Raw genomic sequence first — 71601 nt, 5'->3', positions numbered from 1 at the left:
ATTTTGCTAGAAAAATTAAATTCAAAACGTGTTTTAGATTTTAGAGTCTTCAAAATATCAACCCTTTGTTTTAATTACTGCTTTGCTCACTCTTGGCCTTCTCACCTGAAATGGTTTTCCAACAGTCTTGAATGAGTTCCCAGAGATGCTGAGCACTTGTTGGTCCGTTTGCCTTTACTCTGCGCTCCATCTCCTCCCAAACCATCTCCACTGGCTTTTGGTCAGGTGACTGTGGAGGCCAGGCCATCCTGTGCAGCACTCCATCACTCTCCTTCTCGGTCAAATAGCCGTTACACAGCCTGGAGGTGTGTTTGGGTTCATTTTGCTGTTGAAAAATAAATAATGTTTCAACTAAACGCAAACGGGATGGGATGTCACTGCAGGATGCTGTTGTTCAGTGTGCCTTCAGTTTGGAATAAATCCAGCAAAGCACCTCCTCCTCCATGCTTCACGGTTGTGCATGAAAAGACTATCTTTTTATTTTTTCTGCATCACACAGAGACACGCCAGGTGGAACCAAAGATGTCCGATTTGGACTCATCAGACCAAAGCACACATTTCCTCTGGTCTGATGTCCATTCCTTCTGTTTCTTACCCCAAACAAATCACTTCTGCTTGGTGTTTTTGACCATAAAGGCCTGATTCACACAGTCTCCTCTGAACAGTTGATGTAGAGATATTTCTGCTACTGGACCTCTGTGTGGCATTTATCTGGGCTCTGATCAGAGCTGATGTTAACTTGCGATTTTTGAGGCTGGTGACTCGGATGAATTAATCCTCTGCACTTCTGCACTCCACAACTGATGGTCTCAAACCTCATTAGGAAAGAAAGAAATTTCACATGTAAAACCTGACAAGGCAAGTGGAAACTGTTTCAGGTGACTACAACATGAAGCTCATTGAGAGAAGGCCAGTTTGCAGCGCTGTCAACAAAGCAAATGCTGGCTTCTTTCAGGAATCTAAAATATAAGACATATTTAGAGTTATTTATCAATTTATTCATTGCTACATAATTCCATATATCTTGCTTCATATATTTAATGCCTTCAGTATGTATCAACAATGTAGGAAGTAGTAAAAATAAAGAAAAACCTTTAAATAAGAAGGTGTGTCCAAACATTTGGCTGGCAGTGTACCTATAAATCTTGAAGTAGTCTGATGTCCACATGTCATGTTCGGGGGGCTTTTTGTAATACCTTGGAGGCCAAAGTTTAATATCTAAGGTTTTATGAATTTTGACTTCTTTTGCTCCTTTCAAGAGTCGCCACCACGGACCACCTCTGTCCATCTCAGAATGATGAAGTTTTATGGGGCTGTAAGGTTTTGTCCAATATTTCCACCTTTCCATCAATCCTGTCCACATGTCTAAACCTCACCAGCATTGCCTCTCTAACTTGTCCTCTGTTCCTCTGACCCATTCATTTCTAATCCAGTGATTCTGGTCACTTCAAATGAAAATCTTAACATCTCCAACTCTACCTCCTGTCTTTTTGTCCCGGAAACAGACAAACCATACATCATACATACAAGGTCTCACTCCCACCTTGTAAACTTTGCTTTTCACAAATTACTCCTTGCACTCATTTCAACCCACTCCGCCCTACGTGCACTCTCTCCCTCCCATTCACACACTTATCTTCTGTCTTCATCTGCTGACTCTCATTCCTCTTCTCTGCAGTACATGCATCTCCATCTTCCCTTCCATCTGCTGTCACTCAAACAACAGATCATAATGTTGTCTCCAAACATCAAATTTTGGACCTGGCCACCTTGCAGTATCTGAGACACCATCTCATATACTCACACTCAGTGGTTTTCAGGAGCCCATGCAGTGATCGCCATTACAGAATCTGTTCTCGATGCAGTGCAGACTGAAAAGCCATCCTTGTGAGTCTGTGTGCCACAACACCTGAAGGAATATGCTAAATATACATAATAATTGTTTTTGACAATTAATAATGATAAAAATATATATAAACATACAAAATGGACCAAAGTTTCCTGGATAATGAGGCAAAAATATTTGCACTTTGAGCATTTGTCCTCCAGGAGGCGCCACAATAAGAGATCTGTCAGTAGATTCTTTTTTTTTTAAACTAATGATTAGATAAATACTTAAATATTGAATTCATCAGTTAGGACCTCCTACTATTTAATAAAAAAAAATAACTGACATAATAGCTGAAAACCATTGAAATCTTTTGGTGTCCAAAACATCAGACTTCATGTGGTCTGAAATCATCTCTTAAAAACCTCTGGAAACCTATGGATACAGATAACACAATTAGCAGAAACAGTTACAGTTCAGCATTACCTGTAACTTGAAGTATGAAAACATTTGAGATGCCGAATGTCACCGCCGATCTCGTATTAAACCACAAACAGCACAAACAGCTAAATGTTCAGTGGAAAAAAGGAACGACAAATAACAAAATGCAAAGCTCATGTTTTTTTTTTATTCATTTTTACTGAAACACATATTACAGTTCAAATTGTCCATTTCATTTGAAAGCATTTATTTAAATATCAGCTTAGCACGTTAAAATCCAAATCTCTGTTTTTCTCTTTCTAGACCCAAAAGCTTCATTTTTATGATTTCTGTCAAACCTGAAACTTCACAGCTTCTTTGAGCATGTTGTTTATACACAGGTGGCATTAAATGTTACAGGAACAGTGAAAACTATCTTATTAATGTCTTTAATAGGCTACTGGTAAAATTTGAGCTTAAAGAGATGGTCACACATAAAGCAACTAGAAACAAAATAGCCAACGTCAGTGTGAAGCCAGCAGGTCAAAAGTTAAACTAAACTAACAGAGTGATAAAGTGGCCACGAGGGAGAGTGAAGACTACAGCTGATCCAAATATAAAGGGAAAGTGTTCCCAAGCCAACCAAAGGCTACAAGATAGAGACAAGCTGTCAGCTACAAAGTGATGCACAGTGACTCTAAGGCTTTCTGTAGAAGCTCCTTATAACATGCTCACATTTGTGAAATTCAAACAATATCATAGCGTAAAAATAGCACCATTAAAAATCTACTTTCATGTGACATAAAAAAAAAACTTTGAAATATATGAAACATACATGTATCACCATAACATGGTATTTAGAAGCATAACATAACAATTTTACTATAGTTTCCTTTCACTTGTGACGTACAGACATATTTTTTTTCTCATAAACTGAAAATGAAACTTCTGAATTCTGATAAGACGGTCGTAGTGACGATAATTTCCTCACATTTCTGTTGTGCGTTTTCCTGAATCAGACTCCTCCATTAGTTTGCCCTCCTGTTTAAATTTAAAACACACACACACAACTTAGATTACTTAAGTTTGAATAGAAAACAAAGAAAAACAAAGGAAAGTCAGCACAGAACAGACAAAGTGATGATAAAAATCTCTGTTCCTAATTTTATCTGTAATTAGGATCCTAAAGTAAAAACAAAAAACAAAACACGAGGTTGAAATAATACAGAATGTAAAACTGCTTTTGTAGATCCAAAACAAAATAGATCAAATTAAACGTGGAAGGTGAACAAAGACAGAATGATACATTTACCTCTGCCCTGAAGTGGTTTACATGTTTTTTTAAAAAGTCACTGGACTCTTCATAGAGCAACATGATATTACCTTCTGTCCTGGTGGAGTTTTGTTTTCAATCAGCTTTTCAGCAACATCAAAACATTCCCCCAATTTTCCACTGCCAAGTTTCTTCTGCATTTCTTCGGTCAGCTTATCTTTTGCTGCTTTTCTTATCATCTCTGTGAGAACATTTTCTTCCTCTTCCAAAATCATTTGGTCGTAGAGAAGTTTTCTGTCGCAGCAACTTGGGCAATTCTTTCTCTTTTCACAGCATTTCTTCCATCCAAGTGGTAACAGAAAGGTAACAAAAACAAAGCCAACCAAGAGTGCACCCAAGCCAATAAGCTGAAGGAGAAGCAACAAAGATCATATTTTAAACTCATATTCTGAAATCACAAAACTGTAAAAGAGAGCATGTATTTAGTTAAACAGGTGATATCTGGAAAGAATCCAGTCTGTGTTCTTTTTTTCTTTTCAACTCATCAGTTTCTTCGTCATTTGACAGTACAGTTACAAAAACCAGCAAATCTGGTGTGCATCTGCTAATTAACCCCTTCCTATAAAGTAGGTGTGAAGTCAGAGTAGAGAGAAAAAAATTAAGTGGAACAGCCTAGAGTGCAAAAGCCTCATCAGCTGATGAAGACTTCTGGAACAACATCCTTTGGATTAATGCGACCTAAGGGTTAGGTGGTGAACACCTGAAATCGACTACCAAGCATGGTGGTGGAGTTGTGAGGGTTTGAGGCTGTTTAGCAACCACTTGTCTTGTCACCTTGCTTTGATGGAACCGTGATTTCCTCTGTATACTAAAGTATCCTAATGTGAGGCTGTCTGGCTGACAGCTAAAGCTTCGCCCCAACTGAGTCATACAACAGAAAAGAGATTCCAAGCACAGCAGCAAATTTCCAGCAGAGTGGTTGAAAAAGAAAAAACCAACATGCTGCTCTGGCCCAGTCAAACTCCAGACCTCAACCTGACTGAACTGCCCGAAGAGAGCCGTTCATCAACAAATATCTGTGAACCTCAATGAACTGAAGCAATGTTGTAAAGAAAGGTGGACCAGGGATTTGGACCACAATGATATGAAAATCATACAGAAAACAGCTCATTAAGTGTAGTGTATAGAGTCACGTGAAAACATATCAACATTTGGTTGTTTTGTTCCAAACATTGGATGGTTTCAGCAGCTCTCTGATGCAAAGTCTTCCTGTATTGGTAACTGGACTCTTCAAGGTCAGATTTAACCATCCATACCTTCCATTTATACTTGTAATTTACAAGTATAATTAGTGAAAGAGATCTAAAATTTAAGTGAAATAAACTTATTACAAACTCCCTATATCTGCAGATATTCAGCTTTATCGTAGATAAAGGAGTAAAAAAACACAATAAGTGGAGAGAGCAACACAGACTGGTACTGTATGATGTGTGAAGAACAACAACTTTACTCACCATGGATTTGTTTTTCAGCTTAGCAATCAGGACTCGTTCCTCAGCTGTGATGTTTTCTTTGTCTTTGCAGCCTAACTGTGGATGTTCTGTATACGTATTGCAACAGCAAACAAACCAGTCTCCATCGATGAACACGGACAACACCCAAAGCAGACCAATGCAAACTGCCTTCATAATTTGTAAACACAAAACCAAGAAAAGTTTGCACCTGCATTTGCAAAAACAAAAACAACATGTGCATGTAGGACATGTGTATTTCCAGACTCTCTTGAATGGCTCGTCTGTCCAGAGTTGTAAAGAAAACAAAATTAAAAAAGGTAGAACCAAGTAGAAAGAGCAGGTTGTTATATCAGCATCGCAAGTGCAGTTTAGATCCTCGTCAAGCACATAATTGTGAACAAAAATCACAATCATTGCGACATACGTGCTGTATTGTTTGATGGCAAATTTTGGGAAGAAGGTCTTCATCTTGGGTGCTGAAGCTGGCGTCTGCTGAGAGCTGAAACTTAAACTAAATATTCTGAGAGGAAACCGTGCTCTTCCTGTACACAGAAGAATAACTGCAGCCTCTTTTTTATCTTCCTGGGCTTTGATCTTGAAAAGTTCTTCCAGCATTTTTTCTTATTTCTCTGAACATTTCTTCTGTATGTTGTTCTTAAAAAAAAGAAAAAGAAAAAGCTTCTAAATTACAAACTATTGAAGAAATCAGCCAGATAACACTGCAGCTGCAAAGAGTGAACAAGATGTAGCACAATGTAAAGCCTTTTAAAAACATGCATGTTTTTCTGACCACTTTCACATTTGACCCAGTCCTTCAAATCTCAGTAGAAAGAATCTTCACTTGGAAAGATTTTGGTTAAATCAAACAAAAGTGTTGCTAACCAAGCTATGGAGACAATATGCAAACAAAGACATATGATGTGGGATTGACAGCTGACTTTTTAAAAAACTTTTGTAACTTGTAGGGCAAAAGAGGATGAAGATCAGAGTCCAGCACATGGAATAATTCAATGAATTCAAATTAATTTGTTTGAGTGAATCTTAAAACTTCAGAAGAAGAAATGAAGATGGCACAAAGACGAAGACACAGGAAGTGTGAAACTGTATTCAGGAGGAACTATTTGGGCTGAGAACAAATTTGAACATAAACCACAAGTGTTCATGGTTACAGGTGCACAGCTTTGTGAATCTTTTGTTTTTTCTTACTACCTAAAGCCTGTTGTTTTCTGCTTTTTTTTTTTACCTAGTTGCAGGAGGAGAATTTTGGCTTTAACATCTTTAAAACATGTCTGTGAAGTTATTTTTATACTATGCTGTTTGCACTTTGACTTTGGTTCAGTTAAAAAAATGTGCAGTGTGTAACTTAGCATGCAGAGGGTGCAAAACATCAAATAAAAGTGCTGGTGTGACTATACAGCACTGATATGATATAATGAGAAGTCAATATGATCGAGCTTTCATTCTGCTGTGCATTCTCAGCTAAACTAAACTAAAACTTCCTTCAGCATTGCGTACTGAGGCTGACTCCGGGTGACAGGAAGGAGAACAATCTATAGAAAAGACAAAGGTGTTTTTTCCTGCTTTCCTCTCACGCTCTCTTTCTGTCTTGTTGTCAAACACAAAATTCTAAAAAGTAAAATTATTGTCACAATAGTAAACAGATACTAATCACACTGTCACATCTGTGGTGCAGATGTTAAAACCACATCTGCACCACAGATGCCACAAAGTTTCTGTTTTCGAATTAGTTTATATGTACTGTCATATCTCTGTATAACAATGAAATGCAGAGCTGCTTGTTTTGTTATAGTTTGTGTTCACAGCTCTTTTTAGCTCTCTCTTTGTATTGCAAAGTCATTATTAAAATAGTGGTGCTCAGTTAGGCTTTGTCGGGGTCAGGGCAGGTCTTTGTTTCTCTCTGTGTTCAGTTGCATGTTGCATGGAGGGTGGATTCTACTGGGTTTCCGTCCCCGGGTGGAGCCGAGTCTCCAGGTTTGCTGCCACACACCTGAAGCAAGGCCCAATTTCTTTTCTGTTGTCTTGGTCGCACATTTGTAAAGGTATTTTTTTTTCACCTGTGTATCAACACATCAAGCAAAGGTGATAACAAAGTCACTGCAAGTGCTCCAACTAACAACAGTGCAGGCGGCAAATATAGACCCAGGAATGGAAGGTGTGATCCCACTCCTGAAATTCAGATAAATTATCTCCACTTGATATTTGGGATCTGATTTTTATGTGCTCTCAAAGTATCTGACTATTTAATAACTGCATTTTGAATACCAGGAACAGCTAATATCATTTCTGCTGCAAAGTGCAGTCTCATCCCACTCAACTGATACTCAGCAGCAGCAGAGACGTGGAGAAACATCAGAACTGAGGACATGCAGAAGAAGGAAAATACAGAGTTTAGAGCAATGAAAGTAGGTTGAAGGTGCATACGTTAGCATCAGAAAGAAATGAGATAACACTGGGTCTTTTATCCCAGTGAGAAAGTCAATATATTTCCCCTGATATCTCTTATGTAACAACTGGCTCATCTAGAGCGGTCTAGATGTGGGGGTGGCTCTCAAAGGGTACCAATGCACAACTGACTCTGTACAAGCTGTGGTACCAAAGTCAGGCCAGACTTAACTGACCCTTAAATGCCACAGAACATCAGACAGACGAGTATATGTGTTAAAAGAAAATTGTACATAGTGTGATCAGCTACATGAAATGTGCCCTTTTTAGGATCACTAAGCAAACCACATGTCTATGTGACCTGCCATATAACAACTTTTGAGTGATAAACTTATTTTAGCAACTAACAGCTTCCTCTATTCTGAGAACATACAGATGTAGAAAAGGGCAACCTCAGCTCTGAGTTCTTGGAATAACTTTGTTATCTTTGTACACACGTGTAACCAGCTTGTATAAATACAGAACGCAGACAGTGAGAGAGCGCCAGTCCGTGAGTGTCTCTCTGCGTATGAGCGCTCTGTGCCCGCCTTTGCAAATAAATCAACTGCAGTGTGTTTGTGTTTTCTAACTCAGTCGTCTCAGCTGCAGAACTGTTTGGGAGATTCTTAGGAATCCCCTGTCAATATGGCACATACACTATACTGCTAGAAATATTCGCTTGTCTGCCTTCACACATATATTTGAGTGGCATCTTATTATTAATCTATAGAGTTTATTGGATGTCAGCGCACCCTTTGCAGCTATAACAGCTTAGGCTCTTCTGGGAAGGCTTTCCACAAGTTTTACGAGTGTTTATGGGAATTTTTGACTGTTCTTCTAAAAGCGTATTTGTGAGGGCAGACACTGATGTTGGACGAGAAGGTCTGGCTCACAGTCTCCACTCTGATCCCAGAGGTGCTCTGTGCAGGACTCTGTGACGGCCAGGCTTGCTCACCCATGTCTTTATGGAGCTTGCTTTGTGCACTGGTGCTCAGACATGTTGGAACAGGAAGGAGCCATCCCCAAACTTTTCCTGCAAAGTTGCGAGCATGAAATTGTCCAAATTGTGGTGGTATCCTAAAGCATTAAGAGTTTCGTGACTGAACTTGTTGCACAGGTGGTATCCTATCACTGTACCACACTGGAGTTCACTGAGCTCCTGAGAGTGACCAGTCTTTTACAAATGTTCTGCATGCCTGGGTGTTTGATTTTATACACCTGTGGCTGTGGAAGTGATTGGAACATCTGGATTGAGTTGTTTGGATGGTTGAGTGAATACATTTGGCAATGTAGTGTGCAGGGGGTGGGGAACTCCAGGCCTCAAGGGCCGGTGTCCTGCAGGTTTTAGATCTCACCCTGAGTCAACACACCTGAATCACATGACAAGTTCATTACCAGGCCTCTGGAGAACGTCAAGACATGTTGAGGAGGTCATTTAGCAATTTAAATCAGCTGTGTAGGAACAAGGACACATCTAAAATGTACAGGACACCCGCCCTCAAGGCCTGGAGTTCCTCACCCCTGCTATGTTGTGTAGCTGAAAAACAGGGAGGGGAGAGATCTCCCACCAACTTTGAATATCTCAAACAATACAATTTATATGATCGTATTAAATTGTAAGATTAGTAAAATCATGAAAAATATTCAAGTCATTTCAAATCAAACTTTTATTAGTCACAACTTGTAGTGTACAGCGACTCTGACAATAGCGATATAATAAACTTGCAAGCGTATTTGACCGTGTATTGATATCACATCCTATGAATATTTCATCATCACGCACCTTTATCGCAGTAACAGACAAGAAGATTGACAGAAATAATGTTTTGTCTTCTTGCAACAATTATTATATATTTGCAGCCGTATTTGCCAAAATACAATGTAATATACAACAATGTAAAAAAACGAAAAAAGAAAACATACAGCAAAGAAACCAAAAAAAGAGGAAGAGAGGTAAAAAGCTGCCCGGCGTAGTTCATATAAAATGTTAAAAATGTTAAACTGTATAATAAAAATGAAATGAATCTGTAAAAACAAGATATACTTTTAGCTGGAGTTTGAAATTTTGATTTCAGGAAACTGCACCATGATTCAGCATTTCACAAAATAAAATCAATCAGCGCTGCATATGTTGACGTAGACAAAGCTTTGGATTCGGTGGTGGTAGCATCTCCTGCGGCCGCATCTGTAGCTCATCTTTTAGTTGTTCTTGTTTTTTCGAAAGTTTTGGTTCACTTGACTTTTCAACCATGTTTGCAGCTGAGTCGAGACATTCTATCCAGTCCTTTTGAGTTTCACTTATTTGGTTAAAGATTGTTCTGGTTAGCTCTTCTTTTGCTGCTTCTGTGAGAATCTCTTTCAGTAAATATTCTCCCTCCTCCAAGATCACTGTGTCAAATACAATTCTTCTTCTACAGCAGCATTCACAGCATCTCTTCCAGTCGAACAGTGACATCAGGGCTGCCAGAAAAATGATGCCAAAGAGCAGAAAGAAGCCAATGTTCTGAAAAGGAATCGTGAAGACATCAGGCTGATCGGTCAGAATAAGAACAACGTACAACCTGAAAATAAGGTAAGAACTACTCACCCTTGAGTAATTTTTCATTTCAATGATGATTATATTTTCCTCATCTGTGATGTTTTGTTTGTCTTTGCACGCTAAGTTTGTCCGATTATTAGACTTCTCTAGATTACAGCAAACATACCAGTCTCCATCCATGAGCACAGAAACGACCCACAGCAGACCAACACAGCCTGCTTTGAGAATACGAGTGAGAAGAACTCCACATAATTCTGTCCTACAGCATTTAGTCTGCTCCTGCCGTTGCTCCTGCTCCTGCGATGCAACAGCAGCAGGTGATGGTGACGGTGAGTCACCATCTTTTTTTGAACTTCCACATCTACACGCGAACGTAAACTTGCAGGCTGTCTTAAATTTCTTGTCTGTCCAAAGTATTAAGATGAAGATAATACAAGTTGGCAGAGCCATGTATATGCCACAGTCAGGAGTTCCTTGTTTGCAGGTGCACGCCATATCTCTCTCAAGCAAAAGATTGTAAGTAAAACTGCCAACGATGGTGACAAAGATGCTGAGTTCCCGAAAGGGAAAATTTGTCAGGAAGTCCTTCATCTTTGGACAACAGTTTACTTCTGATGAGAGCTGCAGCTTGAAATGTAAAGATGCATCAAGAAGACCACAAGCATTTCCTTTTTGAAAAAAAAAAGAAGAGAAAATCAAACTGTACAATGTAGAAAGCTCTTCTGAAAAGGGGAGGGCTTTGAGGTATTCTTGAAAAATCAGCTCTCTGTGCAACATTTCTGATCATCAGAATAATATTGTTTTTTTTTTATTTTTAAATACAATGATAAAAAAATGAAAATTACTTAAAATTATTACATATGTAATACATTTTACCATTCTTATTACTATTATTTGAATTATAGATAAAATGGGGTTACATGGTGGTGCAGTGGTTAGCACTGTTGCCTCACAGCAAGAAGGTCCTAAGGTTGAATCTATGGGCTGGTTTTGCATGTTCTCCCTGTTCCCTGCAGGTTCTCTCTGTGGATTCTGGCTTCCTCCCGCAGACCACAGACATGCAATTCATGTATTTCCTGCAGTTGTGATGTGAGCATGAATGAAGGTTGTCTGTCTCCCTGTGTTAGCCCTGTAATACACTGGAGACCTGCCCAGGGTGTACTCTGCTGTTCATCATGGGACAACTGGCAAAGGCTGCAGTAGATGGGCTTGATATTTGTTCATGGAGATGACCCAAAACAGCAGTCAGTGTAGCAGATTATGTAAAGTGGCTGAGGTTTGCATCTTGCATCTGCTCAGAGCAACAGTATATACCTTCGAAGCATATATGCACAGGAAACTGTGGATTTCCTGTTTTTTTTTCTTAAAGCATAATTGCATTTCATTGAGTTATTGTTAATGTATAAAATCTCAATCTTTAAACGTTTACTTGTTGTCTATTAAATTAGAGTTTTGCTACAATTTTCCTTCGTGATCATGCCTGTGCTTCCTTTAGTTTAATGTTTTATACACTAATTTAAATGATGGATGTGCTCACTGTACAATCAGCTAGATTTAGCATTATCAGGTCTTAATTTAAGAGCAGGTGTGACTGCCAGTTGTTTGTTATTTCTTTGTTTTTTGTTTTTATTTTAACCCGAAGTGACCATTTTACAGTACTAAGCTACAAACTAATGATAGAAGACTTAGGTAACAAGCTGTTCATCAGTGCAGAAACAATCTAATAAAATATTAATACCTTACTCACCAAAACCGAAATCTTTGGATGTATTATTGTACGATCTACTGTACAATATAAAGCGCCTTGAGGCAACTGTTGTTGTGATTTGGAGCTGTATAAATAAAGTTGAATTGAAGTGAAACAACATTTTTTTTGTGTACCTCATTGCCGTATTTACTGGACAGGCAAGGCCTATAGACAACCTGGCACACCTGTGAAGTCTGACACTAAAATTTAAGCCTTAACAGCCTCCAGATAGATGAACAATAACAAACACGGATGTTAAGAAGACCATCAGTGAATTCCAAACCTTGTTCTTGTGTGTCAGCACAATAAATTTCAGGTTAATGCCCCAAGCCTACCTGATCTCCTGCCTTTTGCCCCCATATCAGGGGGTGTTGGGGCTTAAGAGGTTCACAAGAGGTTCACAGACCTGAATATCCTGAAAAATAGTGAGGTGACTTTAGATAGATTACATCACTTTAACTGTATCTAAGCTTTAATTTTCTGTTAAGCTACAACATGACTGAGGATGGTCTCATCCCATCAGCGTAGCTGAGGTGGGTCTGTCAGTTTTCAGTGGACCACAATCTAAAAATGTTTCCTAATTTTTTCCTAGTATTTCCTCCTATTCAGTGCATAAACCTAAACAGTTAGTGAAAGTGAAAGTCAGAAGCAAGTTGACAATAAAACAAATTTGTAAGTAGGAAAAGGGGGGAACAAAAAATACAAAGCACAGTTAGCTGAAATCTGTAACTAAACTTCTCAAATGGCTCTTATGGGTCTCTAAAAAAGAACTGCAGACAGCAAAGGCCACGTTGTGTATACTGGGAGGATGCAGGCGTTATTTGACATAACAGATTTCACCCAGTACCAGGACATGCTGAATATTTACACTAAAATTCACACATAAATTGTTCCCTCTATTCTTTCAGAATACATGAAAATAACAAAGTATTTAGCTGTGAAGATGGTGCAGATACAGAGACAGGAGGGAGGCGTTTTATGTTCACATACTCTACATCGTATTGTGCAAGGAGGAAATGGCATTAAAACCACACGGGTTTGCTTAATACCTTTTCATCTTGAAGGTGCCAGCTTCTCCAGCTCTGCAGTGCATGCTGTTTGCATTTCCCCTCACTCGTCTGTATGCAGCGCAGTACGGTGGTTAGCACTGTTGCCTCACAACACATAATATCTTTACACATCTGGGTTAAGTTACCCCATTATGTGTAATCTGTGTAAGTGGCGGCACAAAAGTGGTTATCAACTCAATGATCAACCCAAGGCTTCCCAATCCAGCTAAGAGAGCTTTCACATGAAAAACATAGAAAATCAAACTATGTAAATATGAAGAGATAAAAACAAAGATTGAAAACAGCAGCTATTGCAGCCAAAGCTTCTGAATAGAAACGATCCTAGTTATGGGCTGATGACCTACTGATAAAAGTCCTTTTTTTAAGAATTGCTATATCATCTATTATGAATCCATCAGACTTTTTTTTAAAATTCAGTTTAGTTTGAGTTAGTTTCATTGTAGTTTCATTACTACACCAGGGTGCCAGTTTCTCTGTTACTGTTCCCTTCTTGACAAAAAGCAGCAGCTAACCTTTGTGGCACCGGACAGTCAGAGCAGCTCTCAGTAACACGTGGCCAAGTTTACAGCTCAGGCCTTTTTTTTTCAGTCAAATGCTATTCATGCCTCTCTTTGCTACAGCAGTTGCTGAGTCTGTGTTTCCACAGGCCCCGCTAGTTTAGAGACTTATTCCTCATGATGAGTGAAATTAAGACAGAACATCTTCAACCGGTCTTTAACTCACTAACGAGGGAAGCTTTGGTCAAAACCAGGCAGTGGAGGAATGCTCATCAGCTGTCTCTAGCCCAAATCCTTGAAAGAGCAGCTGTCCTCGTAGCCTTTTATTCCCATTACAGTTACAGTTCACACAATACAACACAAGTAAGCACCACCCTACATAAAACCCCCCTTGGTTACAAAGACAAGGCACTATGTGTGTGTATGTGTGTGCACGTGTATGCGTGTGTGTCATGGGGGTGCGTTTGTGTGACCTCCTGCTCACCAAAAGGGTCATAAAAGCAGGAAGCTTACAACAGAAGAAACAGATCTTTCAGATAGGATGCATCGACAATAAAACCTCCCCCAGCACAGAGTGGCTGGAGAGGTGGTCAGAGACAAAGGAATGGCTTTGATCCTACTGCTTGAACTAAGACTTTACAAATTTAAGAACCACAATGACACATTTAACAATTTGACTTAACAGCAGTTCATCCCCCCAAACCACTGGTTCCAAATCCTTCCCCTCATAATTCCTCAAGATGCTCCCTTCGTTTCTCATGTGCTCTCACCAGCATCATCTATCACAGTTGTCACACTCCGGTCCTCGAGGGCCGGTGTCCTGAAACTTTTCCATTCATCCCTGAACACACCTGAATAAAATTAGTAGATCATTAGCAAGACTCTGTAGAACTTGAATGCATGCTGAGGTGGAAATTCAACTGGATTCATATTACAGCAGTCCTAACATAGGACATAACATAACATAACATAGTCCTAACAGGACTGCCTCTAAATACTACAAAACTACAGCATTCTAGTTACCATATAACCTGTGTTGATTATTTGTTGAAATGAATTAAAGACTGAAATGAATGAGATTATGTTTTTATTTATTTATTAATCTGTATGCATGCTCAATCATCCAGGTAAGGAAATCTACAAAGTTAATTCTGTTCATCAGTGGGAGAAAATTTCTTCACTCGTTCAAGTGACTTCTTCAGTCTCAGCTGACGGCAGGTTTCGCCAACCTTATAAACAGTACATACACATGTCAGTTCCTTGGTCATTATTATGCAAATTGTCATGACCATTGACCAACAGACACTGATCAATGGTCATGACAATTTGCATATCAAACCCCCTGAAAACGCTGTCCAGATGAACAGAATGACCTTTTGGGGATTTTTTTCATGCAACAATTTTTGCTCAAGATTAAAAAACTTTAATTAAAGAAACAATCTAAATGTAAAAAATGCAATAAAAAATGATAATGTTGTAACCAGTACATTTCCATTCATATTCAATTTATCACATGATATATAGTATATGTATGTAAATTAAAACATTTTTATAGAGAAACAAAGCAACTTCATTTAATAGTACTTGAACTTTATGGCCAGTATTTGATATGTTGGGTTTTATAGTGTTAAGCTTTTCTTCTTCTTCTTTTAGGACCAGAGTATACTGATCGAACATACACAGGTTGAAATGCACGATTAACAAAATGAAAGAAAATGAATAATTACAATGAAAAAAAATGTCCATCCATCCATCTTCTACCGCTTTATCTGGGGCCGGGTCGTGGGGGCAGCAGCCTAAGCAGAGAAGCCCAGACCTCTCTCTCCCCAGCCACCTCCTCCAGCTTATCCGGGGGAACACCAAGGCGTTCCCAGGCCAGCCGAGAGATATACTCTGTCCAGCGTGTCCTGGGTCTGCACCGGGGCCCAGGAGGCGCCCAGGAGGCGGCCAGGAGGCGCCCAGGTGGCGGCCAGGAGGTGGCCAGGAGGCGGCCAGGAGGTGTAGATTGACCGGTAAATTGAAAGCTTCGCTTTTACACTCAGCTCCCTCTTCACCACGACGGACCGGTGCAGTGTCTGCATCACTGCGGCCGCAGCACCGATCCATCTGTCGATCTCCGGCTCCCTTCTTCAATCACTCATGAACAAGACCCCGAGATACTTGAACTCCTCCACCTGGGGCAGGAACTCATCCCCGACCCGGAGTGGGCAGTCCACCCTTTTCCGGCTGAGAACCATGGCCTCAGATTTGGAGGTGCTGATCCTCATTCCCGCTGCTTCACATTCGGCTGCGAAGCGTACCAGTGCGAGCTGGAGGCCCTCACCCGATGAAGCCAACAGAACCACATCATCCGCGAAAAGCAGAGAAGAGATTCTGAGGCAACCGAAGTGAAAAAAAAACTGTGTACTTTAGAATTTTTCACATGAATGTTAAGAAAAAAAAAATCATTTTTTATTACAGCTTTGATTAGAGGTTATTAATAATGTAATGAAGCATCTAACCGTGTGATTATTTAATCTGATCCTTTGCTGCTCGTGCTCCTTATTCACTCAGAAATCCTCGGTGTAGCACCCTCTCTATCAGTTCCTCAGCAACATCGAAACACTCTTCCCATTGTTCAGCACGTATTTTGGTCTCAACTTCATTGCTTAACCTGCATATTTCCTCAGCTTACCTTTCAGAACACTTTCCTGCTGTTCCAATGTCAGTTTGTAATACAAATGTTTCCTCTCTGAGCTCGAAGGTCTCTTCCATTAAATTATTGACCACAGGGCACAGAAATGATACCAAAGAGCAGAAAAGAGCCAATAGTCTGAAAAGGAACCAGAAAATGTTAAACGAAACCAACAGCTACTTCAGCAGTTGTTTATCTTTAGCTTGATGTAAAGCTTAGATTAGCTGCAAACACCTGGGGAGCAGACATATGAGTGACTAGAGACCTTCTTTATTGAACTTAAGCACATAAGCTTCATCTCTTGCACTTGCTGTAGTTATCTCTCCAGTTGCTCCTCCATCAGGTTGTGCTCCTCATCCTTCCAGGTGCTGCAACTCATGCCTTGGCTGTTGTTGATGGTCTTGATCCTGTTGTTACTGTTCCATTAGCCATTGTCTAATTCTCTCTTTTTGCTGATCAGAGAGTCTTGGTTCACTGGAGTTTTCAGTCATTCCTCCAGCAACACCAACACATTCTCTCCATCTTTCTCCCTGTACTTTGTCAGAGATGATTGCTTTCATATCATCTGCTAATGCTAATCAAAGTCTCCTTTACAGGGAATGCAGAATTATTAAGCAAGTTGTATTTTTGAGGAATAATTTTATTATTGAACAACAACCATGTTCTCAATGAACCCAAAAAACTCATTAATATCAAAGCTGAATGTTTCTGGAAGTAGTTTTTAGTTTGTTTTTAGTTTTAGCTATTTTAGGGGGATATCTGTGTGTGCAGGTGACTATTACTGTGCATAATTATTATTCAACTTAACAAAAAACAAATATATACCCATTTCAATTATTTATTTTTACCAGTGACACCAATATAACATCTCCACATTCACAAATATACATTTCTGACATTCAAAAACAAAACAGAAACAAATCAGCGACCAATATAGCCACCTTTCTTTGCAAGGACACTCAAAAGCCTGCCATCCATGGATTCTGTCAGTGTTTTGATCTGTTCACCATCAACATTGCGTGCAGCAGCAACCACAGCCTCCCAGACACTGTTCAGAGAGGTGTACTGTTTTCCCTCCTTGTAAATCTCACATTTGATGATGGACCACAGGTTCTCAATGGGGTTCAGATCAGGTGAACAAGGTGGCCATGTCATTAGTTTTTCTTCTTTTATACCCTTTCTTGCCAGCCACGCTGTGGAGTACTTGGACGCGTGTGATGGAGCATTGTCCTGCATGAAAATCATGTTTTTCTTGAAGGATGCAGACTTCTTCCTGTACCACTGCTTGAAGAAGGTGTCTTCCAGAAACTGGCAGTAGGACTGGGAGTTGAGCTTGACTCCATCCTCAACCCGAAAAGGCCCCACAAGCTCATCTTTGATGATACCAGCCCAAACCAGTACTCCACCTCCACCTTGCTGGCGTCTGAGTGGGACTGGAGCTCTCTGCCCTTTACCAATCCAGCCACGGGCCCATCCATCTGGCCCATCAAGACTCACTCTCATTTCATCAGTCCATAAAACCTTAGAAAAACCAGTCTTGAGATATTTCTTGGCCCAGTCTTGACGTTTCAGCTGTCTTGTTCAGTGGTGGTCGTCTTTCAGCCTTTCTTACCTTGGCCATGTCTCTGAGTATTGCACACCTTGTGCTTTTGGGCACTCCAGTGATGTTGCAGCTCTGAAATATGGCCAAACTGGTGGCAAGTGGCATCTTGGCAGCTGCACGCTTGACTTTTCTCAGTTCATGGGCAGTTATTTGGCGCCTTGGTTTTTCCACACGCTTCTTGCGACCCTGTTGACTATTTTGAATGAAACGCTTGATTGTTCGATGATCACGCTTCAGAAGCTTTGCAATTTTGAGACTGCTGTATCCCTCTGCAAGATATCTCACTATTTTTGACTTTTCTGAGCCTGTCAAGTCCTTCTTTTGACCCATTTTGCCAAAGGGAAGGAAGTTGCCTAATAATTATGCACACCTGATATAGGGTGTTGATGTCATTAGACCACACCCCTTCTCATTACAGAGATGCACATCACCTAATATGCTTAATTGGTAGTAGGCTTTCGAGCCTATACAGCTTGGAGTAAGACAACATGCATGAAGAGGATGATGTGGACAAAATACTCATTTGCCTAATAATTCTGCACTCCCTGTAAATGAGGTATTTGGAATGGAGTCAGTCCCACTGACAAGAAAAAAGATGCACACATTTTGCATTTTAAATCTGCAACATCCCATTGGGACCTTTATACTTTTTTATTTCATTTGCCCCTGCTTTTTACTTTCACTTCTTCTCTGGTTAGACATTTGAAAAGACTTAGTTAGATTTTGTGAAAGCTTGTGGTTAAGGTTAAAACAAACTCCTCCACAACAATATGACCGGTCACAAACTAAATGACAAGGTGGGAAGTTATATAATAAAACTTCCTGCAAAGGAACTGTCAACTAATGGTCAATACTTTGGTTATTACAGAAAAACATTACTAAGATTTTTTAACAAGATGCAGAAGGATGTCAGCATACACAAATATGTGTGTGTGCTTGTGTGTGGGCTGGCGGCGTATCACAGGTGCTTGCCTTTCTTTAAAGTTAATGCATACCATTTGATAAGTACCTGAATAATGCAGACATGCTCAGACCTGTTACCTGAAACTGAATTCAACTGTCAGTATATGTTTATATTTCACATTCCAGCTCTCATCAGATGCAAACTCTCCAGCAAAGATGCAGGACTTACTAGCAAATTTTCCCTTTAGGAAAATCAGCATTTTCGTCATTATTATTGGCAGTTTTACTTACAATGTTTTGCTTGACAGGAATGTTGGCTGTGCTTGCAAAGGTGTAGATTTTGACTGCTGGGTATACCTGCTTTCTCCAGCCTTGATTATATTCATCTTAATACTCTGCATTGACAAGAAAATGAGAACAGCCTGCCGGTATTCATGTGCATGTACATGTCCATGCTCGCCTAAATGCTGCAGGACACAGTTCTTTGGAGTTGTAATAAGTCACACTTTGAAGGCGATTTGTGTTGGTCTGCTGTGGATTGTCTCTGTACTTATTGATGGAGACTGGTATGTTTGCTGTAAGGTGGGTCGGTCTGAACAACAAGCAAAGATAGCCTGCAATGACAGAACTAACATCACAAGTGAGGAAAAAGAAATCATCACTGAAGAGAAAAATGTTTCCAGGGTGAGTATTTCATCCTTTATCCACAGCATAAAACAGTGATCTGAAAAACACCGTCATACTCTTCTTTCATGTTTCCTTCTTAGAGATACGGCTTTGGTCTGCTCTTTTTCATCATTCTTTTGGTGGCCCTCAAGTCATTGTGCTGTTGGAGGAAATGCTTCGACTGCTGGGACAGCAGAAGAACTTTTTTTGACCTGGTGATCTTGACAGAGGAGGGGAACGTTTGGAAAGAGATTCTGAAGGAAGCAGGAAAAGAGGAGTTGACTAGAAAAATCTATGAAAAAATAGTTGAAAATGAGTGCAATGACTATGATGTTGCTGCAAAAATGATTGAGAAATCTGAAAAACCAAAACTTTCTAAAGAACAACAAAAAAAATTGAGAGAACTACAGCAGGAACAACAGTAACTGTATTTGTATTCTTGATAGTTGTGCTGTTCAACTTTTAACTTCTCTTCTTTCTTCCTCTGTGTGGCCCTTTTAGGATTTTTTTTAGTGTACTTTGAATTTTCTTTGACAAAATATATAAATATGGAGATAATGTCTTGGCGTTGCTGCAGAAATGTAAATTACTTTGACTTTGTAAGCTGAGTATAAAATCTTGCAGACCTTTAACTGAAACCTGTTGTACATGCTGTTGATTCAGTTATGGTTCATTTTGTTCCCGCTTTATTTTTACTCTGAGCAAGGTGAATGTAATTTATGTCACAAACAGTAGTAATAAGTTCTTTAGTTGCACATAAATCTGAGTTTAATCATTTACATCGACCTTGTTTTTATTTCTTTGCCATTCTGTACAAATTTTGTTGTCAGCCCTAAAATAAAATACAATTTCATTAAAATATTTTTTGTAATCACTGAGGTTTAACCACTACAAACAAAAGTGCTTCGAAATCCTGATTTATCATATCAGGTACTATAAAGCACATTTAATCATGTCTTTTGCTTTAATGGCAGCACAAGCCTGTGCAGGTCTGACATTGTGCCAACATGTTCTGACACGCTTCCAACGGTTTCATGCACATTAACAGTGTTTCTCTTTCTCTTTCCTGTGTGTGTGTGTGTGTGTGTGTGTGTGTGTGTGTGTGTGTGTGTGTGTGTGCCAAAATGTTGAATTCTGAAAGGAAAACTGCCACAATTATGCAATATGGACATCCACAAAAATATCCTGTAGGTTTTCCACAACTTTCAGCTGCAAAACAAGCAATGCACCTACTTCATACATCCTCATTTAAAAGAGAGGTGAAAATTAAAGAGACTCTAGCAAATCAGGCCTTGGTATTTAGAGAGGGTCAACGTACAAACTGGTGATGGGTTATCAACTGCAGACAGTAGTGGTGGACAACCAGGGGGAGATGGCTGTAGTGATAGATGTAGGGACAACGAATGACAGCAGCACCAGCTAGAAGGATCACAAGAAGCAGGAGGAATACCAAGGGCAGAGTAGCTTAAGAAGATGTGGGGGGTGGAGGCAACCTGTAGTCCCAGTAGTAATCGGAGCACTCAGTGCAGTTGTCCCCAAACTGGACGAGTGACTTCAGCATTCCCAGGAACTTTGTCCAGAAGAGCGCAGTCCTACGAATGGCTTTAGATACTGCGCAGGACCCTCAAACTCCCAGACCTGTTTAAGCGAGGGGGGGGGGAGTGCAAATGTGCAGTCTTGGATTCATGAACAAACATAAAAATATTGACAAATTCACACACACACACACACACACACACACACACACACACACACACTACACACACATTGGAGCCATTCAGGGATCATTAGCAATACAATATAATACATTTTTTTGCCCTTAAAAACGCATCTGCAACACACACATAGACAAAACCTGGTCTGTGCTCTGCATATGGCTTATTTACAGAAGTAGAGCAGTGGCAGTAAACATGAAAGTTTTACAGTTTTACTATTATTTTCATTCATTAGATTTCTTGGATTGCTAATTTCAGGTTGGTGAGATTGTTCCAACTTTATGAATGGGGAATTTAGTTCCATGCCATCTACATATAGAGGGATGTAGCTTTAATAGCATAATATCCCAAACAGAACAGTGATCAGAGGTCATTAACTGGTCTCAGTCATGGTGGGAATTGCTAGCCACACTCAATACAGAACAAACAGCTGCAGTTACATTATAAATTAACAATAATAACGGTAGATCAACACAAGACAACTGGAATAGTTGTAATAACACTGAATGCAAGATCAACAGTCCTATGAGCCCTTGGGTTCCTCCCCTTGGCCTGCTACATAACCCCCACCTGAAGAGGTTGGTCATCCCTGACAACTGTGTCACCCCACACAAAGTCTTTCTTTCAATGTCCTAGAGCCCATCTTAGGCGAGCAGGCTGATTGAGGCCAACGGGGGGAGAGTCCTTCTGATCAGGACACGGGGTCCAGCTGGCACCCCTTGTCCAATAGCAAGTGAGGCCAACAGAGAGAATATCCACATAACTACCCAAAACTTGAAAAGTAATCTTAAATGATGTTGCCAGCCACAAATGTCAACCTGACACCTTAGCATTCTCATACACAGGCCACACAAAAAGGCCAATGTGACAACAACACTATTTATAGAAAACAAAAGGTGTTACTGCAAGCTACACACAAAATATGTGACAACAAGTCGAAATGCATTACAGGGAGTGCAGAATTATTAGGCAAATGAGTATTTTGTCCACATCATCCTCTTCATGCATGTTGTCTTACTCCAAGCTGTATAGGCTCGAAATCCTACTACCAATTAAGCATATTAGGTGATGTGCATCTCTGTAATGAGAAGGGGTGTGGTCTAATGACATCAACACCCTATATCAGGTGTGCATAATTATTAGGCAACTTCCTTTCCTTTGGCAAAATGGGTCAAAAGACGGACTTGACAGGCTCAGAAAAGTCAAAAATAGTGAGATATCTTGCAGAGGGATGCAGCAGTCTCAAAATTGCAAAGCTTCTGAAGCGTGATCATCGAACAATCAAGCGTTTCATTCAAAATAGTCAACAGGGTCGCAAGAAGCGTGTGGAAAAACCAAGGCGCAAAATAACTGCCCATGAACTGAGAAAAGTCAAGCGTGCAGCTGCCAAGATGCCACTTGCCACCAGTTTGGCCATATTTCAGAGCTGCAACATCACTGGAGTGCCCAAAAGCACAAGGTGTGCAATACTCAGAGACATGGCCAAGGTAAGAAAGGCTGAAAGACGACCACCACTGAACAAGACAAGCTGAAACGGCAAGACTGGGCCAAGAAATATCTCAAGACTGGTTTTTCTAAGGTTTTATGGACTGATGAAATGAGAGTGAGTCTTGATGGGCCAGATGGATGGGCCCGTGGCTGGATTGGTAAAGGGCAGAGAGCTCCAGTCCCACTCAGACGCCAGCAAGGTGGAGGTGGAGTACTGGTTTGGGCTGGTATCATCAAAGATGAGCTTGTGGGGCCTTTTCGGGTTGAGGATGGAGTCAAGCTCAACTCCCAGTCCTACTGCCAGTTTCTGGAAGACACCTTCTTCAAGCAGTGGTACAGGAAGAAGTCTGCATCCTTCAAGAAAAACATGATTTTCATGCAGGACAATGCTCCATCACACGCGTCCAAGTACTCCACAGCGTGGCTGGCAAGAAAGGGTATAAAAGAAGAAAAACTAATGACATGGCCACCTTGTTCACCTGATCTGAACCCCATTGAGAACCTGTGGTCCATCATCAAATGTGAGATTTACAAGGAGGGAAAACAGTACACCTCTCTGAACAGTGTCTGGGAGGCTGTGGTTGCTGCTGCACGCAATGTTGATGGTGAACAGATCAAAACACTGACAGAATCCATGGATGGCAGGCTTTTGAGTGTCCTTGCAAAGAAAGGTGGCTATATTGGTCGCTGATTTGTTTTTGAATGTCAGAAATGTATATTTGTGAATGTGGAGATGTTATATTGGTTTCACTGGTAAAAATAAATAATTGAAATGGGTATATATTTGTTTTTTGTTAAGTTGCCTAATAATTCTGCACAGTAATAGTCACCTGCACACACAGATATCCCCCTAAAATAGCTAAAACTAAAAACAAACTAAAAACTACTTCCAGAAACATTCAGCTTTGATATTAATGAGTTTTTTGGGTTCATTGAGAACATGGTTGTTGTTCAATAATAAAATTATTCCTCAAAAATACAACTTGCCTAATAATTCTGCACTCCCTGTATTATCTGTCTCGGAGTTTAACTTTGCTTGACAGTGTAACAAGTGAAAAAAACAAAAACTTGTCAGACCAGCAGGATTCCTACTGAACAACGTTCAACATTTGTTTCCTTTCCTGAAGGGTGACTGGAAAACATATAAACTGTTTCTGCTGGCATTGTCCCGACTTCCCTGTGTAATATACTTTACTCAGTGTCACATATACAGACTCAATATCTAAATCAAAAACACGAGGACTTACATGTAAGCTTTACATTTTTAGTCAGTGGTAGTTTTTGATATAAGCGACATGGGCCGTAGCCCAGGGATTCATATGACTGAGAGCTGTTTTCAGACTTAGTAAAAGACTGTGTGCAGGAATGTGGGAGTAAACCAGAGCAAGGTCAAGAAACAGTAGCTCTCACAGATAGATGCTATACCTTAGGTGCAAACAGGTTCAGGATAAGTGTATGTGTCCATTCCAAGGTGAAGCTGTAACTGATGGTAAATGGCTTGTATTTGTATAGCGCTTTCCTAGTCCCTAAGGACCCCAAAGTGCTTTCAGTCATCCACCCATTCACACATACAAGCTACAAGCTACATTGTCGCCACAGCTGCCCTGAGGCGCACTGACAGAGGCGAGGCACACTGGACACTGCCGCCACCATCAGTAGGCAATGGGTGAAGTGTCTTGCCCAAGGACACAACGACCGAGACTGTCGGAGCCGGGGCTCGAACCGGCAACCTTCTGGTTACAAGACGAACTGCCAACTCTTGAGCCACGATCGCCCCATGGAGGAGAAGAAGAACGCAACCCATCCTCCAATAACGGGGGGCAAAAGTCTAAACCAAGATTCTCAACGATTTTTGTTTAATCAGATAGAAGTACATTCTCTTTTCTCAAAATGTATAACCGCTAACATAGGAGCATCTCTCCTCCAATAGCTGGTTTAACTTGAACTGGAATTGAGCTCCAACAAAAAGGAAGATGCAACATAATCAAATTCAACGGAGCAGTCCTTTCCTTTAAATCTAACCAATCTTCTTCCTTTTCTCTTCTATCTTTCTTATCTTTTTCCATCTCTGAGTGAAGTTACCTCTCTTTCTTTGCTCTCTATGTGCAATATAGCAGCTGGACCTTTAGCTAGCAACACACTGTGAGTGTGTTGTGGCAAAAAAAGATAAAAACAAAAAACACTGTCCCACTTTTAGCCCCAGACTTTGACACATGTCATCTCTTTTTATACACATGAAATAATCACCCCCCTCAAATTTGTTAAAGCAAAAGTAATGAGCCTGTTTTAAAAATGTAAGGAATAGAAAGTAAAGAGTGGTCAGAAAAAAACTACTCAAGTGAAGTACAGATGCCTGAAAACTGTACATAAGTAGGCCTACAGTAACAAAGTTTTTGTACATCGTTACTTGCTAAGTATTATACACAGCGGTTAAAATAAGTATTAAACATGTCACTAATATTCTCAGTAAATACAGTGGCTTGCAAAAGTATTCGGCCCCCTTGAACTTTTCCACATTTTGTCACATTACAGCCACAAACATGAATCAATGTTATTGGAATTCCACGTAAAAGACCAACACAAAGTGGTGCACATGTGAGAAGTGGAACGAAAATCATACATGATTCCAAACATTTTTTTTACAAATAAATAACTGCAAAGTGGGGTGTATGTAATTATTCAGGATAAGTGTATGTGTCCATTCCAAGGTGAAGCTGTAACTGATGGTAAATGGCTTGTATTTGTATAGCGCTTTCCTAGTCCCTAAGGACCCCAAAAGTGCTTTCAGTCATCCACCCATTCACACATACAAGCTACATTGTCATTTTAGGTGGGGGAACTTGCACAATCGGTGGCTGAATAAATACTTTTTTGCCCCACTGTATCCGTGTATTTCCACGGTGCTGATGCTGCGCTGAGCGGACAGCTGCTGAAGCTTTTGAAGTGTTGGAATGTGAAAATTTCAATTTCGCTTGAAAAAACTGCCAGCTAGCAACGTCCCTCTCACCAGTAGGCGAAGTTATTTTTAGCCAATTACAAGTTGAATCTGGTAGTTGGGGTTGTTAGCTAAGATACCGTCATTAAGAAGCAGCACAACTAATGTGTCTACGCGAGCTAATTTGCGATGTGCACCACTGGCGCGGCCATTTGTCTTTTTAATGCACCTTCTCAGATTAATGCACTGCGTGTCGTGCCCAGGGCTGGACTGGGACAAAAAATCAGCCCGGGCATTTTGACTAGAGACCGATCGCCAGGTATTAAAGCCATAAAGCCTGTGAATGAAAACAATGACAGTGATGTGCAGTCTTGTTGGTATATATATGATTTCTATACATTTTACATCAGATAAAAACTTTGGTTGTAAGATTCAGATAATTATTTATTAAAAGCGAGACATTTTAAATGAGAATAAGAAAGCATTTCTTTGTGCCCCCCTCTCCCTGTTAATGCCCTACCTGCCCCCCTGGCAACACTTTGCTTGACCCGCCCCTGCACAGTTACCAGCTGTCAGCTACATAAAAAAAAGGATCCTGGTGTTATTTGTCTCTCAGAAACAGTTCATAACTTCCCTTCAACTCATTCATGTCACCTAAAAGGTAAACCTGTTTCTCCATCACCTGTTCAGCTCTGATGATTCAGTAAGGACATCTCCTGGTTTCATCTTCATGTTTCCCTCTCACCAGATAACCAAACCGACATCCTGACCAGCAGCTTTACAGCTGTGGCTCCAGCAAACATCAGCTGATACTAGAAAGTAATATTAAATCAATTCTAACAACAGCTGATCAAGCTTAAACGTGCTGGTGTTGTTTAACGCGACATCCGCTGGTTTCCTCTTTCTGGCACAAAGTGGGAGATAAACAAACAAGAGAGAAAAGCCGATCAGCTGATCATTGATCAGTTTCATGATTGAAGTAGAAACAGGAGAGGGAGGGGAGAGAATGAGAGGAGAAGAGGCAGCTGTGCAGCGTAAACACAGAATAAATCCAACTTTGTGTCTTTTGCATTCTAGCTGAAGTCCGGGACAAACTGTTCCTTTTCAGCTCAATATGAAACGCGTAATATTTTCTCTGAATGCGGGACGATTCCGTTTTTTACGGAATGGTTGGCAACTCTAATAACTAACCTTATGAACAAAATAAAGTTCACTATCAGTAACATCATAGCACCCACCCAGCTGTATAGAAATCAGAATCAGAATACTTTATTGATCCCTGGGGGAAATAATTTTTTTGTTACAGTGCTCCATTATAAACCAACATTAACAAGACAGACAATACGCTAACTAAGAATAGTATAATATATATATATATATATATATATATATATATATATATATATATATATATATATATATATAGATGCCCCCAAGGGTGGTGGAGAATGACCGAGCTAAGATCCTGTGGGACTTCCAGATACAGACGGACAAAATGGTGGTGGCTAACCAACCGGACATAGTGGTGGTAGACAAACAGAAGAAGACGGCCATAGTGATCGATGTAGCGGTTCCGAATGACAGCAATATCAGGAAGAAGGAACACGAGAAGCTGGAGAAATACCAAGGGCTCAGAGAAGAGCTCGAGAGGATGTGGAGGGTGAAGGTAACGGTGGTCCCCGTGGTAATCGGAGCACTAGGTGCGGTGACTCCCAAGCTAGGCGAGTGGCTCCAGCAGATCCCGGGAATAACATCGGAGATCTCTGTCCAGAAGAGCGCAGTCCTGGGAACAGCTAAGATACTGCGCAGGACCCTCAAGCTCCCAGGCCTCTGGTAGAGGACCTGAGCTTGAAGGATAAACCGCCCGCAGGGGCGTGCTGGGTGTTTTTTATATATATATATATATATATATATAAGTCACTTATTAATAAATAGCTGGAAAAGAATGTGTAGTTGTAGCAGTAACCAGTGTGTTAAGTGGATGCGTTGTACAGGGAGCCACAGGCAGGAAAGATTTCCTGTGTCGTTCAGTGGTGCTTTTCGATAATCTCAGTCTCTCACTGAACGTGCTCTTGTGACTGTCATGGAGTGGGTGGGAGGTGTTATCCAACATTGTCTTTATTTTGGACAACATCCGCCTCTCCAACACCACCTTGAGGGAGTCCAGCTCCATCCCCACAACATTACTGGCCTTACGGATTAGTTTATTGAGTCTGTTGGCATCTGCTACCCTCAGCCTGCTCCCCCAGCATGCAACAGCATAGAGGATCGCACTGGCCACAACAGACTCGTAGAAAATCCTGAGCATTTTCTGGCAGATGTTGAACGACCTCAGTCGCCTCAAAAAATAGAGACGACTCTGGCCCTTCCTGTAAAGTGCTGTGGTGTTTTTAGCCCAGTCCAGTTTATTGTCAATGTGTACTCCAAGGTATTTATAGTCCTCCACAATGTCCACACTGACCCCCTGGATTGAAACAGGGGTCAAGTGTTTCCTGGTCTTCCTGAAGTCCACGATCAGTTCCTTGGTCTTTGCCACGTTGAGCTGCAGATGATTCTGCTCACACCACGTGACAAAGGAGTCGACCACAGCCCGGTACTCTGTCTCATCATCCCTGCTGATGCATCCAACCACCGCAGAGTCATCAGAAAACTTCTGAAGATGGAGGTCTCCGTGCAGTGGCTGAAGTCTGTGGTGTAGAGGGTGAAGAGGAAGGGGGAGAGGACAGTCCTCTGTGGTGCCCCTGTGTTGCTGATCACCTTGTCAGACACACACTGTGGGAGACGTACATATTGTGGTCTTCCTGTCAGGTAATCAACAATCCAGGACACCAGAGAAGCATCCACCTGCATCGCTGCTAACTTATCACCCAGGAGGGTCGGCCTGAAGGTGTTGAAAGCACTAGAAAAGTCAAAAAACATGACCCTCACAGTGCTCGCCGGCTGGTCCAGATGGGTGTAGACACGATTGAGCAGGTAGATGATGGCGTCCTCAGTTCCGAGACGAGGCTGATAAGCGAACTGAAGGGGATCCAGATGTGGTCTTACTATGGGTCGCAGCTGGTCCAGGATGAGCCTTTCCAGGGTCTTCATGATGTGGGAGGTCAGGTCTCTGCTCCTCCTGCCTCCCCTTTCCCTCATCCACCTGCTGGCCTCCACCACTTGTTACTGAATCTGTGGAAGCTCCGCCATAGCCACCAGCAAACAACTGAGTTATTTTTACACACCGGCCAACATCTGGCCAATCCACCACCTTTCATTGTTTATACCGTTACAAAAAATAAAATAAAAAAATCATTGGCCCACCGAGCAAATGCCCGGTATGCCCGATGGCCAGTCCAGTTATGGTCGTGTCATCAGTTAACCCTTGTTAACCCCTGCCTAGGGTTGCCGACCCCTGGTCTAGCATAAAACCTGGAGCTAAGGGGGCAAAACAATCGCATGAGTGCTGCTGTTTGACTGAGGAAGAATAAAGTAGTCGTGGTAAGACAATCACATGACCACTTTAAGACAAAGCAACAAGGTGATATATACCAGTTTATAAATTGTGTTGATCGGCCACGTAAAACCAGAGTCATGATAAACAATATATACCCAGTGTTTTTTCCTCAATAGTTTTGTCATGTTTATTGTCTAAGGACAGCGCAGCGAGCACGCTCTGCTTATGAGCAAAAACCCCTCCAAAAAACAGGGGAAGTTTTAGGAGTGACGGAGAGAGAGAGAGAGAGAGAGAAAGCAGAAAGAGAGAGAGAGAGAAAGCAGAAAGAGCAAGAGAGAGAGAGAGAGAGTTTTGAGATGTGAGAGATTTGTGAGGTTTAGCGTGTTTGGAGTGTGTAGTTAATGTGTTGTCTTGTGTAGTTAGTGTGTAGTGTTGTGGATAGTTTTGTGTTGTGTGTCAGAACAATGAGGCGACTGCTGTCTCCAGGTAGAAACAGGAGTGACACACCTGCTGCTGTCAGACCTGCAGGTATCAGGCTGTGATGTTTCCTTTATAGTGGACAGAAATTATGTTTTTGGAGTGGCACAAATAATTTGTGGCATCTTATTGAAGAACAGCTGATTGTTCTGTAATGTTTGAAATGGTTATTTTAAAAAAGAAGTAAAAGGTAAATGGCTGCAAATAACTGCTGTTTGCAAAACTTGTGCATAGGATTTTAAAATTGACAATTTATATTTGGATTTAAAGTTATGAATTATGATTCATCAAACATGTTTGTGGTTGTTACAGTAAAAAATATAACTTTTTCTACTCTGATTTTATGTTTTTTGTCTGATTTTAGCTCAATTGTGTTAATACAGTTTGTCAAAATGAAAACATGACTGTAAATTCAGACACGTGAGGTTGTGCTGAAAAGGATGAGACCAAACAAGGCAAAGTAAATCGTTTTTAAAGGTGAAATGTGGAGGGAAAATCAAAAGTAGTTAAAAATGGCCAATTATACCCTGGACCCCTGAGGGTTAAACTTTTTTTAAAGTAACGCAATAGTTACTTTTCAAGTAATTGATTACTTTTAGAATATTGTAACTCAGTTACTAACTTTTTTGAAGAAGTAACTAGTAAATATAATTAATTACTTTTTCAAAGTAACTTGCCCAACACTGGTAATTAGGAAGCAATTCTGCAACTTAGTGCAGATGAATATTAGCTGGTTCAGTCCCAACTGGTGGCAAATGAAAAGGTGTTTCACTCTCACACACAATAAGATTGCTGATTTATGTAGCTCTGCATTTTCAAAGTTTTGTGTTCCAGGTGCTGTGTGTTTATTTTTCGCACAGCTGTGGCAGATGGAGATACATCGTTCATTTATGTTTCTTTTAGTCTTACTGGCTTCCTTAATACAAATATGAAAAGCAGTGACGTACATTTAAAAAAACAAAATAACTGCTGTTAGTAAAAGACTGTGTGCAATAATTGTTCTTAATGTCTTTGCATTCATCTGGTCAGCCTTCTCAAATCTCCAGTAGCCTTTGTTCTGAGTCAGATGATTTACGGTGCTGAAAAAGAAAAGAAATATAGAGATTTCATTAGAAAGAAGGGTTTAGCTGTGAGCAAATGTGACTCAGCCAGCCCAAGACCTGTCCATCTAATCCAAAGTTCATTTAGTGTTTATGTTCAACCAGAATCTCACTTCAGAGATGCCAGCATCTGAACAGTCTCAAACCAGCAACCAGCTGCTCTAACTTAAAACTACTTGCCTGTTATATCTGCCAACACATCCTTGCATATAGGCTAGAATCTGCTCCGGTTACAAGTCTTCAAATCAATAAATACTCGATTACTATTAGAACATGGGCCTTTTCAATTTGTAGAAACCAGGAAAATATGATGAACTAAAGTGAAAGAAACACGAGGAACTGCAACAGCTTAGATGAAAAAGTAAAAGCCTATGCAGCAGTGACCTCTACTGACTGCTACACAGATGCAAGTGTTTCAACCTTAGAAAAGTGATGGCAGAGATACTAGCCAGAGATAATGTTCATTTAAGTCAAAAAAAAGTGTGCTTTTTAGTGCAGGGGTTTAAACGATCCCCAATTAAGAAAAAGATTTCCTGCTCAAACACAGATGGAGACACAAACCCCTCTGGATCTATGTCAGGAAGAGCATTCACTGTAAAAACTCTGCCGCATGGAGAGTGGGGAGCTACCCGTTTTGTTGACCCCTTGTAAATAGGAAGCAGGAAGAAGTTAAAAGTAGCTTTATTTCAGTTTCTGGCAGCAGACTTCTCGGCACCGGTGCATCCAAACTGGTCCCACAATGTTTGGAGCATGAAGTTGTCCAAAATGTCTTGAAGCATTAAGAGTTGCTTTCACTGGAACTAAGCGGCCAGTGACGTATAATTTATTATAATTTATTTTATAATTTCTCTTCAGCAGTGACTTTCTTTACACCACTGCATTCAATGCTTTCCTTTGTGCTTGGTGATGTAAGGCTTGAATGCAGCTGCTTGGCTATGGAAACCCATTCCAGGAAGTTCTCTATGTACTGTTATTGAGCTAATCTGAAGGTCTGTAGTGACTGATTAAGGAAGTTGGTGACCTCCAGAGAGTGAGAGTGATCCATTCTTTCACAAACATTTAAAGAAGTAGTCTGCATGACTAGGTGTTTGATTTTACATCTATGGCCATGGAAGTTATTGGAACATCGGAATTTAGCAAATCGGATGGATGATGTATATATATATATATATATATATATTAGGGGTGCAACGATACACAAAATTCACGGTTCGGTTCGATACTTTGGTGTCACGGTTCGATATTTTTTCGATACAAAAAAAATGTTCATGCCTTTTTAATTTATCATTTATTAAAATCATAAATATATATTTTAACTCAAAAGTACAGTTTTTAAATTTAATGTTGCTGAAACAGCAAAGTAATAAAAAAATAAATCTATCTGATCGAGAAATCACTCATCTTTGGAAAAGAGAGTTTATTACAGAGAAATGTCTCTTTCCAAAATAAAAGCTATACTATACGCTTCTTCTGGGCTATATTCTCAGCAGCATATTAAACATATCAGGTCCCCATAAGGAGAATCATGTGCTAACGGCTGTCTAAATGACTCGGGTAAAGTTTGTAGCATGCGTGCTTGTTGTTTTTGTCTACTTCCACTTGTCTTTGCACGAGGATGATGTCGGAGTAAATGTGCAGTCATATTCGTTGTGTTCCCACTAGTGCTGTCAGCGTTAATCTCGTTGAAATGACGTTAACGCCACAACACGGCAAATCTCCGTTAACGAGCTACCGCGGATCGCCCCGTGCGTGGGGCTAGACGGCCAACACGTTAACGAGCAAACTGCGCTAACGCACTAGTTCCCACCCATGTAATTGAGCATTGCGTGGCACATCCAACATACTGTTTTACTTTAGTCCATGACGCGCTTACCTTCAGGGTCATGCGTCACATGAAGACCAAAATAGTTCCAAACGCCAGATCTGAATGGGGGTGGGGGAGGTTCAGTTTGCCATGTTGCAAGGAGAGCTTAACTTCTGTCTCGCTAGCTTGCCCTGCGCTCAGTGAATCTGCGTTCGACTACTCCGCCTAGGCTGCACTGTCGAGCGCAGATCCACTGAGCGCTCAACACAGACAGCATCGTCAGAAGGAAAGTTGATAAAATAAATTAAAAATTTTGTATTGTTCGATACATATGCGTACCGAACCGAAAGCACTGTATCGAACGGTTCAATATCGATATGAGTATCGTTGCACCCCTAATATATCTATATATTTCTCTGCTATTTCTCTGATTCCAATGATGTTTCTGCGGTAAAATTTCATCAAAAGTATGGATTACTGCATTGAGAATCCTGTAACCACTTACTAACTCAGATTTCGGGAGGAAGGTTTATAAAATGCCAAACACTTATACACCACTTTGCGTTTAATCATTTGTTTTGTCGTGTAAAAAATGAACTAAAGTGCGTTTACCTGAAATTGTACTGTTCCGACCTCCTCCAGTTCAAATGGTGAGTTCTCTTCCCTTTTAATCAGTTCTTCTGCAGCATTGAAACATTTTTCCCATTGTCCTTCCTCAATCATTGTCTTCAGGAAATCAGTCAGCTTTTCTTTGGCCTTTTTCCTTAAAAGGTCTTTCCGCACCAAGCCCTCCTCCTCCAAAATCAGTTTGTAATAAGTTTTTCTTCTGTCAAAGCAACTTGATATTTTTTTACAGCATTTTCTCCAGTTAATTAATGATATCAGTGCTGTTGCTCCATTGACAAACATGAGCAAAAAGTAGCCAACTCTCTGAAAAAGAAACACAAAATGCATTCATATTGTTGTGTTAATATGACAGGTTAAAACATATGAAAAAGGAAGAAAATACCACTAACCCTGGACTCGTTGTTCAGCTCAGTGATGCGTAGTCGCTCCTCAATAGTGAGCTTCCACTTGTCTTTGCAGGGTAACTGTGCCTCTTCTGTTCTGTTAGAGAGATGGCTCATACAGCAGACATACCAGTCTCCACTGAAAAACAGATATGCAGCCCACAGCACACTAACCAAAGATGCCTTTAAAAAGCCACGGAAAAACGAACCGCAAAACCTGCAGCATTTAGAGCCACATGTACCATCACATGTGAATCTAGAGACTCTCTGAAAGGAGTTGCTGGTCCACAGCATTAAGAGAAATATTATTATAGAAGGCAGAAACATGTAAATCCTGCAGTCAGACACTTGTGATTTGCAAGTGCATTCAAAGTTGCCGCTAAATAAAACAGAAATGGTAAAGATCACAATGATGACAATGTAGGTACGCCGTTTTCCCGAAGCAAGATTTGTGATTAAGGCCTCCATCTCTGATTCGATCTGCTGGTATCCTGCTTATACCCTCTGAAAATATACAGTACTAACAGGAAACCACGCACTTCCTGTTTTCAAAGTATGTGCACATATAAAACTGCAAACATCCTGATTATAAGACATTGTTTTGCACCTTTAGACAATCATAAACAGTTATGAGTTCTTCAAACAAAGTAAATCAGCACATTTTCATGTGACATAAATTTGTACCATGACGTCTCAACAGAGTTTGAAATTTGAGGCAGCAGAACCAGAGAGTGTGAAGCATTCAGTTTCATATAATTCATGATCTGCTCCAGTAAAGAGTCGATGTTTGCTGACAGTGCTGGAGGTAAACACGTTATTGTAATCACATTACATTTGTCTTTAACACCCGCATTCTGTTATTAATAAAATAACAATGACACTTTTGCTACATACAGTGCACGGTTCAGCTGTGAATAATAAGAGAGAAGCAGAGATGATGACTCCCAGGGTGGAACGGTCAAATATCAGCTGGCTCCATAAATCACTACAGAATCCCATCTTAGCATTTACACTAGAATAAACACGCTTACAGCCTGATGATTTTAAATGATTTTAATTTCAATTTCTCCCATTTGAATAATTGCATGTGGGATATGTGCCATTCATTTAGGTATTTTAAGGCTTAAAGTTAGCAGTGTGATTACTCGGATTATCAGACATAATATGGCTTGCTGTGGGGTACATACTATTCAAGAAATTTGTGCGATCCACCTTCTAGTTTTTCATACAAAATGTATTTGTTTGGACAGTTTTTAAGCTCCGTGTAACCCACACTGTCGGAGCATCAACCTTCACAAAAACCTGGAAGTCATGCACATTGTTACCCAAGTCTATTTTGTGCACTACATATATTTTTGATTTTCCCTTTGTTGTAACTTTTGCTGCTTCATGCATCGTACCAACCTTTGGGAAACAAGGAGTCGCAGGAAACAACATGACCCAAGGCGGCAAGGTCTCGCTGGCTTTGAGTCATCCATGGAAAAGGAGAGGGCATGAGTCACTCAGTGCTGTGTCTTTGTATTCACAGTCGCCTCAAAAGCTTTTTCTGGCCTGCAAAGCAGTTGAATACTTGGATACATGTGATGGTACATTGCCCTCTTCTACAGAGTTCATCGCTTTCTTAAAATGCTCCATACTTCTTCAAGTACCACTGTTTAAGCAGGGGTGTCAAACTCAATTGCACAGGGGGCCAAACCTCAAGGCACATTTTAGGTCGCGGGCCAAACAAGATAAACATTTATGGACATTTGGCCAGAGGGGCCGATGGCGCGATATGACAGCCTCGCTTCTGTCAGTCCACCCCAGGGCAGCTGTGGCTACAACTGTGGTTTGCCTCCGCCAGTGTGTGAATGAATAGTGGAAAAGTGTTATATAAATGCAATTCATGAGCGTATTAATTTGCTTAACAACGGTGGGTGTGGTGTAGCTTTAAATTCATATTATATTTAACTATAAACAAAAACAAAAGAGCCACATAGTATAAATATATATGTTCATTAAAGTTTTTATTGCATGATTATTGGCAGCTGTTTCCTAAAAGTAAACACTGACATGAACAATCCCCATGTGAGTTTATTACAGCTTAAAATTGAAAAAGAAAGAAAAAATATTATTCTTCAAAAGAAAAACAATTTTTTTGGCTGACAAAACAAGACCAGCCACATTTTTTCTCTGTTCTTTATAAAACATCCATCCATCCATCTTCTTCCGCTTATCCGGGGCCGGGTCGCGGGGGCAGCAGCCCAATCAGAGAAGCCCAGACCTCCCTCTCCCCAGCCACTTCCTCTAGCTTATCCAGGGAAATACCAAGGCGTTCCCAGGCCAGCCGAGAGATATAATCTCTCCAGCGTGTCCTGGGTCCGCCCTGGGGCCTCCTCTCTGTGGGACATGCCCGGAACACCTCCAGGAGGTGCCCAGGAGGCGTCCTTGTCAGATGCCTGAACCACCTCAGCTGGCTCCTTTCGATGTGGAGGAACTTCTCTCCCTATCTCTAAGGGAGAGGCCAGCCACCCTTCGGAGGAAGCTCATTTCCACCGTTTGTATCCGCGATCTCGTTCTTTCGGTCACTACCCACAGCTCGTGACCATAGGTGAGGGTAGGGACGTAGATCGACCGGTAAATTGAGAGCTTCGCTTTTACGCTCAGCTCTCTTTTCACCACGACGGACCGGTGCAGCGTCTGCATCACTGCGGCCACAGCTCCAATCCGTCTGTCGATCTCCGGCTCCCTTCTCCCATCACTTGCGAACAAACCCCGACATACTTGAACTCCTCCACTTGGGGCAGGAATTCATCCCCGACCTGGAGTGGGCACATCTGAGCATTTACATTGTGGAGTAATGCTGCTAAGTGATATTCTTTACTATCATCATTGTTATTGTTATTATTATTATTGTTATACTGAGATGTATATATACGCTGCATATATAAATACAGCCAGCAAAAGACACGTCACAGCAAAGAGTGTAAATACAAAAGATAAGACTGTGGCAAAATCAGCTTCTTTAAGTGCTGCTTAAAGAAAGACAACAAAGGCTTTAATTTTTAACAACCTTAAAAAACAACACAAACTTATAAAATGCCCCCAAAAATTACAAGTACAAAGGTTTTTAAGGGTAACTTCTACTATCTCACATTACTAACTGCTCTAATCTAGAGAAAAACAACATTTAAAATGAGAATTTTGGAGGTTTTGTTCTGTCAGCTCCTTTTCTGTTAAAGCTCACCTCTGATACACAAATACATCAGAGTTCCCAGAAAGCTGACCCTGGATGTAGCATTTTCTTTAGATGGAAGTTTTTAGATGAAAGTTTTTATCCCCTCATTCAAAATTTTGAATGCATTTATTTTTGCTGTGTTTTATCTTTCAAGTTTTCATCTGAATTCCAAACTTACAGCATTTTACTGCTTATTTGGAACATTTTTAAATTTATTCCTCAATTAAATGTTGTGTAGCTGCACTGGCCACTACCAGCTCCACCACCATCATCAAGTTTGCTGACGACACCGTCGTGGTGGGCCTGATCTCTGATAACAACGAGACGGCCTACCTGAAGGAGATTAGGAATCTGGAGAACTGGTGCCAGAGGAACAACCTCCTTCTAAACGTCAGTAAGACAAAGGAGCTGATAGTGGACTTCAGCACTAAGCAGGAGAGGAACTACCAGACCCCCGTCATCAACGAGTGCCCAGTGGAGAGAGTGGACAGCTTCAAATACCTCGGAGTTCACATCACGCAGGACCTGTCATGGTCCTGTCACATCAACACCGTGGTGAAAAAGGCCCGTCAGCGTCTCTACCACCTCAGACGCTTGAGAGACTTCCAACTGCCCTCCAAGGTGCTCAGGAACTTTTACTCGTGCACCATAGAGAGCATCCTGGCAGGAAACATCTTAACCTGGTTCGGGAACAGCACCATGCAGGACAGACGAGCTCTACAGAGGGTTGTGCGGTCAGCTGAGCGCACCATCCGCTCCGAGCTCCCTGACCTGCACTCAATCTACAGCAGGCGGTGCTGGACCAAGGCCAGGAAGATCGTGAAGGACCTCAGCCATCCCAACAACGGACTGTTCTCTCTGTTGAGGTCAGGAAAGCGATTCCGCTCCCTGAAGACCAACACAGAGAGACTGAGGAGGAGCTTCTTCCCGCAGGCGATACGGTCTCTCAATCACACCACCACACAGTACTGACCCACACATACAGTTCTTACACACACTGGACTTTCTGGACTTTGTTTTTGCACAACACTGGTCACTATATTCTTCATTTCCGGTTAATACTTGTACAGCTGCTGTTATTGTGTATATATTTATTTATATTTAGATTTCTTCATACATTCTTATATAGTTCTATATTGTGTATTTTGTTGTACAGTTATTTTATTTTCAACTTTAATTTATATATTTTATCTTATTCTCCCAGTTAAATTTACCCTTCATTCTAATTTGTGTTGTACAGTTATTTCATTTTTAACCTTAATTTATATTTTATTCCTTCCTAGTTAAATTTACCCTTTTTAATTTTTCATATTTATTTCCTATCTTATTCATAGCCTTTTCCTTTTTTTTGTTTTCTTTAGGTCACGAGCAGTTGTCCAAGCATTTCACTACATATCGTACTGTGTATGACTGTGTACGTGACAAATAAAATTTGAATTTGAAATTTGAATTTGAATATAAACTCCACCTGTAGAAGAACCTCTTTATGTTCAAGATGTCGAAGCATTCGGACGTATGTAGCGGCACAGTGCTCTAAACTGCACAGTTGGCATTGAGCACCTATAATTTTGTTATACATGTACAATAACAGTAAAGTGCTATTCTATTCTATTCTATTCTATTCCAGTGCCACCTCTCATTATATTTACTTCACATGTTAATTTAAAAGTTAATTAACATTAACAGAGAACTTTTTCTCCCTAATAAATAAATTAGACTTCTAGATGAATTTGGAGAACTGGGTTAGCTAATGACAAAAAACCCTGAGCCCCCAAAGTAAACCTTTTATTATGAGATCATATTTATTTGGCCTTACCTTCAAGCCTTTATCCTGTTCAACTAAATCAGTTCAATTTGTAATTCTGTTATAATTAAAATAAAAATCCTGAGCCTTGAAGATATTTGCAATTTGAATGTAAGTAAGCAATGAATATTCACAATATTCTACTATGAATATCCTATTAAGCCCCGAGAATATTTCAAGCACCATTTTTTACAAGCCAGCTCACCTTCACAAAGAACATATGTGGGACCAGGATGCGTCACAAACTTCCACCACAATTTACCAGAAGCAGTGCAAATTAGCAGGGCACAGAAGAGCAGACCTGATGGGTGATTAATATCCTTACAAAAATAACATGGTGAAAGTGCAGCTTTTACACTCTGGAAACAACAAGGCAGTTCATATAAAAACAGGCAGTGGATGAGAATGGATATGTTCTGATGTAAGGGTAAAGTCCTGATAGGAACTCGCAATTCTCAACAAGACAGTTTATGTTGGATGTTGCAAAGTTTTGTGCATGTGCTGCAGAGAAAATACATGCAGAGCCGTTTTGGTGCTTCGCATTCCACAGTGAATCCAAGAGAAACACCCGTAATCCAGAGAACCTGTGCACGTTCCTGTTCCTACACTCCACTATTTTCTTTTATCCAGTTGCGATATTTGGTAACTTGGGTATAGACGCCAGGTTTGTTCTTGCGACCGCAGCCTTCGCCCCAGCTCGTCACACCAGCCAGGAAGACCCGCCCCTTGGTGCTGGTGAAAGACAGGGGTCCACCAGAGTCACCCTGAGAATCAGAGAGGAGAGAGATTATTTTCAGCTTGAAGGTTTTCTGTGAGTCCCAATAAGCATTAAAAAAGGACATATTAACCGATCCCCGATAACCGACATGATGCCCTTTTTTGGGACTTTTGGAAAAACACTCTGTGGACTGATGAGACATAAACTGAACTTTTTGGGAGGCGTGTGTCCCATAACATCTGGCGTTAAAGTAACAGCATTTCAGAAAAGGAACATTATACCAGTACTTTTGGGTTTTGCAGGACAATGACCCAAGATAAACCAGCAAGTCCACCTCTGAATGTCTTAAGACAAACAAAGTGAAGACTGTGGAGTGGAGTAGTCAAAGTCCTGACAGGAATCTGACTGACATGCTGTGGCGTGACCTTAGAAAGGCATTTTCTACTTGAAAACCCTCCAGTGTAGCTGAATTACCACAATTCTGCAAAGATAAGAGAGCCAGGTTTCCTCCACAGAGCTGTGAATTACTTTGATTGCCATTAATTGCAAACGCTTGATTACGGCTGCTGCTGCCATGGGTGGCCCAACCAGTTACTAGGTTCACTGTTTCACACAGGGCCATGCAGGTTTGGATTTTTTCCCCCTTAATAATTAACACCTTTATTTACAGACTGCGTTTTGTGTGTTATCTTGTCTAATATGCAAATTTGTTTGATCTGAAACATTAAAGTGTGACAAACACAGAGATGTAGTTTATTTGTTTTAAATAAAACATCTGTCTCTTTCAAGCATTCGAGTTTGTACCTGGCAGGCGTCCACGCCTCCTTTGAGGACTCCAGCACACAGCATGTTGTCGGTCACCGGGTCTGTCAGGAGACTCTTGCACACTGTGCTGTTGATGATCCGGACTGCTGCCTTCTGCAGTACGGCCGCCCCGGAACCTGATAGACAGCAAAATGACTTCTAACAGCGCTCTGGTTCTTTGTCATGATCTGACTTTCAGATGATGAAAGTTTGTTGTTTATTTTTTTGTTTTTGTTGCGTTTTTTTCTTCTTCTTTTTTTTAGATCAGTCACCTCTTTTATTCATCTTATCCAGTTACCCAAAAACATTATAACAGTTTTTAAGGTACAAAAATACTCTTATACCTGTAAAATGTAAAGTGGTGTATAAACACAGTGCAACTTCCAGCAGTCCAGACCTGTTGCAGTGAGGGAGAGTTTAGGCTCTCTCTCTAACTTTAAGTTTTGTCTAAAGGGAAAGTTTTAAGCCTAATCTTAAAAGCAGAGAGTGTGTCTGCAAACTGAAAGGTCCGTGGAAGAAAAATGAAGGCTGTGCATCTCATTTTACATGTAAATATCGCACATTTGAACCAGCAGTCTGAGAGTGAAGTGCTGTAGTAGGGTGAATTTTATGTTGAGGAACATTGTTATCTTTACTATTAGGTCTTTCAGAACAATGCTTAGTGTTGAATCCACTGGCTGGCTGGGCAGACACATCTGTGGGATCAGTTTGTTTGTGGGAACGTTTCATTGCAGACGCATTTAAAAACTTCCACAACACTTCCAGTGTGGGATATTCGGACGTTTCAGACAAGCTGTGTTCTCGCCATTCTCATCATCTCACCTGCCTCCCTGGTAGCTCCCCAGCCAGTGATCCAAGCCTCTTCTCCTACTGGGAAGTCATGCGCGGGGGAGGGCAGGCAGATGGGCCAGATGTTCTGGTTGAGCGTGACGCTGTTGTCCAGCTCCATGAGAGTGATATCATTATCGTAGGTCTCAGGGTCGTAGCCCGGGTGAACGATGATCCGCTTCACGCCCCGCTTCATGGTCCACTTGCTGGTCTGACTCTGCTCGTGAAGACCCAGAAGAGCCTCCCATTGGTTAGCCTGAGAGAATCTACATGAAAAACAGCCAAGGAATTCTTTCAGTTCATTTATGTCATTTGTCTGATTTTACATTAAAAAGCACATACAAGTACATAAAAAAAAAAAAACTGTAAAATTTGTGGTGCACAGAATTCAAAGCTAGAGCTCCACTAGAAAGGATGTGACTTGTGTCTGGTTTTGGGAGGAGTAGTTAGAGATCAAATGAGCAGGATGTATAATATACAGGAAAAGACATTATTTTGTAGTCAGTGATACTGAAACAGCTGGTCTGTAATCATGCTTCTGTGATATATATGAACTTATTGGGTTCTGAACTGCAAAGAAACAGTTGAGTGCATCTCATAGTTTTCGATCACCCCCACTTATACCCATGCCTCTACAAAGTGTATGCAATCTACTTGAAGGAGTGTCCTTTATTTCAACAGCGGTGAAAAAGTCACAGTGACTCAAATGTGGTGAACAGCACTGGTGGTGAGCAAAGATTGATTCAGTATCAGTAAGGCTCTCGTGTTTTCAGTGCACTCTAAGCTGACAGATGACGGCACAACCACAGTCCCAGTCGTTTCTACCTAAAGTTCATCTCTGACACAGTGTTCACAATCTAAACAGGGATTCACAGTACAAAGTGCCTCGGATGATGAGTGCTCCACAGGCGGCTGGTCTTGCTGCTCACTTGTAATGACATATTCACACTTTGAAAGTCTGAATTCAGCCTCTAAGGAGAAAATGTCTCTGTTATAGTTGGAGATTGAATTCTCATCAACGGTGATGCTTAACAGAGAATTTTGGTCTGAAACAAAAGCTGATGTCTGCACAAGTCTGACGTCCACATTGGAAATAGAGAGCACTCAGTGAAAGTGGTGAGAACAGGAGAGAGAGATGGGCAAAATTAAAATAAGGTTTTTGGTTTTTCTGAGGTCTGTTTCTAGAACTTTTTAATCACACTTCATATCAGTAAACACTCAGCCCTGTCATTTCAGATAGAGGAGCTCCTACTTGTTTTGGACGCAGTGAGCGGCGGTCAGCAGCCAGCGGTTGCTCAGCACAGAGGCTCCACACACATGTCCCATTCCCTTGAAGTGGAGGCTGACCTGCCAGGGCCACTCGCCCTCCCGAGACGCTTGTCCTCCCACGATGCGAGAGCTGCGGTACGGCCTTATCCCGCACTCTGAAAGCACACATACGTGCAGGCGTTACCGTCCATACCACAACCATCTGTAGGCAAGTGTGTGGTTAACTTACCACAGTTATCCTCATCAGAGTCGTCGGTACAGTCCTGCACTCCATCACACTCTGGGTTCATTTTACTGATGCAGAGTTTGTTTTTGCATTGGAAGGTGAACTCTGAGCATGTCTGCAGCACCAAAGCTGAAAGACGAGAGACACGTGCAGTATCAGTGAGCAACTCTGACCCACAGGTATCCTTTACCTCAAAATGCTGTCTGATTAAAGATTTTCATGAAAACCATACATTTTCAGAAGTTCTTATTTGAACTTTACTTCTTACATTTTTCACATTTGGACTCATCGGACGCATCACCGCACTCATCTTTTCCATTGCACTTCAAATTCTCTGCAATACAGCGGCCATTTTTGCAGGAAAACTGCCCTTTGCATGTTTCTGTAAAACAAGAGAAAAATCACTTATTTACTACCCTCCACTCGAGTGTTTAATTTGACCTGTTGCTATTTTAATTCCAGAGCTCTTTTAAAGGAGTCCGTTTCAACAAAGACAAACACAGGCTAGTCTTCCTTTCTTCCACATACACTACCTCTGCATGTCAACAGATTCTTATGGAAATGTGATTGCACAACCCTCTGGTCTGATTTGCCTGCTGGGCTTCCTACATTCCTCAACAAAACTGGCTTTACCGGCAGAACAACCTCTTGCATTATCTGCTACCTTGCATTTATAGTCCAGTTTTTATTACAGCACTGTTTATGCACATATTACTTTAAAATGTATGGAGAAAAGTGATAAAATTTGCCTGTTGCTTTGGTGAAGTTTCAACTAATTCTTTGTATCAGTACTTATTGAAAAAAGGAAATCTATTTGGCTCTTATTATTTCCCTCAACTTGAATGTCTTTATACATTTTTTAATGCAGACCCTCAGTTTATTCTCCTTTTTTAATCTCCTCAGGTTTCTTCTGATTGGCTGCCCCTCCCAAATATAAAGGATTTGATTGGCAGGCAGGTGGGGCTAGTGCAAATGCAGTCAGACCTACTTGTCTAACAAGAGCATATTTGGGCTATCCTCTGTCACTGACAACACTGCCTGAGCTTTTAGTGCAATAAACTTTAAGCGATGTTTAAAATAAACATCAACTGCTGAAATAGCTCCAGTTTGTTTCGCTGCACTCACCACAGTTTTCTTCGTCCGTGTTGTCTCCACAGTCGTCCACCCCATCACACAGCCAAAATTTTGGTTTACAGTGACCATTTTTACACTGTATCTGAGACGCATCACACTCTAATGAGGCACACAAAGAGAACCCAACATTGTTAGGGACAGAAAAGGTGAAAGACCATTTTCGATGTGCTCCTTTAATTTCATTCTTTTCAGACAGAAAGAAGTTTGACGGTTTGGACTCACTGCAGTTGATCTCATCGCTGACATCTCCACAGTCGCCCCAGCCGTCACACCGCAGAGTGTTATTGATGCACAGGTTGTTGCTGCACGTGAACCTTCCTGGACAAGCTGATAGGACAAACATAATATTACCTCATTTGTTCGCCGGCTTCAGAGAACGCTACAGTCCTTAAATTAAGCATGTATCCTTACGATTGTTCGGGGTGAAGGCCTCGTACTCAGCAGTGAAGCCCTGATCAACGTAGGAGGAGTCCGACTTAAATGTAATGGTCATCTTGTTGCTGTCGATGGTGAACACTGGGCTCTTCAAGTCGCTGCCACACAGCCTATAACAAAAAAACACAAAACAATGCAACTAGGTTACATATTTTACGCACACACACACACACACACACACACACACACACACACACACACACACACACACACACACAGAGAATTCTACTTTATTGTCACTGCACATGTCACAAGTATGAGGCAACAAATTGCAGTTTGCATCCATCCAGAAACGGCTTTTGCAATAATATAGATATAATACAGGATATAGATCTATTATAGGTATGTTACACATATGAAGGTACGTTATGAATATACTATAACTTTAAGTATGTACCGGCTGTAGCTGTAGTGAGTGTACAAGCTATGTACAGGTTATACATATGGTTAAAAATATTAAAACTATAACGATTGTAGATATACAATTGCGAGTATTAATAAACAGTTGTAAACAGTTATAAAACTGTAATTATTGTATTGGACAGTATGATTGTCTACACAGCATTTACAGTAGTACACTTATCTACTTTTTCTGTCATTCTCAGTCCGGTCCTTGTACTCGACCATTGGGACAAAATGTTTTGGTTTATTAAGCCACTAATTAATCATAAGTGACTAATCATGACTAACTCATCAACCATTCAAACATCAAGGCAACAAACTCATGCAGTTTGGAATTTGCCAGATTACAATGTAAAACTATCACTAAGGAAACTCGCCTCACAGAGCCTGGACCTCAACATTACTGCAACAGTCAGTAAACATTTGGACAGAAATCAGAATAATCAGCAAGTATCCAAAGACCTCTGAAATGATCTTCAGGAAGCCTGGAGAACTATTCCTGAAGACGACTTCAAGAAATGATAAAAACACTTGCCCAAGAATAAAAAGTAGCCATTCCAGGTTTTTGCCTCATAGGCTACGTTCACACTGCAGGCGAAAGCGCGTCAAATCCGACTTTTTTGACCATATCCGATCATGGTGTGACATCGTGAACGGCACAAATCTGATTTTCAAATCCGACCTGGGTCACTTTTGTATGTTGTGCTGAATCTGATACATATCTGTCTAAGGAGCTTGGAAAGAAAAGCGTCTGGACTTGTTTAAGTTGCTTGAAGACGTTTCACCTCTCCTCCAAGAAGCTTCTTCAGTTCTAAGGTCAAACAGCAGAGAGTCCCAGATTTAAACCTAGTGTGAGTTTCCCCCCAAAGAGGGACAAAAGGACCCCCTGATGATCCTCTACCTAATCGCCTGAGCCAAGGTGTGAAAGCGGGTGTGGGTCACAATCAGCCAGGGTTTCAGGTGAGTTCATTGTGAAACCTGGCCCCACCTTATCATGCGATTTCCTGAGGTCAGATGGCCCAGGATGTGAGTGGGCGTTAAGGCGTCTGGGAAGGATCTCAAAACTGGATTATAGATGGCAGAGAGTTGGTGTCGTAAACCCCCGCCTCTGTTCAAAGATGGTCGCTCACAGTGGACATAGATGCTTCTTTCACTCCTCTTTCAAACCATCTGTCCTCTCTGTCCAAAATGTGAACAATGGCATCCTCAAAAGAGTGACCTTTATCCTTTAGATGCAGATGGACTGCTGAGTCTTGTCCTGTGGAGGTGGTGTCGCATTAAATCCGTCTTTTACGTCACCGACACAAGACAGACACCAATTATCAGCACCCGAGAAAACATCGTGAACGCTTCCTGGCCATCCAGTGAAATTGTTGCGAAGACAACGTTGGAGAAATGCAAACATTTTCTTTGTACTGTATAATCTGCAGGTTCTGACAGAAATCTGCAACTATCCTTTGAAGCACCGCTCCTCTAAAACAGCAATAATGATCATTATTAGGCCAAATGTAAATAACAAAATAACTTTATAACTTAAAGCAAAATTGGGAAACGTAAAGTCCGAAACAAGTCTTTATATGAAGGGCCATCAGTCACACAATGCTGTTTGGTCTGGGTCTAAACAGAGCGCGTTGTGTGTGACGTCTTCTTTTGTGCATGCGGAGCTCTCTGAGGGTTCACACTAGAGCGCGTTTGCTGTCACATTTTATTTGTAGTGTCAAGAAGCAGAGAAAAAAATGATCAAAGAATCGGAATAGAGCACTAAGACCTGCAGAGTGAACGTAGCCATATACTGTATTTCCATGTATTTCACTTCACCTATTTCCCATTCTTCAAGCTAAATATAATGACATTGGTGGTAATGTAAGACCTTTTAACAGCACTGTATACTAAGAATAATCTTTCTTTAAAAGGCATAACACTGCTCGTTACTGACCTTTCACCATTGATCTCAACATAGTCGTGGCCGCAACCTTCAGTTTTATTTCCCAGCGAGAACTTACTGAACAGAACCTTCAGAAATTTGTTGTTTGCAACCTGAAAAACAAAGTAAAAAACAAATGAAACAGGAGTGTAAAATATTTAAAACATGATCAACTAATAAAAATAAGTCCAAAAAATAGATTTTCTGATTTGTGCTTTTAATAAATTTAAAATGAGCAATGATGGAAAAATGTCATTGTCATCATCTATGGGGTTTATCTTTCTAAATGATAATTATATTGTTTTGCTGAAGACTCAGTTGGTCAGTGTAAGAGAAAAGTTAGTTTGGTTCTAGGTCAGCTAACTGAAAAGTGTCATTTCAGTGGAGGGAATGAAATTCAGTTTGTGTTCAGGTTGGCAGTGAAGCATTTGCACCTGGAGGCAGAATTTAAAGTTGCATACAATCACTAAATGTCCTGCAAATTATTAATTAAACAATATCCATCCATCCATCCATCTTCATCCGCTTATCCGAGGTCGGGTCGCGGGGGTAGCAGCCTAAGCAAAGAGGTCCAGACCTCCCTCTCCCCAGCCACCTCCTCCAGCTTGTCCGGGGGAATACCAAGGCGTTCCCAGGCCAGCCGAGAGATATAATCTCTCCAGCGTGTCCTGGGTCTGCCCCGGGGCCTCCTCCCGGTGGGACATGCCTGGAACACCTCGCCCAGGAGGCGCCCAGGGGGCATCCTTGCCAGATGCCCGAACCACCTCAGCTGGCTCCTTTCGATGTGGAGCAGCAGCTGCTCTACTCTGAGCCCCTCCCGGATGGCCGAACTTCTCACCCTATCTCTAAGGGAGAGGCCAGCCACCCTTCGGAGGAAGCTCATTTCCGCCGCTTGTATCCGCGATCTCGTTCTTTCGGTCACTACCCACAGCTCGTGGCCATAGGTGAGGGTAGGGACGTAGATCGACCGGTAAATTGAGAGCTTCGCTTTTACACTCAGCTCCCTCTTCACCACGACTGACCGGTGCAGCGTCCGCATTACTGCAGCCGCAGCCCCAATCCGTCTGTCGATCTCCGGCTCCCTTCTCCCATCACTCGCGAACAAGACCCCGAGATACTTGAACTCCTCCACTTGGGGCAGGAACTCATCCCCGACCCGGAGTGGGCACTCCACCCTTTTCCGGCTGAGAACCATGGCCTCAGATTTGGAGGTGCTGATCCTCATTCCCGCTGCGTCACACTCGGCTGCGAACCGCTCCAGTGCGAGCTGGAGGCCCTCACCCGATGAAGCCAACAGAACCACATCATCCGCAAAAATCAGAGATGAGATTCTGAGGCCACCAAAGCGAAAGCCCTCCGCCACTTGGCTGCGCCTAGAAATCCTGTCCATAAAAATTATGAACAGAACCGGAGACAAAGGGCAGCCCTGGCGGAGCCCATCACCCACCGGGAACGAGTCCGACTTATTGCCGGCAATGCGAACCAAGCTCTTACAACGTTTGTATAGGGATTGAATGGCCCGTAGCAATGGGCCAGACACCCCATACTCCCGCAACACCTCCCACAGGACACCCCGAGGGACACGGTCGAATGCCTTCTCCAGGTCCACAAAACACATGTAGACTGGTTGGGCAAACTCCCATGCACCCTCAAGTATCCTGGAGAGGATAAAGAGCTGGTCCAGTGTTCCGCGACCAGGACGAAAACCGCATTGTTCCTCCTGTATCCGAGGTTCGACTAGCGGACGAACTCTCCTCTCCAGCACCCTGGCATAGACTAATTAAACAATAATCAAGCCAAAATGCAAGAGTGCATAGAAAAATAAGTACACTCCTATTAAGAGAGCGAGTACTCGAGTAATTGAGCATCATCCAGAGTGAGCGCCTCTATAAAAACAGGTGTTTTGGCAGTTTGCTGGTCTTTGCTGGTTGTTCAGGTGTCTGTTAACATGAGTCTGCTGGAGTGCGGTCGTGGGAACAAATAGGATGCTGTGCAGAAGCCTCGGTAAAATGAAGGCTCACCTCGATGTTCCACACACATGTGGTGCGAGGAGGGTAGTTGGACGGGAAGAACGGTGAAGAGATGGAGCCTTTCTCTCCGGTCAGCGTGCCGCCACAGTCTGAGGGACGCACAGTTCATACTGACATGTTAGATCATCTACAAAGACTTTAGCTGCAGAACTAATAAAGTTTACGCCGAGATAGCATCCTTTAGATCTGACCTTTAACACAATTACTATTATTATTATGTACTGATTGAAAAATTATTACTGTAATCTCTGGGCTGGAAACATTAGGCAGTCTTAAGATTTCTGCTGCTGTTGCATTTTTTTCCCAACACACATTTAAGTCACACATTTCAAGTCTTTCATGCCCAGTGGAAATATTTCACAAAGACCTGACAGCTGTTCAGAAGAGGCTTGATTTACTTAGTGTAGTCTGAAGAATCGGAGAGTAGTTTGCTCTGAAGCCGGGGAAGTTTTTCTCCTCATCAGTGACCAGCATCAGCAGCATGACGTTTCCAGAGGAGATGAAGGACAGCGGCTGGTGAGGGTATCCACACTGTCTGAGCGGACAAGGGAGAGACAGAAAGAAACCTTTAGTGCTCCTGGGGCCGGGTGCATAACGCATGTGTCGGCACAAAAACGTTTTAATGCCTTTTCCCCAACACAAACTGGTGTTGTACGAGGCATGCCCTCTCCCTCCTCTGCGTATGCCTGACATGTCCCTCTGATTTCCTCATTCCGTATCCTGTCCAATTATGGTCACTCTGAAACAACTAAATATATATCTCCATATCTTTACATTCGTTCCATAGTCTCTGCCAATTTTTTAACCTGAGCCAGTGTTTCAGGGTAAACAATATTCAGGAACCCGGTTACTTTAGTCTGAACATCCCTTTGTGCTAAAAATGAGCAGCTATTAAAACACAGAATAAGAATATCAGCCTGTTTTGTCTTGTTTTCTCTGAGATAACTGACACTTTAAATTCCAGGAAGAGATCGTTCGTCTCACTCTGTCATAGCGCGTTTCTCTATGGGGACGAGCGAGTCGTAGATTTTGATGAAGTCTCGCTGACAGTCGTCCTCCAGGATCAAGTCATCAAAGTCGAGCTGGATTCGGTGTTGCGGGTCTGCCCGAAACTTCCACTGCAGGTAGGCGTTTGAAGGGTACGGAGAGTTTGGAAATCCCGGAGACTCAACGTGCCCAGAGTTTTCGATGTGGATGTCGATGCTTTTCCTCTCTGAAAATATGACGAGAAGAACATGTTTTGGATGAAGTATACCAGTTGTGAAACAAGCACCTTTAATTTTTTTGGAACATTTTAACAAGTCAAACTTTACATACAGAATTACAGAAAGAAAAAGAAGTTCCCACCACGAAACTGGTTTATACCTGAAAGCTTGGTTTTGGTCAAGCGTGGATCTATAGCTGTGAACACAAAGATAAATGTGTTAGTAAACCACATATCAGTTCCTCATTACTAATTAAAACAACAATAATCATTTTTGCATTTGTGAATAAACTTTACTCGATGTTTTTAACAAAACCTTGGTGGAAGAATTCAGAGCAGATGTAGCGTCAATATTTGAGAACAGACGTATCGTAGCGGGACGTCTTGATGTCTCACTGTCGTCATTGGAAACGAAAGCTTACATCTTAGTTTTGCTGTACAAGCAGCAGTGCTGCAGTTTTTTGATCATTTGTGAATCGCAGTGAGACACAAGTAAGCTGCTGTCTGTCACCAAATGTTATAGTTATGATTATACATATACACCAGGACTCTTAGTACATATAACTATATATCCTCCAAGGGTTTATGCAGTTTCACCACTTTAGGAATCTATTCGCTCCTCAGTCTTTAACAGTGTCCAGCATCATGTTTGTATGAGACAAAGAAGCTTCTAGAAGATGTTTCCCCATAAGAAAAGATAAGAGCTGAGCTAAAGAATCCATTAACCATTAGAAGAAGAACCATTCATCGTTAAAATGTCTGCATGTAAGTTAAATATACTTGAATTTTTCCAAGAGTTGTCAAAGACAGCACAGTGCTCCAGGTTTAAAAGGTCATATCAGAGCGTAGATTTTACTTTTCAGTGCAGGCAGATGAAGAACAGACATATGGAGAACAGCTGGTGGTTAAGAGTGAATACAAAGCTAATAATAATTTGATTTAAAAAAAAAAGCTTGAAAATTGTTTTTGATGAACAACCTTGTAGAAAACTAATCTGTGAGCCGTCAAACCTTGTGACACGATGTCGTTGACACTCAGGGCGTCTGTGGGTTTCAGCAGGAATCGTCCTTTTCCGCCCTCCTGACTTCCTGCTGGAGGCTGCATAGAGTCGATGGCTTCATCCAGCGAGGCTTGCTGGGGTGGGGGGACATCAAACTCTGATTCGTAATAAGCCACAATGGTGTTCGGCCCTCTGTCGCCCTCACTGCACAACAGGACACACAGAGGATTTGTACAGGCTTCATTCAGTGCAACAGAGAAGCAACTGCGCATTACAGCTATGTACCAATCAGCCGCCTCAATACAACAATCAGATTAGTACTTTGTAGGTCCTTTTGCTCTCTGAACTACCAGAGCGTGGACTGGACTTATTGCCTTCATTTCTGGCCCCTTAAAAGATCTTCATTGATATTCACTTTTCCCGTCACTGGTGATATTGTTGTGGCTGGCTGGTACACGCTGTCTCTTTCACAGTACCTGAAGGCCTGAACGGACGAATGGTTGAAGTATCTGTCCAGCAATGAGTTTTTGGAGTACATCAGTTTGAGCTGAAGAGAAAAAGGTCACATTATGGCACCTATTACCTTTATGGCCTCAACAAATAGAGAAACACGTGACAGAGGAAGACACAGAGCAGAAGTGGTTAGAAGTAACATCAAGGTTACAACTCAGACTCGCAGCACACGATCATGTAGTGACGCAGAGTGTGCTGTAATGGATTTTGGGGAAGTAGGTCCTATTAAAAGGCCTGAAAAGATTAGTCTCACTGGAAGTGTAGGAGTGCTATCACCTCTGCCTACTGATAGTGCTGACAGTCGTTGGAGGGCTCTATGTTAGAAATTTGTGTTTCTAAGTTGAGGGTGTAACAGATGCTGGTGAATGAAGACAGCTGCACTCCAAGATACCAATTACACACACACACACACACACACACACACACACACACACACACACACACACACACACACCACTATACATGCATCTGTATTTCAGATTGTTCTTGTATGTCTTCTAAATATTTATTTCTATCACAGAGCAAACCTGAAGGTCTCATGATGAATGTATAACACAGCATATATGGAAAATTCCCATGATGCTTTGGAACTGTCAGGTCTCACCTGTTTGCAGACCTGAGCAGCCAGGTTAGTGAACTCAGAACTGCCGGGCTCCTCATACTGTGGCAGGAATTGCTTGTTGTTGATTTCCATGGAGCCGATATAAATTCTCTTCATCTTCACATGCTGGGGCTCTGAAGACACACAGAGATGTTGCCAATATCTTTATACACAACATTCTGATCACAACTGTATATAATTGTTATGACAATTTTATGGGTGAGTTTCCCTTGTGGACTGGACCTCTCTCTCTTACAGGACAAATAACACTGCTACAGTTGTGAGAGGAAAGCTGGGGTAGTGTCTTCACTCATTAGTGAGACGTCCTGGCTTTGCCGAGGGTATTTTTATAGTGACAAACTCTTCTTTCCAATAAATGAAGATCTTCTAAATTAGCGAGACACCATTTCCTCTCCAACTTACAGGTTATCTGCATCAAGCTGTGTAATTGAGATTTATACCAGGGAGTCAATTATTCTGAATTTGAAGCTTTTGTTTTCATAGGAGCCACAGTATCCAGAGTCATACGCAGCGAGGACGTAACACTATTAATGAGATAATCCAGTCCAGGTAGCTGCTCTGTTTCAATTAGACCTTACACCTGCCTGATATCCTGTCTGACATCAAGGCGCTCAGATATGTATTTTCAAATCCAACCCCCAGCATCAGGTTAGCTGAATGTAGTTTGATGAAGTCAGCTTACGGCAAAACAGCCCGACCAGCAATGCAATCACAGCCAGAACACCAATCACCAAGGCGACTCCTATCCCTGCCCCCTTCTTGTTGCATGACTTCTTCTCCACTTCCTTGGGATCTGGAGCCTGCAGAAATGCTTCCTCAACCTCATTGTCCTGCATACAGAGATAGTTGGAGAAGACAAAGTTGATCAATTTGTTCAGGACTGTACAAAATCTCAAAGTGGCCTCAACACTTTTGTTTTGTTCAAGGCCAACGTTTGTTTTTTATCTTTGTTTTTTTGTGTGTGTTTTTACACAGTCTGGCGTGCAACGTTATCAGGTAGGAATAGCAGGTTAGTGGACAGCAGACTGTGGGCTATTTACTCGACTGCAGTATTGGATGGTGTTTTCCAGTGACAGCAGCACAGCGCTCGGTCTAAATTCAACAGTCCCCCAGCTTTTTGAAGATGCTGCTGTTCAGCATGGTTGTATTCACTACAGACTCTATATAAAAATGTAGAAGACGCACTGTGAGGTTTGAAGCCTGAACCAGCAGTTTGCAGTTTTTAAGGATTAAAATGTCCATATTGGACCACAGAGTGGACTCCTAACTTAATGGGAAACATAGTGACCTGAGTAAGTTATTATATCCATGTACATCACAGCCTGTCTAAGAATCCAGCCATCTTCTTTTGCTCATCCTTATTCAGGGCAGCTGGAGCCCATCCCAGCTCTTACACCCTTGACTGGTCCATTAACAATAGTCAGTAAAAGGCACCAAGCAAAATGGAGTGCTCCGTCTGACCCCTAATTTCAAGTATTAAAGTTAACAAAAAGAGGAGTTATAAAAACAGCTATTATGACAACTAGAAAACTAGCCCCACAGGGTAAACCAGATTTTGTATAACAGATGTAAACGTGTTTATTTCTGTTGTATAGTTGTGCTCTTTAATACGGGAGTCTGTGGCGACTGACTTAGTATTTTGGCACCTGGTTCAACTGTGCTTCCTGTTTGCAGGTTAGTGACAGATACACAAGTTCATCCAAGTTCATCTCATGTAAATTTGACTTCTGTCAACTTGTTTTTTTTTCACAGGTTTTGTGTTTGTACAGCCACAGCTTTTCAGATTACTTTTCAAAACTGCCTGTTTTGTTCAACAAACATGTTTGATGCACATTTTACACAAAACTACAAAAAAGAGAAACGAGAGGCAGCACGTGCATATGTACCTCCATTTCTTCCCATCAGTCTTAAGCAAATATGCATACATTAGCTTTTTCCTCCTCTCATGTCACTGCTGACATTTTGAAAATAAAATGATCCAGCAGTGTGAATGGGAGAAAACATCTAGAACTATTAACTAGTGCTACAACAAAGTGGAGTCAGAATATACAGTGAGCACAGCAGACTGTAAGCACCAGGGACATCGCCCCAACCTGATACTTTAGTTCAAAGTTGATGATAAATTTGTGAAAAGGTGTTGCCTTCAGTTTTTAGTTGTACTTATGACTGTAAAGGCAGCAAATGAGGACACAGTGTGTTTTCCAATGCACTGTAAACCTGTTCAGCTGTGTCAAGCAGGGTGTTGCTGCACAGGAATGTCTCTATGACTGTTACGAAATGCCAGCATTTTGTATCCTGGACACACCATTAGATCTCTAATAGTGCTTTAAAGAGCTGGTTGGTGCCTCATTATAGGGTGTGACATAAATGCTCTCCCTTCAAACAATCCAAAAAATCATTTGTCTCAAAGGCAAAATTGTGTGAAGCACAACCCTAACTAACCCTTCCACAAACCCTGACATAATGTGCACATCTAACCACAATGTGTGATTAACATTAATCTCTTTAATAAACTAGATATTACACACTTACATAGAAGATCCAGAATTACTGACCAAACAAACACTGTTTGTCTTCAGAAGATAGAATTGATATCAGTATAGTTTTGCGCAGCTTTTCTACCAGGTTCTTGAATGAGCTCCAGCTCTATTCTGGATTTTTGAAGCCATTTGGTAAAGAGGTTAAGGTCAGTATTACTTTACTAATTAGTTACTACTTTCATGGGGGAAAATACTTTGTGAGGCTTATTTTTTTAATGTTACAACTGGCAAAGGGCAAGAAATAACCAATCTAGTCCAAATACTAATCACTCCACTGACGTCCACACACCTGCAGAAACACTGGTGGTGAGATAAGAGTTGTAAGGTTGCACACCCTGGCGGTGCACACCCTGGACCGGGTGCCTAACAGTGGGGTTGTTTGTGCCCAGGTCACTGATCACAGGGGACCTTCAACTGTGTCCACAGATTATTTACTGACAGGTGTGGAGGAGGTGAAACCATCTACATTCTTTCGATGCCTGAGCAGTGTTTAGTCTACTTCTGGTTTCACATTAACAAACATACAAACACATTTACAGTGAAACTATATAATGTTGCCACATTAATCAGGCACTGGAACATAACTGCTTTCTTTTGGGGTGGAAATTTGAGATTGATTGCTTCAATCCATCTCCATGTCGGTTTCTCAAGTTAAATGTTTGATCAGAAAATGTTAATCAGCTCATTATCATATAAAACACCAGAAATCAGAAAAGAACAAACGCTGATGTCGGTACCAGCTCTTTGATTATTAAAACTGAACCAGGCGCCGTTCTGTCATTTAAACAACTAATCAATAAAACCAAAATCCACCCTCAAAGAGTGAAAACATGCAGGTTCAATGCCAGAGGCGCGCCAGGTTTCAGTGGAGTTCAACAGAAACCAGTGCTCACATTACTCGAACAGATCGCACTTAAACCAATAAAACCCGCAGTGTGACGTGGGAACAGGTTCAGCCTGTGTAGTAAAGCTAATCCAGAAATCCTTCTGCACATTGTGCATATCAGTACGTTCATAATTCAGATATAAATCAATCATATTTATGTTTTTTAAAACCTGTTCCTGGTGTGACGTCACTGAGAGGTTACCATAACAGGTGTTGGACTTACCCGTCTGGGACGGAACTTTTGTCCTGAATCCAGGGAATCCATCAGTCCCTTTGACTTTTTCTTTTCTTTCGTTTTTTTTCCCTCTTTTGTCGCTTATCGATTTTTCTCCAACACTAAAATCGCAGCGCTGTCATGGCGGCGACAGGTGAGCAGCGGCAGGTGTCTCTCTCCCTCTCTCTCTCTCCCTCTCTCTCTCGCTCTCTCTTCCCAGCTGAGCAGAAACGTAAACAGCTGTCTTCTTCTCCTTCTTCTTCTTCTTCTTTGGATTTTTGTCTTTTTCTGACAGGTTAGTTAAAGATGCTGTAGCTTGTTTCTGGGTCGGTGTCAGAGCGGGTTCTACAGCGAGAATGAGGAAACAGGGCAGGGCGGAGATCAATGGGGGGGCCAGAGAGGAGGAGACTGTGCTGCGGGTGGAGCACACACCTGTTACTTCACCTACAGACTTCCCATCAGCCGCGGCTAAACTCATCAGCACCTCGTATCTGGCTTCATTGCAGTTTTGACATAGTATTTATTTTATTCTATTCTATTCTATTGTTTTTGTTATTTTATGCTGCTCTTAACTTTGTGACGTCCGCTTTCTGCCGTGACCAAGCACATTTCACAGTTGTGGGAGTAATAAAGGTTTATCTTATCTTATCTTTTATACAGTGTGTACAGTGTACCGTATTTATACAGCGCTAAAACAGCAATGCACTTTATTCTGCAGTATTCAACAGATCCTGCGTTATTATGATATTACATTAAATTCAATCCAATAATCAGATGATCTCCGATGTGCACGCAGCATTTCACTTCAAAATGAGGTATTAAAAACAAACCAGTTGTATGTACAGCAAGTAAAATGTTGTAATATGAATAAGGAACACTAGAGGTCAGTGTTTATTCAGGTCATGTCCCTGATACTGTGACACAAATGATGACGTCAAGAAAGCATTTTGGTCCTTTTCATTTATTCTGTCGCAGCCATTGTACAATGAACACATCTGGTGTGTGTCCCGTTTGCCTCCAGATGATTAAACCTGATTACTTTAACGCTGTTAGCGGGACAGTACTGCTGCTGGTAGAGTCTAAGCTACTCCTGATGGAAACTGCATCACAATAAAAATAAAAACAAAACAAAAAAAACATATTTGATTCAAAACCAAAAGGAAAATCTGACATTTAAAATTAAATAAATCAAAAAATAGTTGCTTTTAAAGCTAAATTCATTTATTTGATCAATAAATGTAAAACATATTGTTGGGTTATTTATTCAGCCAATTATAAAAGGGACTAAATCATATTAATATACTGATGTAATAACCCTAAAGCAACCATTAATAAAAGTAATTCGGAGAAGTATTTTTTTTAACTGTGATTTTAATGATTGTGTTATTTATATATTGCCTCCTCAAGTGCAGAGCCATCTGCAGGTGAAAATGTTGCTCTATTCCTCAGTTAATTAAGAGGCCAATTAAACTGCTAACCTATTGAAATTATGCTCATTAATTACAAATCACTGTACTGCTTATTCTATTTAAATTATGAAATAATTTTCATCATGTTTGTAAATGGAAACATTTTTCAAGCCGTTTTGAAAATGAAATATTGAATAATAATAATAATAATAATTAATATTATTATTATTATTATTAACTGGGCATTTGTGGTTCCTATAGGCATCCTTCATTTATCAGATATGCAGAGTGGTCCACTGTGGGGACTCCTTGTGACAAGGGAGCAGCTGAAAACATGCCAACACTCCCGATTTTTCCGGGAGAATCCCGAATTTCAGTCCCCCCGTCAAATATAAGTGTGAGATGGTCGAAAATTTACGCCAGCGTCCGGTTATATTTTAGACAGCAAGGAGCAGACGGTGACGTAATTCTGAAGGCTAGACCGCCCAATTTCACAGTCGCTTATTTCCGGTCTACCTGGCTTTCGGAGGACGCGGCCCACTTAGATCGCGAAGGCCGGGTCCTCAGGACGCAGCCTCTGAATTTGGATACCCCGTTGTTGTGGCCGATAAATAAACATTGTAAAATTTAAGTGCTTTGTACCCCCCCCCCCCCCCCAACAGCCCTTTTGAACGTCTCCCTAATTCTGAGGTCTCAAGTATGGCTGAAAATATCTTCTTCAGTGATATTTAAAAAGATTTTTACTCAAAGAGTGTAAAGACACTGATAAAGAATTACATGTTTCAAGTTCAGCCTGCATCACCTGTGAAGTGCATAACTTGGAAAAAACCAGATCAAACCAGACAACAATCAACCACTTAATCGATCAGTTTAGCAAGGTGGCAAGAGTAGATCAATAACTAATGACTAAACAATATAAGGAGGCCATTATGAAGTCATTCTGTGATTAAAATCATGAAAATTACAATCAGATCAAATACAATGCTAATAGCATAAATCATCCATAAAAAACATAAAATCCTTAATGAGTAAGAAGAGAATACATGTTTTTTTAATATAAAAAAAACATGTATTTTTTTATTTTTAAAAATAATAAAAATACAGCGACAATATTACCCAGAGAGGTGGAGATGTTTTGAATTCAGTTAGGTTAACACACATAAGCACCACATTTAGTTTATTTATATGAGATTAAATTGAGTAATTAGGATATATACTTTGAGCAAACTACAACTATGTTGCTGGTTTTCACATATTTTTAAAAGATACAGTACCACACTATGTCTGCTCAGTCATGCTGCTCATGCACGAATTTCTAAGTGCTCCTAGTGGGAGTTGCAGCCTGCACAACACAACGCCCACTAGGAGCATTCATGCCTGCATAAACTACCTTTTGCCTTTAAGTCCCATTTCTATGACTCATTTAAATCCTCTTCTAACTCTGTTGATGCCTCAGAGGTGTAAAATTGTCACTGTGCCTGTCGAGTTAGTCCTTAAAGATTTTTAATACCAAAACAATGTTTTGAGCTGTTGCAACCTGATAATAACTTTGGTCCTGCTTTTTCTAGAATTTGTGCATACTGGATTATTTATAGTTTATAAAACATTTGTTTGCAATTTTTACATCTGCAAAATCAAAGGCCAGCTGAGGTTAATATATTTAAATCTTATTAGAGATGCTGCCATTCAACTGAGCATCTTATCTTAATGTAACAGTTTAACTGTTAAAATACTGCATTTGATGCCTTGTAAATGTGCATGTCATCATTTTTGGTATTAGGGTCATTAAAAAAAAAGTTTAAAAAACGTCAACATCTGGTTCCATTTCCAGGAGGAATGTGTGTAATCCATAAGCTTCTACACTCCAGTCTTCTGTTTTATCCAGCTGCGGTATTTGGTAACCCGAGTGTAGACGCCGGGTGCGTATATGCGAGCGCAGCCTTTGCCCCAGCTCGTCACACCTGCCAGGAAAAAACGCCCGCGGGAGTTGGCGACAGACAGGGGCCCGCCGGAGTCACCCTGAGAGAGAGCAGAACATTACAATCAACTATTGCTGTGAAATATCTGCGACTGAGCTGCGTCCCAAGAAGCATCACATTACAAACAATTTTGAAATCCACTGTATTCTTAATATTCTGTTTTTTGATATTGTCAATGTGTTTATACAAAATGCTATTGTATTTAATCAGTGCTGAAGCAACAGTCACCCCAATGCACTTTATACTGTATTATTCAACAGATCCTACATTATTATAATAGTCAGCTTTAGCTTTTGGGTGCTACTACAGGTGCCTTTGACGGTGCAAAACGTTTCGTCGACATTGACAGGTTTGTTGGGTAGAAAACTTACAGTACAGCACTTCAGAGTCACACTGCTAGTGATTGAAGGCTTATGTATATTTGACCAGCTGAACGCATTCTGTACTGTACAGAAGACACGGCACGAGATTGATTGACAGTGGCCTACGGCCAATCAGGACACACAACACAATGCGCTGTAAAAAAAAAAAAAAAAATCAGCGAAACAGTGAGGCCACGTAAGGTGAACCGTGTTATGGTGAGGGACCACTGTACTGAAAACAAACCAGTTGTATCTGTTGTAAAATGTGCCAGGACTATGTGATGTAATATGAATAAGAAACACTAGAGGTCACTGTTTAATCAGTTCATTCCCTTTATACATGTCATGTCCCTGATACTGTGACACAGAAGCTCACATGAAGAAAGGATTCAAGAAAGCATAGCTATCGTTTAACAATGAACACATGTGGTCGTTTCCTGTTTTTCTCCAGATGATCAAACCTGCGAGCAGAACAGTACTGCAGCTGGTAGTGTCTATAATAAGCTACTGCTGATGTAAACTGCATCACAATTAAAAAACAAAAAACTTAAAATTAAATAAATAAATAACTATAGTTGCCGTTAAAGCTAAATTCATTTATTATGTTTCATATACATACATTGGTTGCTTCTACTGTGTAAGTTTCCCTTAAGTTGCAACGTCTGGTGCCGAAAACCTTTATACCATTTATTAGTAATTACCTTTGCAGACTGATCTTAAAAATAATCTGAAGTTATTGTGAGCTGCATAACCCACCCAGTGGATCTTTTTAAGGTTTAAAGTTTTAGGCATGGCCCCCTTAACAGCACAGGCAGCTTCACTAGGCTCTACATCATCAAATGGACTTATCTGTGATCATATAGCTGTGTGGTACCACACTCCCAATACATTTTACTTCTGCTATATTATTTTTAACCTGTTTAGCATAACATGTAGCTATGTGGAGCCTTGTGGACTTAGCTTGCTAACCAAGCTAGCACTACCTACTCTCTTCATGCACTTCCTACACTCTTCCAAACATGGTCACTTTTGGCTCCAGAAAATCACATATTATAGAGCTATGAAGCTAACACTGAGGCTTTAAAATGAGTAGCTCACAAACCAGTAGGTGGCAGTGAAGTGGCTGTATGCATCTTTTATATACAGTCTATAGGTTCCTCTTTGAACTAAGCACCGTTGTTTAGTAAATTCATCAAACAAATGCAGCTGTAAAAACCAAAACAGCAGCAAAGTACTTCACCTTTCCTCTCACTATTACAAGCGTGTGTGAATTATCTGTACCTTACAGGTGTCCACGCCTCCTGAAAGGACTCCAGCACACAGCATGTTACCTGTGACCCTGTAATTCAGTAGAATATTACACAGCCAGCTGTTGATGATCTTAACTTCCGCCTTCTGGAGGATGGCCGTCGCGGTACCTGACAGACAACAAAGTCGTGTTCTATAAAGCTTGTTGATGAATGACAAAGCAATTCACTACTGTTTGATCCTGTTTATGCTGTTCTAAAGGCAGCACATAAATCCTAATTTCAAAGTGGGGTTTATAATCAATCATAGCTTCTAACAAGTTGCTAAAACCTTGAACTCATTTGGTCACCCTCTATTCTTTACTCAAGTCAAGAAAACCTTGCTTCCAGTGGTACAAACTTTTGAGTAAGAAATACAGGCTAGGCAAACACATTTATAGGCAGCTGTAAAACAAATATGATGTCAACACAAGCTCAAGTTGTGGATTATAGCTAGAATAATTACTCTTCTGACCCTGTCTGTTGCTAGGTCAGGTTTTTTAGCATGCTGTATTGCTCCTGAGGTGGATTCCTCAAGTGATAGATGACAAGCCTTCCCACCTTGACGGATTTTCCCTCGTTTTCCACTTGAGGATCTGATGTACCTTGTGGTATTGTAGGCCTGTATCACCCACACGTTCACACACAGTTGGTTATACATAAGACCACTGACTGACATTTTCTCAGTTCCAATTTTTGGACTATACCCCTTGGACAAGTTTTATTTGGGACTGTCAATAATAAGAAAATATTCTCCACATTTGAAAGGTGTGTGAGATCTCCCTTTGAATGGACACTGAATTTGAGAAATCTGTTTTCTATAACAGTTTAGGATTCAGGTTACCAGGGTGCACCCAACATTGAGAACTGAGAGCTAAGACTTGGCCAAGTCTTTATATTAGTAGTTTTATGTGCTTTTACCTTTATTTATTTATTTTTATTTCTTTCTTTAGTGAAGGTTACAAATCATCTTCTTATGGCCTCTGACAGTGGACTCATCTCTGTGCTTGTCCTGCTAGACCTCAGTGCAGCGTTCGATAATTTCAACCATAATATCCTATTAGAGCGATTAGAACATGCTGTAGGTATTACAGGTACTGTGCTGCAGTGGTTTGTATCATATCTATCTAATAGACTCCAGTTTGTGCATGTAAATGGAGAGTCATCTTCACACACTGAGGTTAATTATGGAGTTCCACAGGGTTCAGTGCTAGGACCAGTTCTGTTTACAAGCTTCCCTTTGGTAATATCAGAAGACATAGCATACATTTTCACTGCTATGTAGATGACACCCAGCTCTATCTGTCCATGAAGCCAGATAACACACACCAATGAGTTAAACTGCAGGAATGTCTTAAAGACATAAAGACCTGGATGGCCGCTAACTTTCTGCTTCTTAATTCAGATCAAACTGAGGTTATTGTACTCAGCCCTGAACATCTTAGAAATATGGTGTCTAAGCAGATTCTTACTCTGGATGGCATTACCTTGGCCTCCAGTAACACTGTGAGGAACCTTGGAGTCATTTTTGACCAGGACATGTCCTTCAATGCACATATTAAACAAATATGTAAGACTGCGTTCTTCCATTTGCGCAACATCTCTAAAGTTAGAAATATCCTGTCTCAGAGTGACGCTGAAAAACTAGTTCATGCATTTATTACTTCCAGGCTGGACGACTGTAATTCATTATTATCAGGATGTCCTAAAAGCTCCCTGAAAAGCCTTCAGCTAATCCAAAATGCTGCAGCAAGAGTCCTGACAGGGACTAGAAAGAGAGCAGATTTCTCCTGTTTTGGCTTCCCTTCATTGGCTTCCTGTTAAATCCAGAATTGAATTCAAAATCCTGCTCCTCACATACAAGGTCTTAAATAATCAGGCCCCATCTTATCTTAATGACCTTGTAGTACCATATCAGCCTATTAGAGCACTTCGCTCTCGCTCTGCAGGCCTACTTGTTGTTCCTAGAGTATTTAAAAGTAGAATGGGAGGGAGAGCCTTCAGTTTTCAGGCCCCTCTTCTGTGGAACCAGCTTCCAGTTTGGATTCAGGAGACAGACACTATCTCTACTTTCAAGATTAGGCTTCAAACTTTCCTTTTTGCTAAAGCATATAGTTAGGGCTGGACCAGGTGACCCTGAATCCTCCCTTAGTTATGCTGCAATAGATGTAGGCTGCCGGGGGATTCCCATGATGCATTGAGTTTTTCCTTTCCAGTCACTTTTCTCACTCACTATGTGTTAACAGACCTCTATGCTGAATCACACTTGTTATTAGTCTCTGTCTCTCTTCCACAGCATGTCTTTATCCTGTCTTCCTTCTCTCACCCCAACTGTCGCAGCAGATGGCCCCGCCCCTCCCTGAGCCTGGTTCTGCTGGAGGTTTCTTCCTGTTTAAAGGGAGTTTTTCCTTCCCACTGTTGCCAAAGTGCTGCTCATAGGGGGTCATATGATTGTTGGTTTTTTTCTCTGTATGTAGGGTCTACCTTACAATCTAAAGCACCTTGAGGCGACTTTTATTTTGATTTGGTGCTATGTAAATCAAATTGAATTGAATTTTTTCCACACTTGTGTAAAGTGCCTTATCCCTGTGGTTGTCAAAACTTATGGTTCGCTAAAGGCAGCTGGTTCTTTTCAGTCACATTCCGGTCTCTGTCTCACTTAAACACACCCCTGTGCTCCTATAGTTGAACCTATTGGCCCATTAATATAATCTATTCAGTAATTCCCCTTACTGTGTTACATTGTCATCACCTTCCAGTGTAGAAAGATATTAACTTTGACACAGTATTTCAGTACTTCTTTATTATCATCTCACCTCCCTGCAGGGTAGTCCCCCAGCCAGTGATCCAAGCCTCTTGGCCTGATGGGAAGAAGTAGGTGGTGGAAGGCAGGCAGATGGGTCTGATGTGCTGGGTTAGGCTGACTCTGGTGTCCAGCTCCATCAGCGCAATGTCACTGTCTTCATTGTATCTGTTGTAGTACCTGTGAGTGATGATCTGCTTTACACCCCTCTTTACTGTCCACTCATTGGTCTGGTTCTGCACTTGCAATCCCAGGAAAGCCTCCCATTTGTGAGCCTGAGACAGCCTGCAGCATGAAAACAGTCAGGGCTGTAAACAAATGCTTTAATTGCAATTGTAATGTAATTACATTTCAAATGAAGATGGTTCAAAAATATTAAACAAGGATTAATGCTGAGAAAAGACATGCAGTATTTAATAATGACGCAGTAAACTATCTTTTGCCTTCATTAAGTCACATTTGTTTGATTTAAATTCTCCTGTAATTTTGATGATGTCTCTACTTTCTAAAATTGTCACTGTAACTAACTGACTAAATTCTTAGTTTTTAATACCAAAACAATGTTTGGAGCTGTTGCAGCTTCATAGTAAACTGACATAAAGCTTGCTTTCAAAAAAAAAAAAAAGATTTTTAGACACAAAGAACTTTTTGAAGCATGAATAATAATAACCACTGCAGCCAAAAAGAGAGCCTGACGAGCCCAGCTGTAAGTAAGCTTTTAAGACTCGACTGTACACTGTGTTCGTGTTTTCCTCTGAAACAATAAGTTCTGTTGGAGCAGCCTTTCAACACCTCTCTCTGTTTCTTGCTAGCAAACTTGACCCAGACAGTAAAGCTAGTTTTCGGCTACGAGCCGACACGAACCCGAAGTATTAGCCAGAGGTCCCTTTACTACGGTTCAGAGCCGCGGACGTGGCCGAGGTAACAAAAGAGTACAAACAAAAAGAAAACAATTTTCACTAGCAGTCAAAAATGAATGTGTACACTTATGTCTGCATTTTTATTTTGTTAAATACAAACAAATATAGTAGAAGTGCTGACATGTGTCTGGCCAGAAAGAGAGGACCAAATTATTTATTCTGTAGTTTAATGAAAGGCTTCAGTTGCAGTTTTGTTTTGTTATACAATATTTGAAATAGCGCCCTGAAATCAAACAAACACAACATTTTAGGAAATATTTGTGAGTGTTTTCTTGTTTGTTTGTGCTACTTGAACACTGAAGTGGCCCTCCAATGAGATGATGGTGCCAGCAGTGGCCCGCGGCTGATTTTAGTTTGAAACCCCTGCTTTAAAGGAATTTGAATCCTGGTGCCGAGGGAGGGGCCTTCCATATCCTGTGGAGTGGGAGGGGTACAGACTGGAGGAGCATCCCCAGGCTGCCACCTTGTATAAAGTGATGCCTACAGACTTCCATTGTGAGCATGTGCGGCTTCCAGGAGGTTCCCATTAAGGGTAGAAGAAGAAGGAGTGGGGAGGTGGGGTGCACTGCTATGGTCCCGCCTTCTCTCCAAGCATCTTGCCACACTCTGCCTCTTTCTCTTTTCACTCTGTTGTTTGATTTGGTGTCTGTGTTCATGCGAGTACTCTGCCTGGGTTCCCGCCCTGCACACCTGAGGAACATCACCCACCTAGTGCTGATGAGCTGTTGCTGCGACCTCTTTGCTGGATCGTTGACCTACCTCGTTAGTGACTTTCCCAGTGTCTCATCCCTGGTGTATAGTGAGAGAGTGTTCCTACGTCTGAGAGAGAGCTTTTATTGTGAACTGGATGTGTGAGCCTTCCCTTTATGTCCCCGGAGCCTTTGGATAACAATCCCCTGTGTCTGTGCTTTTTGGATTAAGTGACTGTAAAATAAATCCTTTGAAGTTTTAAGAAAGAAGCAAGTCCCATGTCTCGAGTCCTGCCAGCTCCATTGGATGTAACAAAAAGTTTTACATTTACAACAAGAAAGAGCAGGTGAGGTGGCTACTAGTTTTCAGTTCAATTCAACTGTGACACATTTGTAAAACCAAACCACAACAACAGTTGCTTCAGAGCACCACGTTGTGAGGTAAAGACTCAATAATAATCAAGAAAAAATCCCAAACAGTGAGACAACTCAGTATCATTTGGTGACAATGGTAAGAAAAAACTCCATTTTAATAGGAAGAAACCTCAGGCAGAAACAGGCTCGGGGAGGGGCGGGGCCACTAGGAAAAAGGCGTAAGCCTGCAGTCTGTGAACGAAGTGCTCTATTGCAGTGATATGATACTATGGGCATTAGATGGGGTCTCATTATTCAAGGTCTTTTATGTAATGAGAAAGATTTTAAATTTAATTCTGGATTTAACAAGGATCCAATGAGTGAGAAACATGCTCTCTTTTCTAGTCCTTGTCAGTACTTTCGTTGCTGCACTTTGGATCAACTGAAGTTTTTTCAAAGTGGGGCATTTATGTCCAGCACATCCCACAGATGCTAGATCGTTAATCCCCCACTGTTCCTTCCTTGGGCCATCATAGGTATGTGGCGAGTTTCCTGCTGCAGGCGCAATGGACGCACCTGCGTGGCATCTACAAACCACGCCCCGCCACAAGGTACATAGTGACCACTGCAGACTGGGAACTACAGGAGAGACAGTTTTGGAGATGCTCTGACGCAGTCACCTAGCCATCACAATTTGGCCCTTGACAAATTTGCTCAAATCCTTACACTTTACAACATTTGCTGCAATATTTATCACTTAAAATAGAGCTCCTACTTGTAAACTGTAGTGTCTTGGACGCAGTGGGCAGCAGTCAGCAGCCAGCGGTCACTCAGCACAGAGGCTCCACACATGTGTCCTAGCCCCTTGAAGTGGAGGCTCACCTGCCAGGGCCACTCGCCCACATTAGCTCCCCGACCCCCCACAATACGAGTGCTACTGTACAAACTCGTACCGCAATCTGAAAGCAAACACAGATCTTAATACACTAGAAAAGTCACACTGCAACCATCTGTGGGTGAGTGTGTGGTAAACGTACCACAGTTAGCCTCGTCAGAGCCGTCCTCACAGTCCTGCTCTCCATCACACTCTGGGTTCAGTTTACTGATGCAGAGTCCATTACTGCAGTGGAAGGTGAATGCTGAGCACACCACTGAAGCTAAATGAAAGGAGACACACATGATATCAGTCTCTAAGAAAATTCTAATACAAAGGCATCTTTTAGGTCAAAATATCAATTAAAATGTTTTTTTCATGAAATCTAATCTTAATTTTTAGTATCTCCAAATCATTTATGTTAGCTTAAAGTTTTGTCATTCTTCACATTCATCAGGCCAGTGTTTCCCAACCACTGCTCTGGTGTTATTTATTTAAAATTATTTAATTTTAATTAACTGGTGCAAAAAATACATTTAATGATTACAGCAAATAATAAAATCATTGTTGGGCATCTGTGCTTTCAATGCAGTGACTGGTAGAGTAATTACTCTTTCATGTCAGTAGGTGGCAGTGGGTAGCGAAAAGTGAGCTTGCTAAGTTAAGACAATAGAATTAGTGATGCATGTGGTACGTGGCAGTTGGAAGACATACAACAAAGCTGAATAAATATTTGAAAGGAAAAATTGCAGACTCCAAACTGGGGCCTGGACAACATTCTAGTCCAGAAGAGCCGAGTATGAGTGGTGGTCAAAAGAAAGCAAAAAGCGGTGGGCTCGAGGCAGTACAGCGAAAGTTATCTTTTGTTTGGATTTACTTTCACTGGAGAGCCAACTGCACCAAGTCTATTATGTTTGTGTGGGGAAACGCTCTCAAACAGTGCCATGGTCCTAAGCAAGGTTAAACACCATCTGCACACAAAGCATCCCTCACTTCAAAACAAGAACGCAGACTATGTTGTTTGCCTGCGTGAACATGCTGAGAAACAGGTAACTTTAATGAGAAAAAACACAAAGGTGTCTGAAAGAGCTCTCAAGGCTCTCAGATAGCACTTGTGTTAAATGAGAGATCTCAGATAACACAATTGCCAGACTTTCGATGACATGTCTGCAGACAATGAAAGTGTGGTTTTGGAGAAGATGGGTGGGAAGTTTACAGTCCAACTTGATGAGTCTACGGACATTAGTGGACATATCCAACTCTTGGCCAATGTGCGTTTTGTGGATGGAGAGTCCATCAGAGAAAATTTTCTATTTTGCAAGGCACTGCCAGAAAAAACAACAGGAAAGGAAATGCGTGGGAAAACTGCACGAGTGTCTGCATTAATGGACCAGCAGTCCTGGTCGGGCACACCACAGGCTTCGTTAGCAGAGTGACATCGATACACCCAGATGTTATTGTTACGCACTGATTTCTGCACCGCGAGGTGCTCATTGCCAAGACTTTACCATCAAACCTGTTGGATGATGTCATGCACATGGTAAACTTTGTCAAGACAAGACCCCTGAAAAGCCGCATATGTGCACCTCTATGTGAGGAAATGGGAGCGGAGCATGAAGCCTTATTGCTCCACACGGAGGTCCGATGGTTGTCACGCAGCAAAGTACTGGCCTCTGTGTATGAGCTGCGAGAAGAGCTAACTGTTAACTGTTTTTGACTGATGAGAGGTACAATGATGCAAAGCTGCTTGCAAGTGATGAGTGGTGTGCAAGGCTGGCTTACGTGGCAGATATATTTCAGCATTTAAATGAACTGAACACATGAATGAAAGGCTGAAATGACACTGCTCACAAGCACAGATAAAATAAATGGATTCAATTCAAAGGTGCACCTCTGGCAACAACATCTGGAATATGCCAACCTTGGCATGTTCCTACTCACTCAGAAATGGCAAGGCGATATCAAAACTGCCACAGTGTATGAAATAATAGGTAAACGCCTGAAAAAGCCTGAGGAAAAGTTGTCCATTTATTTCCCCTCAGTCTCCACTGAATGCCTTGACTGGATAAGGAACCCACATCAGCAGCAGTTTTTGGAAAGGATATGACTTTGCAGGAGCAGGTAGAACTAACTGAACTGGTTTAAAGCTCAGCTTTGCTGATCTATCTTTGGTCAGTTTTTGGTTGACTGCTGCCAAAGAGTTCCCCATTCTGGCAAACAGAGCTATTTTGACATTGCTCCAATTTTCCACAACATATCTATGTGAGCTACGCTTTACGAGCATGGCTGCTGTAAAAACTAATAACAGAGCGCGATTAAGAGCTGTTGAGGAAGAGCTTCATGTTTGCCTTTCTTCAATTCCTGCCAGAGTGTCATCTTTGTGTTCTGCTAAACAGGCCCAGGTTTCACACTCAGTGTAAAAAGATCAAGAGACTAACTTGCCATTATGTGTACTGTATTAGGCTAGAATGTGTCATTTTGGAACAGGTTTGGTTGGTGGTGAGCCGTGGGATATTTTTAATCTATAAAATGTGCCGTGACTGAAAAAAGGTTGAAAAACACTGCATCAGACACCCGTCTTTTCCACGACAGATGCAGATCCTATTTTTGCATCAATATTGCCCATTCACCAACAAAACTTTTCACTTTTCAAAAACTATTTGAAAAGTGTTTTTTTCTATCAGACCTTTGACCCAAAGCTCCTTTGAAAAAGCCAATTTCATTACAATGCCACAGCTTAGGCTGGTCTCATTTCCAGAAAGCTCTGAGTACATATGGAAGTTAATAAATCACAACAAAAATTTCTGGCACAACTTCACGTGCTTCCAAGGTGCGTGGAGAGGATGAACTCAGCAACACTTAAAGGGAAGAGGAACAAATTTATTGACTGACCAACACGTTTTGGCTTTTAAGACAGGTGGAGATTATGTGTGTTCCCCCCATCAATAGAATAGAATAGAATAGAATTCAACTTTATTGTCATTGCACATGTCACCAGTACAAGGCAACGAAATGCAGTTTGCATCCATCCATATTAGCCATAATATAGATATATTACAAAATATATATTAGCAATAATATAGGTATATAGATATATTACAAAAATGGGTCTGTTATGGGTTTGTTACAATGTACACGGTATGAAGGTATGTTATGAATATGCTATAACTATAAGTATGTACAGGCTGTAGTTGGTATACAAGCTATGTACAGGCTATGAACAGGATATAAATATGAAACTATACATACATATGAAATATAAAGCTATACAGAAATATGCAAGTTATAAACAGTTGTAAACGGTTGTAGAATTATAATGATCTAGTCCAGTATTTACTTGGGCGTGACTTAACCAATTAACCAATACCAACCTGTTATATGTCAGCTGGTTTATCTATGAAGATGTGATTGGTTAATTTAATTTTTTTTTCAGTTTCCTGCCTTTTATTTAAGCAAACTTCTACTATGTGTTACTTTGACCCTGATGAAGGCCACAAGCCAAAACGTGTTGGACCGTCAAAAAAGTTGTTCCTCTTCCCTTTAAGTGTTGCTGGAGTCCCTGCATTGCATACATGTGGAAGTTACAGTGAAACCAGTCATTTCTTGCACTAAATATTAGGGGCTAACTTTAACTCTTTTTAAACGTTAGACAAAGAGATGTTTGATGGACTTACTGCAGTTGATTTCATCGCTGTTGTCCCCACAATCGTCCCAGCTATCACATTGAGAAGTATTGCTGACGCACCTGTTATTGTTGCACTGGAACATTCCTGGACAAGCTGATAAGACAAACACAAAATCAGTTCATCTATTTACCTGATTCAGAAAATATGTTAGTCTTACAAGACATGTAGATCAAGTCGATCAAGTAAATCAAGTTTTTGTTTTCCGCTCTCATGCTGACCTCCCATAAGGAGCCCAGTATGAGTAGATGTCTCTTTTTGCCCTCCTCCACTTGGTCATTGTATTGTACATTTCAATCTTTTTTTCCAAATTACCACCTGTCTCTGACCTGTCTTCCCACGTCATGTCTTTGCTATGTATGTATGGTCACGGGCAGAGATGGTCAGTAAGCAGTGGCGGCTCCTGAAAAAAATCTCAGGGGGGGCAATTTTTATGATATCGACTAAAATGACCCATTTAATGAGTACATCAAACAACACAATTTTAATTTGTTGCTAGGTGATTAACTCATACAGTGATACCTCATGCCCACTAGATGGCAACACACAACAGAAAGCTTTCCTCTAGCTACATAAGTTACAGGTAGAAAGCGAAAGAAATTAGCATCCAGTAGCCTTTAAGCAAAAATGAATGTGTCCACTTACTCATTACTTAGGCTACATCAATCCAATGTTGTGTGGTGTAATCAAGCAACAATATAAAGCCGGCTGCATCATATAAATCAATATGCACAGCCTGTCAGCCACGACTTGCGCTGGAACCAACTCCGACAAAAAGTCCTGTTGTATGCTTTTGACTTCTCCTTCGTTGCCTGGGTTAGTTGAATTTCGGGCTTGTCAGGTCCCAACTCTTTAACTTGCAGTTTTTCTGCCATTGTCCTTCTGGCAAAAGGGTAGGTTAGAAGCGATCTAACCGAATTTGGGGGAGGCTGTGCCTCAACCGTTAACAATACCGCTGCCATCGTCTCTCTCTGACCTTATAGCTCACTTAGGCTACTGACTGAGGTAAAATTCTAGAACAGCAAATCTTCGCGCGTTTTCTGCAGGGGCGCAATTTTAAGCGCCCCCAAACCATTTAATTCAGCGACGCTGATAGGTCAAATATTTATTATTTTCCCCTGGCAACCATTTAATGATAGGCTATTTCGCTGCATATCAAGGGCGCTTTGACGAGCGCCCCAGAAGAAGAAAAACACAGTTTGTTGGTTGAACTTTAATGAGTCAGCTGGTGAAAATGTTAAAATACGCCTGGCTGTATATGGGCACACACATAGTAAAACTATCATTGATGAATTTTTTAAAAATATATATTTTTACTCCTCCACATTTGGGGGGGCGGAGCCCGAGCGCCCCCTATGGGCCAGCCGCCACTGTCAGTAAGTTACTTGTAACAGTGACAGTGCGACGTTCGTGACAACAGCTGTGTGCAGATCAACAGTGGATCATATATCGAGTGCAGAGAGAGTATGAGCGTGCAGCGTTTAAAGCGTGGAAGTACTGACTTTACTTTGAGTTTGATTCCATAAAAAGTGACAAAAACATTAGTGTCCGCTGTGTGTGGGAAGAAAACTTCTTTTTACAGCGAAAAAAACCCCTAAACTTCCAAACAAGCACCGAGTAGCTACGACCTAATGGGAAACTCACAGAGAAACTCGCGGATTCTTCCACTGACCGCGGCACACCTGCACCAGGGTAAACCTCCGCCTGCCCCACTCCTGCTTTACAGGTGAAAATAGAGCAACAGGACCGCTGAGTCTTTGACTTTATTTATTTTCTGCTGTGTTTTACTTGCATCTATTTGAAAGACTGAGTGTAAACACAAAAAATATTTTATTTTATGTGCTGGAATGTGCAGAAAATAGGTTTAAATGTTAAACACATTTCTTCCAGTCAGAGAATGTTGCAGATAATTAAATTTTTGCTTGATGCATAAAGTTTAAAAAGATTAAAACTAATAAAACAAGTTTTAAAAAGAGACTTTTCCATTTGATCACATTTTGTATGATGGATTATGCAGAAAAAGTAGAATTGGGCTGAAAGATCTATCGCTTTATCACCTATACAGGTTGTAAATCATGTTTTTAAAAAGTAACTAAGTAACTAAGTAATTAATTACTTTTGAAAATAAGTAATCAGTAAAGTAACGGGATTACCTTTTGGGGGAAGTAATCAGTAATTAGTTACTGATTACTTTTTTCAAGTAACTTGACCAACACTGGTCACGGGTCTGTGCGTGTGTGTGTGTGGGGGGGGATCCAATTTTGATGCAGGTGTAAACATTGCATGTAACAAATAAAAGGCTTGATTGATTAAACTTTACAAAAAGACAAG

General features: G+C 41.1%; 4 protein-coding genes and 1 long non-coding RNA gene across 5 annotated transcripts in view; all 5 read right to left on the bottom strand.

Annotated features, from left to right (window-relative positions):
* Positions 1–2436: 2436 nt before the first annotated feature.
* On the bottom strand, positions 2437–5556 carry LOC120728054. Its single transcript, XR_005694632.1, has 3 exons — positions 5036–5556; positions 3632–3928; positions 2437–3289 (listed from the first exon to the last, which is right to left on the bottom strand). It is a non-coding gene; the product is annotated as an uncharacterized LOC120728054 (long non-coding RNA).
* A 4010-nt stretch (positions 5557–9566) lies between these two features.
* LOC120728049 lies at positions 9567–10666 on the bottom strand. Its single transcript, XM_040022720.1, has 2 exons — positions 10065–10666; positions 9567–9980 (listed from the first exon to the last, which is right to left on the bottom strand). Exons 1-2 carry the CDS (start codon positions 10605–10607, stop codon positions 9594–9596), a joined length of 930 nt encoding a protein of 309 aa, XP_039878654.1. The 5' UTR covers positions 10608–10666; the 3' UTR covers positions 9567–9593.
* Positions 10667–30048: 19382 nt separating this feature from the next.
* LOC120728051 lies at positions 30049–33683 on the bottom strand. The gene is made up of 3 exons (XM_040022722.1): positions 33148–33683; positions 32744–33061; positions 30049–30306 (listed from the first exon to the last, which is right to left on the bottom strand). Exons 1-3 carry the CDS (start codon positions 33607–33609, stop codon positions 30262–30264), a joined length of 825 nt encoding a protein of 274 aa, XP_039878656.1. The 5' UTR covers positions 33610–33683; the 3' UTR covers positions 30049–30261.
* Positions 33684–38137: 4454 nt separating this feature from the next.
* LOC120728045 (suppressor of tumorigenicity 14 protein-like) lies at positions 38138–55271 on the bottom strand. The gene is made up of 19 exons (XM_040022714.1): positions 54921–55271; positions 51954–52101; positions 51254–51384; positions 50613–50683; positions 50147–50340; positions 49298–49333; positions 48917–49145; positions 48331–48467; positions 47924–48021; positions 45915–46015; positions 43553–43686; positions 43364–43468; positions 43133–43240; positions 42276–42389; positions 42011–42136; positions 41765–41936; positions 40507–40778; positions 39685–39821; positions 38138–38926 (listed from the first exon to the last, which is right to left on the bottom strand). The coding sequence occupies exons 1-19, from the start codon at positions 54960–54962 to the stop codon at positions 38765–38767; spliced, it is 2517 nt and encodes an 838-aa protein (XP_039878648.1). The 5' UTR covers positions 54963–55271; the 3' UTR covers positions 38138–38764.
* Positions 55272–56710: 1439 nt separating this feature from the next.
* The window catches only part of LOC120728046 (suppressor of tumorigenicity 14 protein homolog), a 27067-nt gene continuing 12176 nt past the window's right edge, over positions 56711–71601 (bottom strand). Inside the window, exons 14-19 of the mRNA XM_040022715.1 lie at positions 69262–69366; positions 65751–65870; positions 65489–65672; positions 62764–63035; positions 59943–60079; positions 56711–58339 (exon numbers count right to left, since the gene is read on the bottom strand). Of these exons, the coding sequence (XP_039878649.1) occupies positions 58178–58339; positions 59943–60079; positions 62764–63035; positions 65489–65672; positions 65751–65870; positions 69262–69366 (980 nt within the window). The 3' untranslated portion in view covers positions 56711–58177. The remainder of the gene's footprint in view (positions 58340–59942; positions 60080–62763; positions 63036–65488; positions 65673–65750; positions 65871–69261; positions 69367–71601) is intronic.

The sequence above is a fragment of the Simochromis diagramma genome, unplaced genomic scaffold (genome assembly GCF_900408965.1).
Source record: "Simochromis diagramma unplaced genomic scaffold, fSimDia1.1 OVJJ01000308.1, whole genome shotgun sequence".
NCBI classification, from domain to species: Eukaryota; Metazoa; Chordata; class Actinopteri; order Cichliformes; family Cichlidae; genus Simochromis; species Simochromis diagramma.
This window is presented reverse-complemented; position numbering and strand designations above follow the sequence as displayed.

Bases quoted from the DNA above. Each gene is read 5' to 3' on its own strand.
- LOC120728049 (XM_040022720.1), bottom strand. From the start codon at position 10,607: ATGAAGGACTTCCTGACAAATTTTCCCTTTCGGGAACTCAGCATCTTT. The intron at 9,981-10,064 runs GTGAGTAGTTCT...ATTCCTTTTCAG, and splicing joins AAATGAAAAATTACTCAAGG to AACATTGGCTTCTTTCTGCT.
- LOC120728051 (XM_040022722.1), bottom strand. From the start codon at position 33,609: ATGGAGGCCTTAATCACAAATCTTGCTTCGGGAAAACGGCGTACCTAC. The intron at 33,062-33,147 runs GTTAGTGGTATT...TTTCTTTTTCAG, and splicing joins AGCTGAACAACGAGTCCAGG to AGAGTTGGCTACTTTTTGCT. The intron at 30,307-32,743 runs GTAAACGCACTT...TTTCTTTTTCAG, and splicing joins TCGGAACAGTACAATTTCAG to CACCGTAAATCATCTGACTC.
- LOC120728045 (XM_040022714.1), bottom strand. From the start codon at position 54,962: ATGGATTCCCTGGATTCAGGACAAAAGTTCCGTCCCAGACGG. The intron at 50,684-51,253 runs GTGAGACCTGAC...TTTTCTCTTCAG, and splicing joins CTGCTCAGGTCTGCAAACAG to CTCAAACTGATGTACTCCAA. The intron at 43,687-45,914 runs GTCAGTAACGAG...TTTTTGTTATAG, and splicing joins GTTGAGATCAATGGTGAAAG to GCTGTGTGGCAGCGACTTGA.